This window comes from Mesoplodon bidens, assembly GCF_964165515.1.
Source record: "Mesoplodon bidens genome assembly, chromosome: 12".
NCBI classification, from domain to species: Eukaryota; Metazoa; Chordata; class Mammalia; order Artiodactyla; family Ziphiidae; genus Mesoplodon; species Mesoplodon bidens.
Window position 1 is genome coordinate 92,079,560 of NC_138168.1, and position 72,089 is coordinate 92,151,648.

The window sequence follows — 72,089 nt, forward strand, 5'->3', positions numbered from 1 at the left end:
ACCACCAACACACCACTCAAGTTGTCCAGGGCACTGGGAAAGTCTTAATGTTTCCGTTGCTTTTCTCTTTCTGAGACACCAGCTAGCTGCTCAGAGACACGGTCAGGACTTTTTCCCCAGGTCTTCTCTGCTGAATCCATGATCAGGAATGACCGAGAAGCAGTCTTGGGCCCGGAATCCTCTAAACATGGGCCTCCATACAATTCCAGGAGTGAAGGAATTTGGAGGAGCTTGGAAGAACTCCCCACGGGTGACGATGGCTCGGGTACTCCAGGGTGAATGAACTGGGACAAGAACAGCCTGAGGTTGGCTGGCCTCAGCTTCACACGGATGGCTCGGTGCAGCCTACACCTCCCTCTCAATTGGGTTCAGAAAGCATATTCCCTCAATATGTCCTATCCTTGCAGATTCTAGGCTGTGGAATCCAAATTGAGATTTTATTTCATCGCCTGCTACCTGAGTCCATGCAGTAATTCTGTGGAATGTCCGTGCTTGACTGATCCTGTCCCCAGAGCGCTCGGCCCATGTGATCAGTGGCTGCGTCTTTCATGTCTGAGACCCACGGCAAAGCGCGGGATCCTGTCTGAACCTTCCTAGTTATCAGAATTGCTTCAGCAGTATGAGCGATGCCTTCGTGGTGAACTCACACGTAAAGTGGCCTTACAGTGTGTCACTAAAGACGCTCTCCCAGTGACAGGATGGTGACGCTAGTGAAGCTCCATCTTCGTGTGACCACAAAGGCACACCTCGTCAGAGGGAGGCCGACAGCCACACAGGTCCCAGGGGGCAATGACCATGCCAGCATCGGGCATAGCAGGGCCTGGGAGGGTCCCCACCAGCTCTCACAGCAAGAAAAAGGAGCCGGGATGGCCTGGAGGGTGAGGCCAGTGGGCTGCCCACGAACTCAGGATTCTCATCAGTAGTGGGTTCTTCCCAGGGCAGTTATCTGCACATACTCACTTTCTCGATGGTTCCTTTCAGATTCCGAGTCCCCACCTCAGCCCTGGTGGTCTCCGCAGACGCATGCAGCCAGCAGCTCTGGGGCCAGTGAGCGCAAAGGCTGGACCATCCCATCATGCCATCTGCGGGTGGATGCAATCCGTGTTCCAGATGACAAAGTTTCTCCTTTTCCCTTTACTAGTCTCTGTTTTTAGGACTGAACTCACTATTAACTTGCCTTGCATTCTCATGGGGGTAAGGGGAAGAAAGTAACTTTTTGGCCTTTTTCTGGAGCCAGCCCATAGCTGGAGGGCGTCCTATGTAAGTGGACTTTGTAAACCATGGGAGGGGGAGGCCCCGTAGCCTCTCTGCAGAGTACTTCCAAGGAGTTTGGTCGACCCACTCGTGCCTTTGAAGCTACAGCCGCATCGTCTTCTCAGTGTGACCTGGCTCTGCTCGCCTGCCCAGGGGGACCTGAAACACTGCCGCTGGGACCTGATGGATGCAGTGGAGGAGGCAAACTCACAATGTGCATTTGTCACAAAGGCCAGAGTATTTGTCGGTTTCCTCTGCTTGCCCTGTCTGAAGTTCTGCTAATGTAAATGTAATGTGTGCCACGACTGACCCTGGCAACTGTGGAGTAAGAATTGAAGCATTCTGAGGGCAGGCAGATGGGAAATAGGAGTTAGAGAGAGAACAGAAATTCTACTCCTTTGTGGACTGCAATCCTTCTTGGGGAGCCTGGGACAGGAAAGGTCCCTTCCAGCTACATACTCAGTTTTTACAAGCAGATTCCATTCTAGAAAGTGGGACAGGAAAAGAAAATGAGACATTACGATGATTAGAGGATCACTGTAGAAAATGACGGGGATGGATGCTCTTAATCTTTCTTGAAAGAAGGCAACAGAATATTTTAAAGTTTCATAATCTTCAATCATAACAAGTAAAACTACATGGAAAATGTTCATTTTAGAGGTGTTCATAATAAAGAAAAAACTGGAAACTGCCTAAATACCAGAAAAGGGAGGTGGTTGTATAATTTAGAGTTCTTAGTCCATGTTCAGCTGTTATAAACTGCCTTACGCTGGCGGTGCTTCAGGCTGGAAACCGTTTTGATATAAGAAGTGCTAAGATGTTGTGTATGTGACCAATTATGATGTGAGGCTGTGTGGCCAGACGGCGTGGATGGGTTTTGGGAGGCCACACCTGGTCGGTACCCAGTGGGTTGTGAGCAGCGTGTGCCCAGTAGGGAGGGCGAAGGTGGGTTTTCCTTGAAGGAACAACTTTTTCCATCTGTCAGTCATTGTAGGAATTGGCCAACTCTGATTCTTACTGTTGAGAAGAGGAAAAGGCCAGAAATGGGTATTCTTGATCAAAGAGAAGAATTATTTCACATGGGCAGGAAGGGGTGGTGACGATTTTGACCAATAACGTTAGTTTCCAGCCCAGCTGAAAGAGTGCAAGGCTCTCAGCACGCCTGAGCACAGTCCCGGGAGCCTCTTTCGGGCCGTGAAGATTCACATTACTCATGGGATGGCTCAGATCGGACAATGTGGGGACTCACACGTGTCCCCTCACGCGATGGATAGCAGGAGGTGACCAGTCACAGGGCACATCTTGCAGGGGCTCGCTCAGATGTTACAAGCTGCTCCCGTCTGCTGAGATACATTATTGGCCCTCCCAGCCTTTAAATGATTCTCTGTTTTCCTATAGAGTGATGAGGTTTCTCACATCATAACTGCCTATTACCAGACTAAACACACACTTGCTCTGAAGGGCATCTTTCAGACGACCTGGAAGAAGGTGACGGTTCCAGGTGACCCCTCTCAGACATCCCACCCCACACCAGCTCCTCTGCCAAGTCTCACAACGTACCTGCAGTGAGCTGAGTGTCTGTGTCCCCCAGGGCCGTATGCTGAAACCCTACCCATTGCCTCCCCCAAACCTGATGGTGTGAGGAGGTGGGCCTTTGGGAGGTGATGAGGTCACGAGGGTGGAGCCTCCATGAAGGGGATCAGTGCCCTAATAAGAGACCCCAGAGAGCCTCCCACTGCTCCAGCCATGTGAGGACACAGTGAGAAGACCCCATCCATGAACCAGGAAGCAGACCCACAGACAGTGAAAGTGCCGGGGCCTTCACCCTGGACCTCAGCCTCCAGAACTGTGATAAATAAATGTCTATTGTTTGTAAGCCGCCCAGTCTCTGTATTTTTGCTTTAGCAGCCCAAATAGACTGAAACAGTTACTTATTTGGAGAATGAAAAGCTCTTTCCAAAATGCTTACTTAGTTTTGAAAGATGTGTCTGCCCCTTACTTTTGCCTATATCAAGTACGTAACTAATTTAGCGTATTAGCAACTATTTTATCTTACAAATGAATGATTTTTACATTATCGTTATCATTAATTACATCATTTAAATAACATCTCATTCTGTTGATCTCACACTAAATTTGTTCTGAGCTTCTTAAAATTAACTGATTGTAAATGTGGAGGCACATTTACATATTATTTTACTATTTAAACTTATACTTAAAATAATTAGCCAGATTATTTCATGTCATATAGACTCACCTAATTCTTCAGCTTTTGTTTTATCTTCATAAAGAACGAACAAGTTACTTGCACTATTTTAACATGTACAAACTGTTATCATTTTCTTTAAGCTTTATTTCCTGACATATTTTAAAATAGGAAATATTTCCTTATGATGATTGCTGTTTATACAGAATCTATAACTTGGTTTCAGCTCTGAATTGTTTAATTTTGAGCCTTCATTAAAAGGCCCCATTTGAAATGAACAAAGAAGTTTACTGCTATATAGAGCATCTATTGCATTAACATTCAACTATCAGCCAGCTAGCAGCTTGGTCAAATGAACAAATAAGTAATGAAAGACACAAACACTTACTGCAAAAAAAAAAAAAAAAAAAAAAAGAAGCTGTAAAATGTTTGTTTTTGAGGCATTTGTTCTTGTCTTCCTTGATGGTCATTAGCACTTAGGCTCTAAAATATTTCCTGTGGGATGGAGAATTTTGCTCTGTTCTCCTGCACGTCTTTATTTCCAGCTGTTTTCAAGGAGGCTCCATGGGCTTCTGGAAAGAAGCTGAATTAAGACACACCGTTCCTTCCACACTCTTCTGGTTCCTCTCTTCTCGATTGCTTTTCCTAAATAAAAGCCAGAGTTATCTGATTTTAAAGAACATCATATTCTTTCTCTTTTTAAAAGCCTCTAACAGCTTCTTTCCCAGGGCATTTTGGAATGAAACACATCCCAGAAACAAATGAGGGAGCTCTTGGGACAGGGGCTGCCCCCCTCTTTCTGGAGAGTGGCAGTCGGGGGATCCTTGGGAGCGGACCATGGCCATTTGAGGCAGGCCTGGGGACACCACAGGTGTTGGACTCCACTTTCCTGTGCACCAGCAGCCCTGCCGAGCATAGGAGCACAGGAGGACCTGTGAGTGCAATCTTGATGCAGAGCACGGAGAGGGATGAACTGGTGCTTCAGCAGGTGAGATGTTCATCCTCTCCCGTGATGAGAAAAAAGCAAATGGACAACCCATGAGAACTGGGACTGGCAGAAATGCAGGTGTTCGAGGGAGTCATACCAGTGGATTAAGATGCTGTCCCAGTGACCGGCAGCCCCTCCTGGTAAAGACCCCAGGTGAGAGCGGGCGTCCTCCCAGCCAGATGTCCAGCTGTGCTCTTCAGCAAAAGGGCTCTGTGGACCTGGTGGGGACAGCCAGGGGCAGCAACAGCCAGGGTTGGTGAGGTTGCCAGATCCCAAAAGCAGGGGGCGGAGGGCTGCCCCAGTGCAGTAGAGCCAGGGATGGGGGCAGGGACCACCTCCCCTCCACTCGGTCCTGTGGGCCACTAGGTGGAGCCCCTCCTCCCTGGGTGATGGGCACCTCAGCCCCTGCAGGGCACGGAGTCCCACTGGTGTCCCAATCTGCTAGCACCAGAGCTGGCCCAAGGCTTCAGGTACTCAGACAGAAGACAGTCTCCGGGGCACTGAGGCCAAGGGCCAAGCTGGGGCAGGACCCTGGGTGCTCCCTCCCCACCCCGCCCAGGTGTCCCAGCTGTGTTCTCCAGGCAGCATCCCAAACAAGCTGTGTTGTTACCATCGGCAATGATGTGACTGGAATGCGACCCATGGACAGCACTCTTAGAAAGCTGCCTGTGGCCCCTCCACAGAGTTCAGACCCCAGGGGTCCCTCCTCACAGCAGCCTCGCGGTGGCCTCCTGTTTCCAGGCTGCACACCCTTATCACAGCCCTGAGACGAGAGCTCGGCTTCGAGGGGCCCGGGGAGCAGTGGAGCCAGTGCAGGTGCCCTGTTTTCTAGACCCTGGAAGGAGCTGACTAGGAAGAGTCCCTGGCGTTTGGTGTCCTCACCCGGAGCCCCTGCAGCCGTCCCCTCCCTGGGGAGCCCGCCTGCCCCCAAGCCCACCCAGGAGCTGGCCCCAGCCCCTCTGTCCCCTGGAAGGCACTCTTCCCAGGGGCCTGGGTCCCTCCAGCCCAGGCAGATGTGAATCCCCGTGAATTCTCTGGGTTCCAGTGGAGACTATCCTTCACCTCCCCAGTATTTACTTAGGGATGGACATTTTCTCAAAGCAAATGCATTAGACTCTTAACGGTACTTGCAGAAGGAGGACATCATTGGCTTTTTCCATTCACATCTTTATTTTCCGAATGTGCTTTTTACTGTTGTGTTAACTTTACAATGAAAAAAAAAAAGGTGAGAAGAGGCTTTCCTCGTGCTAATTAAGGGATCCACGTGACCACCTGACCCCGCTCTTAAGACCTTGCACCGTGGGAGCAGAACAGAGTGGGCCGTGGCCCCGAGGTCCCTGTGAGTAGCCCACTGCCCAGGTGGCTGCACCCACGCCGGACATTTTTAGTCAAAGGGGAGCATCCAGAAACATCTTCAAACCTGCTTTGACCTACATCTTAATAAAACTCACCAAGTGTGAGCAGATTTATTTTTTATGAGAAGGTTTTGAACGTCCTCCTCCGAGACCTTAAGATTTTAATCTAAATAAGTTCTTCAAACAATTTCTTACAGGAAAACACATTTTCTCACTGAACTCTATGTTTGTGCCCATTTCCATAATTCCTACCAAACGAAGGTTACAAGAATTCAATGTAATACTCACAAAACACTTAGAATCACGCCTGACACTGCTGTAAACAGTGCTGTTTTTATTATTTTTCCTTCCCTTACTACCCTTACTTTCACTGCCTTCCCTGCCTTCGGCCCCAGCTATTCTGTTTTATACCCTTAGATATGTGTGAGCCCTTCAAAGTGTAATATATTGTATCTTGTGGTCATGTTTTTTAATTTACATAAATTGTATTGTACTTTAAGTATCAATTGGCGTCTTACTCTTTCCCACTCATGCTGTGTTTTAAAATCTCTCGAGGGATGGATTGGGAGCTTGGGATTAGCAGATGCAAACTATTGTATCTAGAATGGATAAACAACAAGGTCCTACTGTAGAGCACAGAAAACTATATTCAGTATTCTGTGATAAACCACAATGGAAAAGAATATGAAAAAGAATGCATATATATGTATGATTGAATCACTGTGCTGTACACCAGAAATTAACACAACATTGTAAACCAACTATACTTCAATAAAATAAGTTTAAAAAAAGACTTCTCTGTGTTGCTGTCTGTAAATGTATCTCATCCCAGGCACCCCTGTAACATGCCCATCATTTGCACACACCGTGATTTCCCCTATGCCCCCTGAGGATGGACACCTAATTGCCCAGCTTCCTGCTAATGGGAACATCCTTGCAGAGCTAGACGAGGATCCCCTGGGGTCTACACCAGGAGGGGCTGCTGGTCACCAGCTTAACATCTTAATCCACTGGTGTGACTCCATCAAACTCCTGTATTTCTGCCAGTCCCGGTTCTCATGGGTTGTCCATTTGCTTTTTTCTGATCATGGGAGAGGTTGAACATCTCACCTGCTGGTAGCTGCTGAGGTTGCCTCCAATTTGTTTAAATTTTGTAGAATTTGCCTATTTTTCTCTTGAGTTGATGACCTTATTTTTGATTAGCAAGTGTTCCCAGTCTGTTGAGAATATTAGTTCCCCACTGTTTTAGGCACTGCAAGCATCTGCTATTTATTTGCTAATTTTGTCCCTGCATCCTTTGTAACTATGATGTCATCACACCATCAATTTACCACCTGTGGTTTGGAACTTGGGAATCTTATGTAAAATCTCTTTCCCCCCAAGTTTCTAGTTGCATTTGCCCATAGTTCCTTCTGGGGGATTTAGAGTGTTTCCTTTAACGTTCGTGTCTTGGGTCCATTTTAAGTTTACTTCTGTGTATGGGCTCAGGAAGGGATGGACCTAGCTTTTTTCTCTACCCATGTGCCTTTTTTCCTAACACCATCTACTAAGTGACCATTCTTTCCCCGCTGATGTGTGATAATTCTGTGTCGATCACCACAAAGTTCCCACGTGTGCTCGTGTCTGGACTTCACGTGTCTCTTAGGGTCACTGCTCACCCTTCTTGCTCCGGTAGCCGTGGAGCAGGGCACTGCCCTGTGAGGCCAGCTCCTCTTCCTTTTTCTCTTAAAACTTCCTTAACTCTTCATGGAACTTCCTTCTTTTAGTATAGGGAATATGCACTCATAATAGAAAAGAAATGTATGCTCTTTGAAAAATTGAAAAAAAAAGTTTGTCTTCTGTATATTTCTTCATCCAACAACCCTTTCACTACCCAGTGTTAACTCCCAGTAACCTCCCTCTGTGTCTCTCTATCTCTGTCTCTGTCTGTCTTCACCTCTCTCTCTCTTTCTCCATTCAAGGTATCCATTCAATTATCTGTTTGTTTGTCTGGGGTTTTACACAGTATTTTCTGCATGCTGCTCTGTAACTTGCTTTGGTTTTAACTTTGCAGCCCATCGTGGGATCCTGCAATTAGAATCCACAAGGAACCGTTCCTCCGCCCGAGCGGCTGCACCTACTTCATCGACTGGAGCAGCAACAATTCCTTGGCCATCGCCCTGTGATGGGCGTTTGGACGGTTTCCCACGCTTTGTTATTGCAGCTAACCCTGGCCATGCCTCCTTGGCCTCTCAGAGAGACTCTCAGGCTGACGACAGCGTTAGCACTTAGCGAGTCCTCCGTCCCCATAGCACCGAGGGAGGGAAAGAGGCTGGTGAGCCCGTGCGTGAGAACCCGACTGGGCTGGAGAGAGGGACCCCGCGCCCCTCCACGGCTACACACGTGACAAACGACCCGAGGCCGCAGTCAAGGCCCCCACGAGGCTCTCCTCTCCCTTTCCCAAACAGCCACTTTCTCACAGCAAAACTCCAACAGGCAAAATGGGGGCCTCTTTTCCCTGAGTGATAATCAACCTCAGAAAGGTCTGTCTCAAGGTACAAAAAGATCTCGAGAAAACCCAGAGATGGGCATTCCGACGTGACAAATTCCATCTAGAAATGTGGTACGTAGAACGACTTTCTTTTTTCAGTTAAATCGTACGTAACCACACATTCACGCACACAATGTGTTTTACCTTGTACGTGAGAGAATTGCTTTATAAATGTGGAATGTGGAAGGATTCTATAACTATTCATCAAAACTTAAAAGTCATAAAAGGTGAGATTGATAAGTTTGACCACACAGAAAATGTTAAAACCTTCATGGTAAAAGAAAAATGGCCTGTATCAAGTAAGAGACCAAATAACAACAGAAAAAATATCTGTGTTTTACATCACAGTCAAAGGACTAACATCCCTAATATATAAGACCAAAACTGATACAGGGAAGGAAGGAAGGAAGGAAAGAAGGGACCCCAACAATTTAATAGAAAAAATGGTACCAGATATGAGAAACGATTCACAGAAAAGGAAATACAAGTGGCTCTTACATTTATGAAGAGATGTTCAAAGTGCAGACTACATTTCGCTGAGTGATTTGATGTAACAGATTGGACCAAATTGATGACCCCCTACTGGGGAGACTGTGAGGATGGCTCTTTCCCACTTCCCTGGCGGACGTGTAAATTTGTGCAGACCTTTGAGGAGCAATTTGCCATAGCTCTCAAAATTATGCACATGCCCTTTGACCCAGAAATTCTACTTAAGGGATTTTTTAAGATACAATTGCTCACATGCAAAATTATACACATACAATAATCTCTCTTTGCAACGGAACTTATAACAGTAAAAGATTGGGAACAACCTACATGTCCATCCATTGAGGACTAATTAATAAAGCACTGCCACTCTTCAGAGGCAACTATTTTCAACTCTCATTACTGCTTCTTCTGGTGGTTTTCTCCATTTTTCTAAGTAGCAAGCCTTGTCTGGTTTCTCATATTTCTCAATCGGTGTGTTTACTCTAGGTGTTTGGTAAACAGCTTTTATCAAAATAAAAAACAGCTCCCTTCCATTTTTTTGGTTTTAATTACAAACTGCTATGGGATATTATCAAATGCTCTTTCTTGTATTTCTTTAGATAATCACATGATTTTTCTTCTTTAGTTCATTAATGTGATTTATTAAATTGATAAATTTTCTAATGTAGAACCATCTTCTAACTCTCTGATACACCCCACTTAATCATGCTGCATTAATTTTAATTGGTTTGAAATGATGGAATCATTTGCTAATAGATGTTTGTTCATAAGTTAAACACACTTTATGTTTTCTACATATCTTTTCAATGATTCTGTTATGTATCTAGTTAAAATCAGGGCTATATTAAGCCTTATACAAGAGATGGTTAGCATGCTTTTTTCCCCCCATTTTCTGGAACAAAATTGTATAAAATATGGAATCAGTAAGTAAGATCTCCAAGAAATACATTTTAAATAAAAGTAGTAAGGTACAGAATAGTGAAATATGCTACTTTTTTATTAAAATATAAAATATTTTATATTAAAATATACATAACAAAATTTATCATCTTAACTATTTTTTTAAAGGTTAAGTGGCATTAAGTGCATTCACATTGTTGTGTAACGATCACCACCGCCCATCTCCAGAGCTCTTTCATCTTCCCAAACTGAAACCCGAATTCCCTGTGTCTTCTATCAGCCTCTGACACCCACTGATCTACTTTCAGCCTCTAGAAACTTGGTTACTCTAAGGACCTCACGTAAGTGGACCCCACAGCATTTGTCCTTTCATGACCGGCTTATTTCACTGAGCGTAATGTCCTCAAGCTTCACCCATGCTGCAGTGTGTGACAGAATTTCCTTCCTTTTTCAGGCTAACATTCCATTGTATGGATGGACAGTGATGTGTTTATTTCTTGATCCAGTGATGGACTCCTGGGTTGCTTCCACCTTTTGGCCACTGTGAATAATGGTGCTATGAACATGGGTGTAGAAATGTCTCTTTGAGACCCTGCTTTCAATTACTTTGGATATATACTATATGCTGCCTTTTATGTACAGTTTTCTGACTAACATAGCATGTACCCTTCTCAGATCTCTCATCTTTTTTCCTTTTGAGCTTGTACATCCTTGGAATGATCAGCCACTTTGTCTGCAGTTGTGTGCCTGGTGGAGAACAGGAGCCTCCAGGGACTCTCTTTCTCCTTTACCTGTTGTCTCCACCAAGAGCAGCCAACCACCGTGCCACTGCATTGTCACTGCATTGCCACTGCACTGTTGCTGCATAGTCACTGCAATGCCACTTCATTGCCACTGCACTGCCCCTGCATTGTTGCTGCAGTCACTGCATTGCCACTGCATTGTTGCTGCACTGCCGCTGCATTGTTGCTGCATAGTCACTGCACTGCCGCTGCATTGTTGCTGCAGTCACTGCACTGTCACTGCAATGCCACTGCATTGTCACTGCATTGCCACTGCATTGTTGCTGCACTGCCGCTGCACTGTCACTGCATAGTCACTGCACTGCCGCTGCATTGTTGCTGCAATGCCACTGCATAGTCACTGCACTGTCACTGCAATGCGCTGCCGCTGCGTTGTTGCTGCAGTCACTGCACTGTCACTGCAATGCCACTGCATTGTCACTGCGTTGCCACTGCATTGTTGCTGCACTGCCACTCATTGCCCCCAGTCGAGCTGGTGCCATTCTTTCCACGTCCAGGAGCAACAGGTCAGGAGACAAGCAGGGCACACACAGGAGGAGCCTATTTTCACTATTCTGTACCTTCTTACTCTTGTCATCCCGGGCTGGTGACACACGTGCCCTGATGTAGACTGCCATTCCCCAAGGGGGTCCATCACCTCCTGCTCTCTGAGGTGTCTCATCTTTAGACACATCCATCTGTTAATGTGTGGTTGGCTCTGGAACCCATCAATTTTCCTCTGGCTTCTGTGGTATCTCAGGTCTGGGATGGAAGCCAGGAGAAGCTGAGCCTGTTGCCATCTTGTTCTTGTGCGTTATTCCACCTAATCCTCATGGCACTGCTGTCAGATAAGCAGTACTAATCCCATTTTTCAGATGAGAAAGTTAAGAGTCAACATTAATTTGTTCAAGCCCATGTTTCCTGTTATATGAGGAGGTTTCTGTCAGATAAGCAGTACTAATCCCATTTTTCAGATGAGAAAGTTAAGAGTCAACATTAATTTGTTCAAGCCCACGTTTCCTGGTATATGAGGAGGTTGTCACCAAATCCACGTTCACCCCCTTCTCCTTCAAAAGAATTGGTGACAATAAACGATACTCGTGACTTTGCCACATCAAAAGGTTAAAATTATTTAAATGAAGCTGCAGCCTTCGTGGAAGAAACCTGAGGCTAAAAGAAGAAAATGATGAGGCTACGATGAGATTACAAATTAGTGCAGATTACACATTATCCTGAGTAACCTTGGATAGCCCAAGAAGATGACTGTTTCTGGTCACATTTAGTTCTGATTTTAGACTTCTGTTAACACCATCTGTGACCGGCGTGAATCAGAGCCCCCTGGAGAGGCATGGGCTTCAGCAAACGTCTGGTGCAGCTTCCCGAGTTCTTTAGGTCTACACGACACTTTGGGTACACCCAGGTGACACGCTCTGGGGGGCTTGGTGTCAGGTGGGGGTGCAGATGAGGACCCCAGGACTGAGTGTCTGTGTAGCATGAGCCTGCGGAGCGGCGCTTGGGGTGAGGCCACTGAGCCTGGCAGGGAGGATTTCCGTGGAGGTGATGCTCAGGCAGGCCTGGTGAAGCTGGGCTCACAGGATGGATGGGGACAGCTGGCAGGTCACAGGTTGAGGAAGGGAGAGGCCTGGAAGAGGCAGCTGAAGACCCCACTACCTGGAAGAGCCCATGCTCTGGTGGGTGGCCCTGTCATTCACTGGACAGGTCAGTGGGGGTCGGGTGGGGAGCTTGAGGAGAATGACGGGGGGTGGAGGGGCTGCAAGGGGGAGGGCTTGGGAAGCTGCCCAAGGGCAGGTGCAGCTCCTGACCGGCAGGGTCAAGGCAGCCCTGGCCCTCAGGCCTCAGCTTCCCTGCAGGGGCTGGGACCGTGGCTCCCATCAGCTCTGGGGGTGACCTCGCTCTGGGCTGCAGCAAGACACTCGGGCCTATCCAGGCTGCTCCAAGAGGCCGCTTCAAGGGAGTGAAAGGATTTCTAGGTCAGGGGACGTGCGGAGAAAGTCGAGAGAGACTAAAGCATCAGGAGAGACCCCTGAGAGCTCGGGGGAGACGTCAGACAGGAGGCTGTGATCAGGGCGGACGTTTGTCCACGAGGAAGTGGAGCCCAGAGAGGACACGTGCTTGTCCGCAGTGACCAGTCGTCCAGCAAAGAGCCAGGATGAGGACCCGCTAGCCTGGGTGAAGAGCTTGGCCCAGGCTCCTCTGTGTGGAGGCAAAGCTTCCTTCCTGCCTCCAAATAAAGCAGGTAAAATCCACTGACTCACTGGGCTGAGCTGGGAGACCATCACATGTTTCAGTCTCATTCACAGTCCTGCATGGCCGTGTCTGCTCTTGTCCACCTCTGCATCGTCCCTCCGCCTGCCTCCCCCTTCCCACGCTGGTGTCCACCTTGGCCCCAGATACGCAGAGATCTTCCTGCCCTGGTCACCCCCTGTCTACCTGACCACAGAGGCCGGGAAGGCTTCTAGTCTGGAGATTTCTGGCAGGAGAAGTGATTGGAGTCACCCACCCTGGCTGTGTTTTGGGAAGGAGCCAGGTGGGGACAGCAGGTGGGGACAGCCCCCCGTCCCCAGTCCAGCCTCCCTGAGCTGGACCGGCCAATACTTCCTGCAGGCCCCCCTGGCCTCCTTTTCTTCCCGTCCTCCTGCTGATGGGGTCCCCACCCCTCCCGGCGTCACTGTGCAGGGCCCCAGAGAACTGTGTGCCTTTGCATCCTTAGTGTACATTTGCCAGGGGCCCTGATCACTCCTGTTCCATCTGAGGTTCTTACACTGGCTTCGTGTGTTCAGAGCCACAGAGACTGGGTCCTGAATGATCACACAGGGGCATGTGATCCACTCCGCGGCTTCGTGTCCCCCCGCCCGCCCCGAGTCACCTGGGCCATGCAGGGCTAGCACACACGGGCATTTTCCAAAGCTCCTGGTGACAAGGGCACCCAGTCTGCCCCAACTGCGGGGTGATGGCAGCACCTCAAACCCTCCACGTGAAAGGCTTCTGAAGCTGAGCCGAGGCTGGGGTTACGTCAGGGCCTTGGATTTGCCTCGGGTCCCGCCCGTCCAGGAGGGATTCACGGTCCTGAAGGATATGTGCTTCCAAAAGTCTCCAGGGCCAGAGATGTGGGAGCTGGAGTTCCCGTCACTCCCGACCACGCCGTTCCTTCCAGAGCCCCTTGTGCTGGACGGCACGTGACCTTCCCAGGCCGCTGAGAAGGAGCCCACGGGGAGCAGGGACCCTTCGCACCTTGAACTTCTTCCGTCTGGTCCTGGAGCAGGAGGGCTGGGTGGGGGAGGGCCGTACCCACACGGGGAGGTCAGGAGGGCACATGGGGTGGAATCATGGCCCATCCTGCGCAGTGGTGCAGGTACAGCGAGCCGGGGACGGGGCTCGGGAGGTGTGGAGACGGGGGATATTTGCAACGGACCGAGCGGCTCGAGCGGCTCCCTGCCTTAACCTGGAGCGACCTCGGCCAGCTCCAGCAGTCCCGCCAGTGTCCCCGCAGTTGGGGGCAGTAGTGTGGCCCACTGGAGCTCCTTCACGGAGGCAAAGCTGAGCATCGTTGGGACACATTTCAACTTTCCTAAGACTGACAAGAGTCAGGGTGGCCGGTCAGGCCTATGAAGTCGCCCTGCGGGGCTAGCAGATAGAGGGGCTTTGCTGGGGTGCTGGGGTGCTGGGGTCCTGGAGGCAGAACACGGGGGCTCATCCTCACAGGAAGGAGGGCGACCCCTCTGCACTGTGGAAAGTCCTCGGTGGAAACTAGAGGAATTTAAAAAAAGTATTTAGCCTCCCTTTTTTGAACACAAACAATCCCTCTCTGCACCGTAACTTCCTCTTTTCCGTAAAGTAAATGAAAGATAAAAATAAACACATCCTTGTAAAAAAGACTAAGAATTATAAGATAAAATATAACAAAAGTTCAAGTAAACTACAATAAAAGGCCAAGTAGGTAAGCATAATAAAATTATTTTGTTTGTTAAAAATAAAACAAAATAAAAACTTGGGGAGTAACATTTGTCTAAACCTAAATGGCTTAAAACAGTTGGTAAATGTTCTAAAGCAGCAATGTCCAGTATAATAGAATATCCAGTGAAACTTAATGCAAGCCACATACATAACTGTATACTTTCTAGGAGTCACATTAAAAACAGTAAAAAGAAACTGCTGAAATTAATTTTAATGGCATATTTTATACAACTCAATATATCCAAAGTCATCATTTGAATACATAACCACTATGAACCTTATGATGAGGGCTTCCCTGGTGGTGCAGTGGTTAAGGATCCGCCTGCCAATGCAGGGTACACGGGTTCAAGCCCTGGTCCAGGAAGATCCCACATGCCGCGGAGCAACTAAGCCCATACACCGCAACTACTGAGCCTGCACTCTAGATCTCGTGAGCCACAACTACTGAAGCCCATGCTCCTCAACAAGAGAAGCCACTGCAATGAGAAGCCTGTGCACCACAATGAAGAGTAGCCCCAGCTCGCCTCAACTAGAGAAAAGCCCACGCGCAGCAACAAAGACCCAACGCAGCCAAAAATACATAAATAAATTAAATAAATAAATAATAATTAATAAATAAATAAAAGAAACTTGTGATGAGATGGTTTCCTTTTTTTATTGTACCTTTCTAACCCAGTGTGTATTTTACGCTTAAGACTTGTCACAGTTTGGATGAGCCACTTTCAAGCGCCCTGAACCCTGTGTGGCTGATGAGTGCCCCCCCAGCTGGACAGCTCAGTCTCAGCACAAAAGGCGGAGGCTCGGTCCACACGGCGTATTGGAAGCTCTTCAGCACCGGCCAGAGGTTTGGACCACAGGGGCATCCGGCAGGGGGAGCCTTCAGGAAGGGGGTCCGTCCTTCCTAACTCAGCCTCGGCCTGTGGGCCTCACACCCCCAGTAGCAGCAAAAGAGGCAGCTGGATCCCCAGCTCTAGATCCAGTGGGCAGTCTGATTTTGCGGGTCGCCATTTGCATTTCTTGGATTACCAGCAAAGTGAAATGATTCTCCCTGGTTTATAGGTTATTTTTGTTCCTGCTTTTACACTTAGAACCAGATTATTGAATTAGAAGACTGTCATATACAACTCACTTAGCATTGAGACGGGCGGACGGAGAGAGCGAGCGGGGAAGAGAGAGGAATTTTACAACATCCAGACAGCTGTACTCCACATCTGCAGTTACCGTTCCAGCGCTTCCCCGTCCGTGCCCGCACCCACCCCCTCAGCCAGGGGACTCTGGATGTCCCCCACCAAAGGAAGAGCATATTTCCCTGTCCCATTGGGGTTGATTTTGCCCAGGAGACTTGCTTTGCTCTGAGCATCTTCTGTTGCCAGGAGGAGGACCCGGTGCAATAACTGGTCACAGATGGAGAGGCACGTGAGCAGAGTCTCCCTCTGACCACAGCCCTGCAGCTGGAGGCCACACTGACCCGCGAGCAGTGTGGGTAACGCGTGATCATGGCTGAAGCCGTAGAGTATGGGGTGGCTTGTTCCAAAGCATTAGCATGGCACTGACTGACTACACAACTTGCGCCAGGCCTGGGAGGCCATAACCAAGTGTAGGACACAGGAAAATTCCCGAGCCGCACCAAAGGGGCAGGAAGACTATACATACAGATACAATCTGGTCAGTGCTCCTATTTCCCTGTAGAAGAAAATGCTACCATTCCCATGTGGAGGAAGGGGATTGATGGAGGAGAGAGAATCAGGCTGACACCGAGGCCCTTACTGTGACACTAAACTTAAAAAGCAGTTAGTATGTATAGGGATTTTGAGAGAAAGAATATTACAGTTTTACACTCAGCCAAACTGTTGTTTAACTTTGAGAACAAAAGGCAGATATCTTACCACCCACGCACTCTTTCTGGAAACAAAGAAATTACTCAATGAAATACACCACCCACACCAAAAAGGAAAGAAAACTCCCCAAAGATCTAGAGTCTAAGCCCCAAAACCCTTACTTTTCCACTGCACAGACTTTTCAAAAGTATGTTCTGAGAAACATTAGTCTCACAAGACGTTCATAAAAATAGGATTTATTGGCTTAATAAGTTTGGGAGACGTACGCTTTCATCGCAGTAACAGCTAACACTGTGTGTGCACACTTTCAGGTGGGCCGTGGTATCAAGTCACTTAGTCCTCAGACTGCGCCCTGGTGCGGGCACTGTCCTTCCGGCCGTGCCACAGGTGAGGATGGGAGTTATCAAGATGCTGAGTGAGTTGGCCGGTGAGGAGGGCAGGAGCTCCTGTGCATCCTACATGACCTTCTGACAAACGACCACAATCCTGCAGGCATCCTCACAGCCCTGTGCATCCACATCGCTGTGCTTTTGTCTGCAAGAGGGAAGCGTAAGTAGCCACAAACCAAAATGAAATGTCCACCTGTTGTCCCCATCTGCCCAGCGCCCACCTGGGGGTGGTTGGGGGGTGTCCTTCCCAGCTGCACGTATGATGCCTGAGTGTTGTCAGCCCAGGTCCCTGTTTGTGGGTCCAGGGATGAGGATGTGATGTTCTCTTGGCCTCAGCACCAGGCCTGGAGTGGGCAGTGACACAAGCGTGGTGATGAGTGAACTTTCCTGAGTGTCGCTGTAAAGGCTCTTTCTTTTCTCCCTAAGACCATGAACAAGGTGAGAACGTGTGTTCCCACCTCTTCTATTCAACACTGCACAAGCCAGTGAAATAAGCCAAGAATGGAAATAGAAGACACACATATTGGTCAGGCAGAATAAAATGTCTTTATTTGCAAATGACATGACTAAGTATGTAGAAAATTCTAAGGAATCACCAAAAAAGCTTCCAGAACGATCAAGTAATTTAACAAAATTGTAGGATACTAACAACATCAACAACAAAATCCATTATATTTCCATATACTAGCAATGCAAAAAATGGAAAATGAAAAAAATTTTAAAACCTTGTATAAAAGTATAAAAAGCATGCTTAAGGAGAAATTTAACAAAATAAGTATAAGATGTAAAAAAAAAAAAAAAAACCACACTGGAAATAGGATATATTGCTGAGAGAAATGGTAGATGACCTGAATAAATGAAGAAATAAGGATTAAATAAGTTAATGTTGCTAAAATGTTAATTCTTCTCAATTGATCTGTAGAGTCGATGCAATCCACACCACACACACCACGTAAACAAGGATGCGTGTGTGTGTCTGAGCTACAGAACCCCCTGGGCACCTATCTGAGGACATGGCTCCACCAGGCAATTGGGAACCACAGGTGACTGAGGGACATGGAGAGTTTTAAGTAAAACTAAGACAATCAGATATGGGGACATCGTGTTCCTTGTACTGAATTCTTTTGTTTGTTTTTAATAAATTTTATTTATTTATTTATTTTTGGCTGAGTTGGGTCTTCGTTGCTGTGTGCAGGCTTTCTCTAGTCGCGGCGAGCGGGGGCTACTCTTCGTTGCAGTGCTCGGGCTTCTCTTGTTTATGGAGCATGGGCTCTAGCCACATGGGCTTCAGTAGTTGTGGCACATGGGCTCAGTAGTGGCGGCACATGGGCTTAGTTGCTCCGCAGCCTGTGGGATCTTCCTGGACCAGGGCTCGAACCCGTGTCCCCTGCATTAGCAAGTGGATTCTTAACCACTGTGCCACCAGGGACGTCCCCTGAATTCTTTTTTTTTTTTTTTTTTTGCGGTACGTGGGCCTCTCACTGTTGCGGCCTCTCCCATTGCGGAGCACAGGCTCCGGACGTGCAGGCTCAGCGGCCATGGCTCATGGGCCCAGCCAGTCCGTGGCATGTGGGATCTTCCTGGACCGGGGCACGAACCCGTGTCCCCTGCATTGGCAGGCGGACTCTCAACCACTGTGCCACCAGGGAAGCCCCTCCCCTGAATTCTTAAAATGAGAAACATAAACAGCCTTGTCTTTACGTGACCTTAGAATTACCATAGGATTTCAAAGCAGAGGTTTCTTGTTTTGATTTCCTCTCTCCTGCTTCCCTTCACACTCTCCTGCCCAGTTCTTTGAACTGCAGAGGTTGGAGACGGTAACAGAAAAGCGACAACAGAACCAGCCAGAGCTCTGCCTTCGTCCAGTCGGTGCCTCCAGGGAGAGCTGAAGAAGGATTGAAAAGAACACGCCAGACTCAGCCCCTCAGCGGCGGGCTCTACAGGACTGGGAATCACAGCTCCATCAGCCAGGCCTGCTGGCAAGGAAACAGGGACAAAGCTGTCCTGTGAATCCCATGAGATAGCGTGACCCGAACGGGACCCGGGGGAAAAGTGCTGATGACTTCAGCACCTACGGAAGAGGCAGGCTTATCCCACGTGGGCAAAGAAGCCTGCGTTCCGGTCCACACACACCAAAGGCTGCTGCAAGAGGTGAAGCGCCGTGAATTAAAAGTGCTACACTTCCACTTATCTTGCTGTTCTGAGAGGTTAAATTCTTACTTTCTCCCTTTCTTGACTATCTGAGGAATTTTAGCTCTGCCTTATGTAAATATTATGCACAACTGGGTATTCCTAACTAGACCAACCTCTGTCTCTCCACCCCTCCTCTCCAGGGCCACCTTTTCTTTAAGGGAAGCACAAAGCTCTGAATCGGCTGCTCTGAATTATGCATGCATGCGCCGGGAGGTCCAGCCAGGCCTGGGCTCTCGGACAAAGGGGTACAGCCTAGCTAGCATCTCACTTTTGTTTGTGCCTTCCATCTTTTGTGAAGTGGCATGGGAAAAACCCTAACAAGGCTGTTTGACTGCTGCAGAAATTCTTGTCAGACACAGAGGCAGACCCCCTTCCACCTAGCGAGCTCCAGAGAGCACGCAGCCCCCAGCCCTCGAGCAGCCCCTGCTACATCCTTATTTCATTTCCTAGGCAACGGAAAGCCAGAGGGAAACAAGGTACCATGGGAGATGAATCTGATGTAAGAAAAGACAGATTGGAAGAGCTGAATCGGAAGGCTGTCTGCCAGCCCATCCTGTCTGGGAGGAGATTGAGGGAAGGGCCTCCCTCCTGCCAAGTCAGGAAGATGGGACCGCAGCCAATGGACCACCCTTCAAGGTCATGGATGCTGCACCCCACCCTTTTTTCTAAATGCTCCTTGAATGATGAGCTCAATTTTAACCCCTGAGTCATTGCAGTTTCTCCAGCTATGGTTGACTAAAGCAATAAAATTATTGAAACTGACAGCGAGGCAGAATCCTTCAAAAACATGAACTCTGTCTGTGAGATAAATGCAGGAAAACATAACATGCAGTCATAGGGACCCACCACTAAATAATAATATGCACTGTACACACACAAATTGACATAAATGTTGAGCAAGTTACGAAGCTCAGCATTCACTGGGTGCTTCATGGAGGTTGTTAAGTGCTGAAATTCAGATAAAAATCACTGTGCTGCTGTGTCTATCAGCCCTGCCCCACCCCCTCCGTGGGGTAAAAGTTCCCTTTGTCTACTTCCTGTGTCGTCACGTCACATTCTGACTCAGGATTCTGCCCTGATCGTCCATGTTTCCTCCTGAGACAGCCTCTCTTTCAAAATGCACAGCGATTCCTGACAGGCAAGACATAGATATTGAAAAAGAAGTCGTGTTTTGGATTAGTGTGGCTTTGCGGTACCAGGCGAATGGGTTATTTCCTGCCTGGCCTGGAACCCTTGGTGTCTGGGGTGGGAGTGTTTTCAGGGCAGGGAAATGATAGCAGAGAAAGCCCCAGGGGAGGGGAGGACCATGATGTCTGCTCCATGAAAGGCGCCAGAAAGCAAGGTTAAGTGAGCCATGTTGCACGCGTGTCATTGAGAAAATACACACATATTATGTATTTTAAGGCACTTGGACATTTTTGTTACACAGGTGGATACTTGTTATAATCTGAAGGATGGCTTTCCATTGGGGAGGAAAAGGGTTTGAGTCCTTTCAACAACCCCTGGACCTCATGTCAATAGAAGGAACAAAGAAATAACAAACGTACACCAGCTCAAGCCTGTGGAAGGTTTTCACACCCTCCTTATAAACGTCTTATGCAAGCCCCATGAGGCCAAGGACTGTGTCTGTGTGTTGTCATTATGTAATAGGGAAGAACCTTTGTGTTCTATGACAAGTTAATCACTAAAGGGATAAGGGATGTTGCTTATAAGCTTAAATTATACATAATGGTCCATCTCTGGGAACCCTGCCTCCCAGGTAATGAGTGTTAGGTTAAAATACCTTTGTTCAGCTCACAGGAAACATCCTGACCAGCCCACCTGTGAATGGCTGCAGGAGGGAAGAAATTAATACATCCCCTCTGGAGGCTGCCTGGAACCAGGACTTTACTTCCTCCTCTTTTAGTATAAAGGAAGTCTGAATGCTAATCCAGGCGAGATGGTTCTTTGGGACATGAGTCCACCCTCTTCTCCATCTGCTGGCTTTCCAAATAAAGTTGCTATTTCTTGCCCTGACTGTTCATCTCTTGGTTGACTGGCCTGTCATGTGGTGAGCAAGATGAGCTTGGACTTGGTAACAGTTACATACCCAGCCTAGCATGGAGTAAACTCAGTATCGGTCATATAAAAAGTGATGGCATCTCTGGTATTAATTTTCCAGACTTCACTCTTTCCAGCTACACTTTCACCTCTGGCCATTCAAAGGACACCAGCTTCTGAAATGTGCTTTGCACTCCTGCCCTCCACAGCATAATGCTTGTCGAGTGATTGAATGTTCCTGTCCAGACGGATAAGCAGAGGGAGGTCCTGAGTCTCACCTGTGAGCAAGGAGAAGCAATGTCTGGTCCTACAGGGCTGGAGGCAGAATCAAGTCATCCTCTGAGGCCAGGAGTTCTGCTCTCAAAGTCCCCACAAGAAAGGACAAGCTTGGGTCCCGTGACATCAATCTAAGGAGCTGGGGCACCTACCAGACTGTTTCCAGCATCATCAATAGCTTCTTATAAATCTGGAGATTGGGATTGACATATATACAGTAATATGTATAAAATGGATAACTAGTAAGAACTTGCTGTATAAAAAAATAAATAAAATAAAATTTTAAAAAAATCTATTGATAATGAGTTCTTAGTCTTTCCTGAACCTGTTTAAGGATTCAGCTCTTCAATTTCATGGGGTATCTCTTGAGAGCAAAAAGACAGTGTGGATGTCATAGTTTCTACATCTTACAGGAATTATCTTACGTTTTTAAAAGAGGGGAGCCTCTCTACCTCAATCATACTTTGTTAGTGTACTTCTCCTTTTGTGAAAGTAAAATCTTACATTCATTCTATCTGTATATAGAATTTTTGGTTTCTCTTCAGTTTTTGGTTACTATCTGCTCACTCCAGAGTTCAGTAATCCTGCTATTACCCCCTCCCCTCCCACTATCCCCTCCATCTGGAACTACTCTCTTCTCCAGATCTCAGGGGGACATCACTTCTTCCACAGTGTGGATTCCTTTCCACGTGCGTTTTTCGAGAATCTCCTCCATGGGATCTAGGATTCGACGCAGTTGCAGAGACCACACTGGCTCTGAGGATGGACTTAATGTCAGCACCTAGCACAGAGCCCAAAACATGAGAAATGCTTGTACATATTTGAAGAAAAAAATGCTGCAAATTTCCTTCTGCACAGCTGGAGGGTAGATTTTTTTTTTTGCGGTATGTGGGCCTCTCACTGCTGTGGCCTCTCCCGCTGTGGAGCACAGGCTCTGGACGCGCAGGCTCAGTGGCCATGGCTCACGGGCCCAGCCGCTCCGTGGCATGTGGGATCTTCCCGGACCGGGGCACGAACCCACGTCCCCTGCATCGGCAGGCGGACTCCCAACCACTGCGCCACCAGGGAAGCCCTGTTTGGTTTTCTTGTTTGTAGCACATACCTCTAAAAAATTAGCTGGACCTTTGCTTGGTGTTTAGATGTATGGTATAGCTTCCACTTCCTTTTAACAAAGTGTTTTAGAAGGTCACAGGCTCCCTGGGAGCTTTTAGTTTTAAATATTTTACCGTGATTTTCCCCAACGATTAACTGAGATTCATTGCCCCTCACGTGCACCCTTACGAATTTTCCTTCGGCTTCCATTCAACTTCTTTTTGCAGATGACAGCTCAGAGCACCTTAATTATCAGCGATTCTATTTCTCCTCGTGCAGATTTCATCATTCTGTGGAAATATCAGTTGTAAGTCATGGGCAAATCCGAGATTTTCTTAGTGTCTCAGCAATCCAGAAGTGCTCTAGCTCTGCTGTGCTGATGACGGTCCTCGTGCTGCTGCAGGAGAGGCGGGAATGGTGATCTGGAGACACAAAAACACCAGTTTGGCCTTGAGAGAAGAATTCCCAACAGGTCAACACCCACTTTTGTCATCCAGGTCTCGGCAGAAGGGCCAAGTGGGCCCAGGCCTCTCCCATGGCCCAGCACACCGACCCTGAGACCCCGACGGGGAAGGCAGGCAGGGCGGCTGGTCTGCAGGTTTCCATCACGTCCTTGTACTTAGCTGCACTTTGCCGAGGAGGGTGGGCACAGGGCATGGGGCGATGAGGAAAGAGGTAGGAGGTCTACGGGGATCAGCTGGGAGCTCTGAGTCAGTGTGAAACCCAGCTGTGGACATAGCTGACTAAGCATTGTGCTTTGGAAAGCAGGGCTGTGCGGAACCAAAGCTTGCCCTGAGAGGGCTGTGGGGAAAGGAGTCTCTGACCAGTTATTGGGTTGCCGGAACATTATCATCTTTGGAAACATTGCGATGTTCTGGAGTGGTCTGTACCTCTAACATTTCATCAGTGGAATCACACCCGAAAGAATGAATGGTCCTATTTACATGTATATTGCATGTAAAATAGATTATATAATGAAAGTACTCATTATTGACAAGAAGTGATTTAAAGTTTCTACAAGAAAAAAGTGGTAAGTGGTACAGCTGAGTAAAGCAAATGTGTGTGTGTTCACATATATATACGTGTATATATGCATACACACACACACACACACATCTGTTAATATATATTCGCAGAAGAAAAGAGCATAACGTAACATGAGGCTCCAAGAACTGCTAACTTCACAGCACAGATGGGAAATCCAAAATCCCACGTTCTCACTGTGTTATATTAGAAGCACAGTCATGGCTCTGTGGCTGATAATATCAAATAATCTGCTTAGCTCACAAGCATTTCTGTGGGCGTCAGGAAAATGCCCTTCCAGACCAGCCTGCACGGAGTAGGAGCCCGTCTCTGCTGGGTAACTTTGTGGGATCACTGTACGTTGAGCCTTCCGTCTGAAGATGGACGGTAAGGAATGTAATCTACAAAGGTCTTGTGTTACAGGAATTCATTGGTTCTTCGGAAATAAATCCACCCAGCTTCTGGTCCCAACACTATTATTTCTGTGGACATTTAAGCAAGTCTTTGATATCTATTTACTAAAGTAAAGATACTACCAGCTCTACCTAACTCATTGTTGTTGAGAATTAGCTGGGAAACTATAAGGTAAAGCCCCTTGGGAAAAATATAGACACAACCCCACAAATCTGTTATGGGTGATGGTGGCAGTGGGTACGGTCAGAGAGTGCTGACACCTGCAAAAAAGGAAGCCACGCTCCTCAGAGACCCGAAGCATAGTGAAGCTTGGCCAGACCCTGTGACTCTCCCATCACTGAGCAAGCTGGTCCACTGGTCCACTAGGAACTGGTGTCTCATTATCTGAACTGGAGAAGTGGGGAATCTGAGCAGAAGTGCTCTCGAGCTCAGCACTTTGCCCCAGTGCCATCCGGCGTTGCAAGCGCCTGCGTGAATTGGCTGAGTGCCTTATACTCTGTGGTGTGGTTGCTCATCCTCGGCACCCCTCACCATCCCTGGCTGGTGGCAGAGACTCTGCCTGTGTTGAATCGAGTCGTGTCCTGCTCAGGAAGACAAGAGGCCTCCACGGAGGAGAAGACACGGATGAACACAAGGCCAAGGGCTGTGTCCCAGACCCTCCTCTCGAGAGCAGCCCTCCAAACTCCACGCAGTGCCAGCAGAAGGAAGAGTTCCAAGGCGGGGCCTGTGTCGATGCCTCTGGAGCCTATGTCCCTGTACGACCCAGGTGTCCTCGGGGTGAGTTCCAGTTGTTGGTAAAGTTTAGAATACAAGGCACTTTTTCCCATGAAAGCCAGGGTGACCTCAGGCAGGAACCCCGAATGGAGTCCTTGCCCCATGCAAGGAGCCGGTGCTGGGAGGAAGCGGGTGGAAAAGAGGGCACAGTCAAGAAGCACGAGGGGACACCTCTGCGGGAGACATACCTAGAGTCCACACCTCCCAGCCACAGGCTCCCGGGACTCTGGCTGTGGGCCTGCGGCCATGGGAGCAGCCATGTCCCCAGTGTCACTTGTCCTCCCCCACCTGCCACAGGTAGGCCACTCCCCCATTCAGAGTCTCACCCCGAGACCCTGGGTGCCCACTGTGGGCCCACTAACAGTGCCGGGGACTCAGGGTTCATTGTCAGAGCCCTGAGGACACTGCATTGGGATGCACGAACTCGGACAACCTTCCTCCTTCTCTGAGTCATTGGGGATCTCTCACCTGCTCCTCTTCCTCAGCCCCAGGCATTTGTAGCAGGTTGGCTTATGTTCCCCCAAAAGATGTGCCCAAGCCCGAACCCCTAGTACATGTGACTTTGACCTCATCTGGAAATCGTGCCTTCGCAGAGATTGTTAAGTTACAGATGTCAAGTTGAAGTCCTCCCGGATTTGGGGTGGGCTCTTAATCCAGCAGCCAGGGTCCTTATAAGAAAAAGGACAGGAAGATTCGAGGCAGAGACACAGGGAAGAAGGCCCTGCAGAGGTGCAGACAGACATTGGAGCAATGCTGTCCCAGGCCAGGGACGGCGGCCACTGCCAGGAACTGGATGAGGCGGAGGGCTCCTCCCCTGGAGCCTCTGGAAGGAGCTTGGCCCTGCTGACCCCCTGACTTCAGACTCCTGGCCTCCAGAACCATGATGGGTACGATTCTGTGGCAAGCCACAAAGTTTGTGGTCATTTTGACGGCCGCCCTGGACAGGAGCTGAGAAGGCCTGCAGTCACACGGCGGGTGTCCTGTCCACACCCTCCTCTTCTGCCCCCTATGCTTTCCTCACTGACGTGGATGAGCTTGCACTCGCATGTGTACACATACAACACGCGAGTACACACAGACATTTAACATCCAGGAGTCGGTACCTCGAAACCTCAGGTGGTCCTAGGAAGGACACTGTCTAGCAGAACCACGACTTTACCCCTCACTCGAAGTGGCTGTTCTGGCTGTCCTTTTCCTGTAAGTTTCTGGATGGGATCAGGCACAAGCCCTCTGTGACCCGTGAATGTCAAGGAGCACACGGTGCTCCCTAAGGCTGTCCTTGACCTGAAGCGAAGGGGGTGCACCCTCCCCCTGACTCTGGGCCGGTTCACTTGTCTTCTCGGTAGCCTGTCATCTCACTTTGGGGTGCAGCATCTGTTCAATCTTGGCGACGTACAAAATTCCTATTTTAACATTTTATTGCTCATTAAATAGGGGAAGGCTGGTTCCTCACAGCAAAATGTTTGCTCTTCCAAATAAGAGGGACTTGATACCCAGAAGACAAAGTCCAAAGATGTGACTTAGATGCCGAGATGAGGCTTTCCTCGCTCTATGTGTTTGCCACCAGAATGCCGATAAATACCCCCAAAGCTCTGACACTGCATTGCCCTGATTGGAAACCCCAGGCTCAATTAAGGGGTCAAAGCCACGGGAGGAAGTCTGAAATTCAAAGGCAAAGTGTGGGGAGAGGGAGAAAGCAGCTAATTGGGAAGAAAGGAAGGAGGGCTGGCTTGTCCCCTCCCTGAGGAGCCGGTTCTTCATGCGTGAGGGGTCCCGAAGTCGAAAGCCGGGTTCAGACTCTTCCTGCTGTGAAAACAGCGGTTCTTACAGGTATTAGGGAAAATCTGTGCAGAGCCATGATGTGTGTTTTAGAGCCCCCAGAGGAGGAAAGATGCAGTTTGAGGAGGACGGCCAGGGTTTGGGGAATGTAGTTAAGGGAAGAATTCCATGAGCAAACCTGGCTAAGTTACCAAGTCCACAGAAAGGTGATTGGAGCCAATTCAATAATATTCCAGAACAACAGACATGCAAGTCACTGAAAAACATAGATCTTCTATGTCTAAAGTTTAATTCAGAGCCTGGGCTATAATAAACAAAGCTAGAATGAATGAAAACCTTTTTTCAGATATATTTTCAACACAGGAGTGGATGACAATGAACAAATCACTGTCAGCCACACCGGGTCTTCGTAACGATGAAGGGAACAATGGATTTTAAGGCCAGTTCACAGGGAAGCGGTTAAGCTTCTGACTAATTGACGGCTTTTTCTGCATTCGACCTGCCCAATGCCCTCTGAAGCAGTGACTTAGCTGAAAAAGGAGGCCAACCAAAGAAGGCAGTTAAAAATAGAGTGTCAAGCTCAATTAGCTCAGCCTTGAGGAGATGGGAATTATAGTTTGGGAACTCGAGATTGAAGGAGAACTTAGGGAGGGCTAGAAACTTCCAATTCAGAAAAAAAGGAATGCTTCCTGTCATGGGATGAAGTTCCTATCGGCACAGGCTGTGCTCACTCACCCGAGGGCACCACTCAGAGATCCGGCCAGTCCTGACCTACCCATGGACGTCTGGTTCGGTCTGAACAGGGGCTGACAGGCTGAGCGTGGGGAAGAGAGGGGCAAAGACCACCAGCAGCTGACTCTACATTGGGATGAAGAGGGTCTGGGCTCTGCTTCTTAGAGCATGGCCAGAAGCAGGGGCAGGTGCCCAGAGATGGCCACCAGGGCCAGAGCAGAGCCTCAGCCGGGCTCTCGGTGCCCCTCCCCGCCCCGGCACCAGCACCTTCCTCCAGGCCTCAAGAAATAACCCGAGACTGTCGGAGTGAGACGAGCTGGGGCCTGGAGAGGCAGACCCGGCTCAGATCTGCACGAGACACTTGCTACCTATGTGGCCTCAGGCATAGTCTCTGAACTGCAGGGATGTCACCCATGAAAGGAGATTAACTTCAGCCTGTGTCACTGGGCATTGGCTGGGAATTCACACCACAAGCCCTAAAGCTCCACACAGATTCTAACCACAGGAATTTCACTGTGGCATGAACGTGTATCAGTCAGCTCAGGCTGTCGCTGCCGTAACAAAATACCACGGACGGAGCGGGGAGTGCAGTGGGGCTGAAACAACAGAAACTTATGTCCTCACAGTCTGGAGGCTGGACGTCCAAGAGCCAGGTGTCGGCAAGACCCTCTTCTCCCGGTGTCTTCACATCATCCCCCCTGTGTGTTCAAATGTCCCCTTTTTAAAGGGCCATCAGCCTTACTGGATCAGGGCTGCCTGATCACCTCGCTTAGCCTGACTACTGTGTAAAGACCCTCCCTCTAAATAAGGTCACCTTCTGAGGCTCTGGAGGTTAGGATTTCAACACAGGGATTTTGGAGGGTACAAATCAACCCGTAGCAAGAATAAATGTGCCCCAAATTCATGATAGTATTTTTTATTGAAGAGCCCGAAACATTGTCCAGCTTTACAGTAACAGGTCTCAGTCTTGGCTACTGTTAGAATAATTGGGGGAGAGTTTATCATCTTGAGGCCCAGGCTACACCCCAGATCAGGTAAGTCAGAGCCCTTAGGGGTGGGATGTGGGCACTGGTGTATTTTAACACTTGCTGGTACCAAGGTGGAGAACTACTGCCTTAAACAGACTGGAGGGATGGGGCTGATTCCATTTCGACGGGGCAACCTTGCTCCCCTGAGGATTTCTGTTCTCCATTGGACGTTCAGGAGCACCCGATTCTTGAGTGGGCTTTAGGTGAGTCGAACATTTGGAGTAGAAGCTAGGAAATCGTCTCTGTGGTTAAAAGAAGAAAACAAATGCTCCGTAGAGCACAGCCCTCAGAGGAGATGCGCACTCCAGGGCCCACGAGCATGGAAGGGGCCTTCCATGCCGAGAAGATGCAGGACGGGGTCCGGATGCCTATGGAACAAACTCGCATGTCCTATCTCCTCAGCAAAGGCTCAAGATCTTTGGGAGGCTCTCTCTGTGGTAACACACATTGAGATGCTGCTGCTTATGGACCAAGGAGGTGAGAGGCCTTAGCAGGATGCCTGTGGGCTGTGCCAGCCTCTGGGGCCAGAGCAAGGCCACACCAGTAGTGTTCCTGGAAAAGGCAGGCTGTTCATCACGGCAGAACCCGGAGTTTTGAAAACCCAGATGCTGAGATATTTTCCAGTTTCTGGGCTCCTTAGCCCTACCTTGATTTTTAGTCATTCTTTTTGAAAGTTTCAGTGATGTCAAGGGAGCAAAGAGGCCCTTCTGCTCACCCTTGGACCTGGCAGGTACCCTTGGTGAGGTCTCAGGGTGGATACAGTAGCATCAACGGGAACCCCTCATTGGAGGTGAAACCCAGAGGACCAAGGTGGGCTGCTCGCCCAGTCACCCCTCCCCTTCGTCTTCCTTCCTTCCTTCACCCATTCATTGTCCCCACAGTCGCGGACAACCCTCAGTGTGCCCAGCCCTGCCCTGCACCTGGATGAGGCGCGAGGGAGATGGACCAGATCCTCGCCTGGCTGGAGCGTATAACTTATGGGAGCAAATTAATGATCAATATGCATCAGCTTCAGGGGGTGAGAAATGCTATAAGAAAAATACAACTAGGTAGGGGGTTAGAAGAAGCACAGGTGGGCGCTGGAAGGTACTCTTCCATCCAGGGAACCAGGGAGAACGGAGTAAAAAAGTGATGGAGCTGAAGGCTGCACTTCCTTCTTCCTGAGACTCATGCTGGTGTTTCCTTAGCTTCGCAGTTTGCAGAGAACCTCCCAGTCCAGCCAGTCCACTGTCTGAGATCACGCCCACAGCGGCCCCTGAGTGGAGAGCGCAGGCGTTGCTGTTTCTGTTCTTCAGGTGACAAGTCTGCCATGGGATGGAGCAGCCAGACTGACGCCTGGCTGCCCCCATGGCCCCTCACGCTTTGTCCAACCCTGATGTCCGTGTCTCCAGTGACAACCAAATGGAGAGGAAAGGAGGAAGCAGCCCACGTCGGGGACCTTGCCTGTGGACAGCAGGCAGGCTGTGCCAAACCATTTCCACCTTTGCTTCTCCCAGCATCTCCTGGGCACGGTTCCCAGATGCCTCAAGCTTGGAAGTGGCTTCCCGTGGCCTTCCTGAGAGCCGGCAGGCTTCTCTGCTTGCCACTCAGTTCTGGCGTCAATGTGATTTGTTTTCTTGTGTGTTGTTAAGTGGAATCCGAGTTCGTATAATGGAATTAACCATTGTCCTCGGTTCATGACATGTTCTCATTTTTGGTTCATACCTGACTCGCCGGCCACCTTGTATTTTATTTACTTCATTTAATCATGTGTTTGTTTTTAGTTACATGATGACAACCAAGACGTCCACCTCTGGGTCAGGGCACTTCCACACTGACAGCTCACGTCTCTGTGCCCCTCCCACCCCTCTGCTCTCCTTCCTCCCAACCCCCCAGCAGGTCACCCCCAACAGGTAACGCTGTCCTGAATCTTGTGTCTGTGGTTCTCCTGATATGTTTATCCTGCAGTGTTAGCAGGGTGTGTTTGTGTGTGTGTGTGTGCGTGCACGTGTGTGCATGCGTGCGTGCGTGTGTGCGTGTGCGTGCGCACGTGCTGTGCGCGCGCACGTGTGTGTGTGTGCGTGTGGGTGTGTGTGCCTGTGTGTATGTGTGCCTGTGTGTGTGTGTGTGTGTGTGTGTGTGTGACCCTAAGGAGGAATCGTTGGCTCAGATTTGGCTGCTTTTGTTCTTTGTTTTAAAAGCTATTCTTTAAGCCACTACTTATCAAAGTTTAGTCTCTGAACTGCGGCATCTGGGAACTTGGAGCTATTTAGAAACTCCTGCAATGCATGCAAATTCTTGACTCGCCTATTCCCCACCCCTCCTCCAACCTACTGAAGCAGAAACTGATTTGAGTTTCTCTGATTACTGATGAGGGCGGCAACCTCTCAATGTCCTTACTGGATGTTTGTGTTCTCTTTTCTCTGAAATGTCTGGTGGATTTTTGCCCTTTTTTTCTACTGGGTTGTTTATCATTTTCTTACTGATTTTAGTTCTTTATATATTTTTGACACTGATTCTTTCGGTTTAAGTGCATAGAGAATATTTTCTCCCATTTATAGTCTGTGTTTTCTTTCTCTATGTTGCTTCACAATGAACAGAATTTCTAATTTTCATATAATTAAATGTATATTTTTGTTGTTGTGGTTAACTTTTTGAGTCTTATATAAGAATTCTTACCTCACTCCAGGATAGGAAGAAAGAATACACCTGTATTTTCCACTAAACTTTTAAAGGGTTTTCTTTTGACATATGAGTACTAAGACTGTCTGGAATTGCTTTGTATGTGGGACAAAGTAGAGATCCGAGGCCATTAATTTTTCCATGTGAATAATCACTGTTTCAGGCTCCTCTTCTTCTGAGACACGAGGACCCTAAGCTCCTACAGGTGTGGGTCTGTTCATCCCATTTGATGTCTGTATTCTTATATCATCAGCAACTGTGTTCTTTTCAATAGCTTCATAATAAACACTGATGTCTGGTAGTCAGGTCCCCTCTCCCTACATATGTTGGCTATTCCTGGACCTTTGATATTTCATAATGTTTTTTAGAATCAACTTATAAAGACCCGTGAAAAACCCTGCTGGAGTTTGATTGGGCTTTTGCATTAAATGGATAGATCAATTTTAGGAGAATTGTCATTTCCAGAATTATGCCCCAAACTTCCTAAAGAAACCCTACTTTTCAGGTCAGTGGATCATCCTCATTTTCAAGCTTTTGCTCACGTCACTTCTCCAATTTCTCAAAGTCTCGCCTCAGCTGAGAGCACAGCCCTCCTCCTCTCCCCATCTTCACCCTCGCAGCCCAGCTCGGTCTCCTTCCTGTACTTTCTCTCAGGGCTCCGGCCCATGGGACTTCTCCGTCCTGATAAGATGGAGCAGTGTTGGCAGAGGAAACTCTGTTAAATGTCAGCTATTATGATTAGTACGTAGAGAGTTTCCTGATTCACTCTGAGATTTTTTTTAGAAAGGCAACTTATTTCCTTTTACCTTAAACATTTCCCCCAAATTACTATAATTATTAAAATAGTCTCTTATTTTCTGTAACCATAGCAAAGAAGAGGCATAGCAGTGACTTCTGAGAAGTTTCCCTCAATGTTCCCCTCCCAGGGGTCCTCTTGTCACTTGCTAAAGCTTTATTCCAACTCCGGCCTGTGGAACGTCTCAGATCATCACCGTCAGAGGTTCTGAATATGTTTGAGATGAGAATCTGGTTCATAAACAACCAGTCTCTTTCTAGTGTGTCCTCTCTATGTGACATAGAAAGTAATTGGAGCAAACAATTCCATGGTTCAGTTTAGCTGCAATAAAGACACCCTAAAGGTGACCCATAATTTTTCTTTCTGCTTGTGACAGTCATAATGAATAAATATTCTGCTCTGGAGTCCCTGGTTTTGTTTCCAAAACAAACACACCTACTTTCTGAATATCATTATAACTGATCTATGTAGCATCATCTGAAGTCATAAACATTAAAGCCAATAGCCAAATTTTAAGGCATCAGAAGCCTTAGCAAGCATCTGTGTTTTTGAGATGCAGTTAGTGGGCCACAATTGAAATGCCAATGTCATTCAGTTTTCTTCAATTTAGAAATAAATTATTTTGGGGAAAAGAGAGTTGTGGATTAAAGACAATTACTGAGATTCTTAAGACTTGAATGTTCATGGTGGTTCACGTAGTTAAAAAAGAAATCTCAGGTTTGGATCCTTATTAAATTTCACGTCAACAAGAATGGTGTTTCGTAAAAAGTCACCCTAAATGCTACACAGATCACTAATTGTCAAGCAGTCAGGATTCGTTAAATACTCTAATACTAAACTAAAACTTGTTAACCTTATAGAGCTTTATGATTTGGAAACAATATCACAATCTCAAAAATGTAACTCAATTTGGTAAAGATTCACTGAGGGGCATGTCAGGCCGGCTCTGGGTTGTGAAGACACACAGATGAACCTGGCCAGTCCTCCCTTCAAGCTTCACAGCAAAATGCCTCTGAGGCCTCCTTGCTGACCTCAGCAGTCATTGTACAGCAGTTAAAAATACCCCTGCTGTTTCTTTCTGATGGTTTAGATTCTGCATCAACAGGAGTTTTGATCAGCAATGAGTCTTTTTTTTTTTTTTTTTTATACAGCAGGCTCTTATCAGTTATCTGTTTTATACATATTAGTGTATATATGTCAATCCCAATCTCCCAGTTCATCCCACCACCACAGCAATGAGTCTTGCTTTATGGAGCACATTGATTATCTATCCTGCCTTGGTTATTTATCTTAAAGATAAGGAGAATCAGTCCTACCTTGGAGAGAGAATCAGGTAAGAATGCCGGGCACTCTTCTCACCTTAAAAAACTATTCGGACCCCGTGTTTGTGTCGGGATGGACCATCAGTCCTCTGTCAGCTGCAGTCTCAGGGACCAGTCAGTAAACGTGCCCCTCCCTTTCCCAGAGGTGATGGCTGGAGCAGGACAAGGAATCCAGATGCAAAACAAGGCAGGAAAGATGCTGCTGAGCAAGAGAATAAAAAAGACGGATGGCAGAAGTGTCTCTATCCAAAAGCCATGTCCGTCTGCTCTTGGGCAAGAAGAACCTTATATTCTGCTCCAGAAACCACAGAATATGGGCATAACTTCGGTGGGGCAGTCAGGCTGACTCAGTCTCAGGTGTGAAATTCCCATTTCATTGAGACAGCAACCACTTTACAACGGTCTTGATGTTTTACCAAAGGGAACAACAGATATTGCTGTATCTGTGGAGATATACATCCCAGCTCTTCTGGATTTAAATATTTGGTTTGTTTTCAGACCAATCTTTGAACACAAGTCTTGAGTTTTGGGTTTGGGCAGTATATTCTTGGAACATCACATGTTAAAGACACAGTTGCCCTGTGGTAGCATTTGATGATGAAAGCGCAGGAGAAAAAGTCCAACACAGGGATGCCTCCTTTTCAAGAGCACAAGGAATGTACATTGAAGAGCAGGGCCCAAGTGCTTTAGGAGGTGACAATTAAATCCACGTTAAAAACAGAGTATTTGCCCTTCAAGAGAATCCTATACAGGTTTCTACTGTAAGGTACCACTTTGCATCCAAAATATCGTTTGATTTACAAAAAGAAGAGGGACATTTGGGGAGCTTGTAAGTACAGAACCAGACCCTTCTGCAGTGAGGTCGATTGTGCATGCAGGAAAGGGCCTCTCCTTTTTGTTGATTTCCTGGAATTCTGGGTTAATTTTTCAGAATGACAAAAACGTAGCAGCAACTCTTAGAACATATGAAATAGAGTTTGCTGTTAACAATGAAAAATGTTTAAACAAGACCTTTGTCTCTATGAAAGGTCGTGAAGAAATTCAAGTACAACCAAGGGACATACAGTCCTAAAAAAGAATTTGGTGGTGGGGCATGCAAATGAGACTATTTAAATCCATTTATAAAAAAGGACAAATAATTTTACAAAGTGTTCTAGGAGTGATGATCATTACTTTTTAGTTGACTTACTAAATACCAATCCCAGGAGAAACTGCTTTAATAACGTAGCCTTTATCAGTGATTATCTCCAAGGCTTTTTACAACTCTGCCGTTCAAAGTCCGCATATGAACTGATCTCCTGTTTGAGAAGTTTGATCACCTATTTCATTACTGTCATATAAATGTCCTCAAGAAATAGCTGATAGGGGAAATGGTGATTTAACTACTGTTTTGCATAAAAACCCATAAAAGTTCCAGTTGCTTTTAAAAAAATCTTAACCACAATTCCTTCTTTAAAAAGTGGGCCACGTGATCCTTAATGTACTGGATTGTTATTTGTTTAAGATTTCACTGTGGAGTTTGGCTAGTGATCATAAAAAGCCATCACTTGTTTTGATAAGACTGATCTACACCCAAAGGAAATGAAATACATTTCCTGAGCTTTGAGAACCAGAAACCGCCATTGCTTGCCACCTTTGATTAAATTAAGGCACTGAGAATAGACAGAACTGAGAAGAAGGAAGCTAAAACAATGAACTTCAAACAACCAAGCCCTACAGATTCCTTTCCTTGAGGGAATCAGTCATAACAAGGAACCCAAATACTTGTCCATCAAAATATTCATTTTTATTTAGTTCTCGCCCTAAGTCCAAAAATAAAAACACAGACGTAAGACAGTTTGTTGGATACAATGGCCAGAGAAGTACAGAACATTTCTGAATGCATGTGGATGGGCAACGTAAGAGTGACATTAAATCTGTTGATGTAGCATCTTTCCCCAGCTTGTTCAAGAATTTCCTTAAATGTATTAATGTATTAAATACACAGTGGTGTGGAGAAAGAGAAAGCTGGAGTCAAAGTCAGTTCTGGCCCCAGAGGGGAAGCAAAACAGAAACAGAGCCTGAACTCTGGTCCCAGGGTGGAAGTTTAGGGCATAATTGCCCTCGCTGGGGGCCCTGGAGAACAGCGCCGGGAGAGAGGGCTGGTCAAGGCTGCAGCACGCAGTTGTAGGTGCTGGCAAACACTTCAGGGATGCGGGCTTCTGCAGGAATTACTCTAATCAATACCTTTGATTATGGGATGCAATTTCCCCGAGACCTCAGAGAACTACCACCAGTTTTGTTTCTATTCATCCTCACGATGGGTTTAGGAGCTTCTTAGAGGCAGGTATTTTTGTTCCTCCATTTTTCATTTATTGAAAAATCAAAGCTCACAGGAGTTCAATACAACCCTACGCAATACAGTGAATCATCTGAAATAAAAATCTATCCCCCGACCGATTTCTATTTTTCTGGTGCCTAAATTTCCCACTCGTAGAATAAATGTGAAATGAGAGGTAGGGTCTCCAGCTTTAGCAAATGAAAAATACAGGATGCTCAGTTAAACATGAATTTCAGGTAAACAACAAATATTGATACGTTTAGTATAAATATGTCCTTTGCAATATTTGGTACATACTTACGTATTGTCCATCTGACATCCACATTTAGTTGGGTGTCTTATATTTTATCTGGAAACCCTAACCAGAGGAAGGGAAAACTAGGATGTTATGTGTCCTTATCACAAAGGACTGACTCCTTCAAGCCCACTGCCCTCCATCACACTCCTTCTGCCAAGCCCCTGCCTCAAAGCTCCTTGCACTCTCCTGGGACTGTGGCTTTCTTCCTTGGATGTCACCTGGATGGATGGTACTGCCTCTCTGCGACCCCCATCGCACGGGATGTCTGTGTGCCACTGGCAGCTGCCACTTCCCAGCCCTCCCCAGGGGCTGAAGAAAAACGTGTATGACTAAGTGAACTACCAAACTAACAAGTAAGCAAAAATCCAAAATGGCAAAATTCTTGGGTATATGTGTGCTGGACACACTCCACTGCATATGGGACACCATCAGTTAAAATAATCACCACTACTTTTTGTTCCACAAGAAAGGAAAAAATGCCGCCAACTAAACTATTACACAATGAATTCTTATCCCTCAGAATTGTACATGTGTTGAGTTATTTTAGTCATAGATATTTACCATCATATATTTCTTTTATGTGTGAAAATGAAAAGAAACATATAAGCATCATAAATGGTTAAGATGTTTTTAAAACGTCTTCAAATGCAGCATCTAACGTTCCTGAGTCATGTTTTGGCTCAATTCCCCCGTGTCCGGGCTTTTTCACGAGGGATTAACCTCTGTGCCATTAAGGGCAAGGGTGGGAGAGCCCTTCTCAAAGTGGGCTCCGTGGCTGGCCTTAGAATTTTTGCAAGATGCTAACACCCATTCTCTAAATTTTGATGGTGGTCCTTTTTAATCTTAAAAAAAAAAAAAGAGCACAAAAGGATCCAGAAAACAACTAAATCACTTCCTGCCTCAAACAATCTGAGTTATCGGATGGTGGAAGGTCCAGGGATTGTGGGACCATTCCAACCCTGGCAGCAGGAATGTCAAGGTGATGCTGTCTATAGGGTGTATTTTCAGTTACACAAGTTCTCACACATGCTGCAAAACTGCATCGCAGTGTCAGGCCGACAGGACTGCAATTCATCAGAAGACTCGTCCTCATACAAGAGAAGTTAAAATGTGAAGAAAAATAAAACACCACACACGGCTGATGAATGACCTAGAATTACCAGTGGGGACTCTCCGCGGCATCTTCTGTGAATGTGTTGGCAAACGCACAACCTCTGTTAGGAAATGCAGGTGTCATCCGGCCCTCGTGACAAGGCAGTAACGCCTAAAGTGACCTGTGGTGGAAATAAGAAACGGTGAAGAACCATTTAAATGGTAGAAGCATAAACACATCTGCCGAGTGAATGTTCAGTAGTGTTTCTGACGTCACCAACCAGTGAGTTGGAGGCATGGGATGGTGGAAAGAGTCAGGGTGAGACCTGGGCTCTGACCTATGTCTGGGCAGCCTTAGGCAGGTTCCTTGACCTTTCTGGTTCCAGTTTTCACATGGGCAGCACAAGACTCTCAAGTTTATCCCACATTCTACGCTCTATCCTTTGTTTTCGGACAAACCCCTGTGGCTACTTGTGGTTGGACTCGCTCAATCCATTGCTTGTTGCTCTTTGTTAAAAGAATACAATAAACCCTCTCTATACAGGATTTGTTACAAACCAACAATGACATCCCAAGGCCTCTGACGTGTGAGCCGCTTTGAAAGTTGGGGGTGCACTCTGAGATGCTTTTATGACATTTGAAAGAACCTTAGATTTCGTCTAGTTCAACCTTTAGAAAGCTAGGACTTTTCTCCAATGCTTCAGCCTTTGTACACCTACTCCATTGAGTGAGCCCCTAGGGTGCCCGTGTCTTAGCAAGGCAGCCAGGTCAATCAACGACTCCAGCAGCTAGAAAATTCTTCCTTGCCCAGTTGTCCCAAACAATTGGAATAGAATAAGAAGTCCAGAAATAGATCCAATAAGGGAGGAAAGTGCAGCATATATCCAGACAAAAGGCTGATGTCCTTAACGTATAAAGAACGCTAACAAAGCAATAAGACAACAAACAATTTAGCAGTAAAATGAGCAAACAACATGAACAGATAATTTACCCAAAAAGAAAATACCTTTGGTTCTCAACTGTATAAAGTTACTCTCAAGCTGACGCAAAATTAAACTACAGCGAGGTAGCATTTTCAGCTCTCAGGTAGACAAAGACCAAACAGCTCAGTAAGGGCTGCTGGTCAGGCTGAGAGGAAACAGGCTCCTTCTCCATCATGGGGAGCAACTTACACAAGGGGAAATTTGGCAGTACCTGTCAAAATAGAGAAGCACATATGTTTTACCTACCAATTTCACTTCTAGAATAATAAATTACAGCAGCAATTCTCAACCTTTTTGTTTTCAGGACCACCTTACACTCTAAAAATTACTGAGGATCCCCAAAGCTACTGATATTTACCATATTAAAAATTTAGTAAGAAAAAAAAGAAAAAAAATTTTAAACCAAGACATCTAAAAGATATCTATTGTACTATAAAATAACAATATAAGGCCACAGTAGGATAACATAAGTAGCACATTTTTATTAAAAATATTTTTTTTAATTAGTGAAGAGAATTTTTTAAATTAGTGAAAAACATTTTAAAAAATTATCAAAAACTATTTTTAAAAATTAGTGAAATGAAAATTCTACACTTGTGCAGGTTTCTTCAATATCTGGCCTGAGAGAAGGTGTCCAGATCCCACATATGCTTGTGCAATGCAGAGGAATCTGGCCTCACTCAGGATGGGAGCTGGAAAAGGAGGCCCCATGCAAGCCTCTGGGCAGGGGCGGTCTCAGACGTGCAGGGGCCGCACCTTGAGAAGCCGGGTGTCCCAGACAACCCCACATGTGTGAAAGGACTCACATGCTAGCTTATTCACTGAGGTGTGGTTTGTACCTGCAAAGGACTGAACAGCCACAGTGTCCTTGAGGACGGACGGGGGGATTCTGTGCAACCACTGAAACGAATGGGGTGTTGTTTGTGCTTCTATGGACCAGCTCTAGCTCCGAAGCCTTCAGTGTCATCGTGTGGAAATGAAAGGTGTGCTGTGAAGTAAAAAATCAGCTGCAGAGGAACTTGCATATTTTCTTGTGTACATACAGTATACACGAAATATATCTGGAAGGAAGTGCAATAAAACATTACTTCTGCTGCTTTCCCAGAAAGTACTAGGATGGGCAAACAGGGTATCAGCAGGCGTGCTTTTCGTCATGTCTGTGTCCTTTGTATCTTTGGAATTTTGTATATGTGCATGTATTATCTGGCAAAAAAATTAATTAATTTATGTAAACACAAACTTTTAAGCTATTTTGCAAGGTTTTTCTGAGAATGAAATGAACCAATGCATGCAAAAAAGTGTAACCCATTGTAGATATTCAGTAAGTGACAGCTGCTAAAAATAACATTATATAATATAATAACTGGAGGTTTTGTTATGTCCACTTCTGGGTCCCCCTTATGAGCACTGAAACCCCCAACAGTCTCTCCAGAGAGCACTGATTGTCCTAGGTCCGATCAGAAGGCGGTAAGCTTTTATTTTCAAGTGTTTAACATTTCATGTAAACGTTGTTTGGTAATCAAATCATTCTTGGAACCATAACTTTTCTTTTCCCCTCGGCCCTGATTAATCCCCATTAGAGAGAAACTTCCAAAAAACCTAGGTTGTTATATCCGCCCTGCTTGGGACCAGGAAGTGAGGGAATCATGGATTCTCCGCATTTGGGGTATGTTCCTTTTTCTCTACAGATTCATTTCCATCCCAGTTTTGTTTTTAATACCTCTCACATGTGCTCATCCTAGATTTGCATTTAGAAGCCAGCCCACTGATAAATATTCCTTGCTTGATGCATAGGAATTCATTATTCTGTTTCACTCGGTCCTGGACTTGTAAGATTTTAGGCAGAACCAATATTTCTTCCTCCATGATACCCAACAATCACAATCTAAATGTAAGATTCAGTTTAGGAAAAATGTCCCACCCACCAGAAATTCAAAATTACTTTGTCCTGAATTTTTAAACAGCTAGTGTAAAAAGAAGCTTTTGACCACCACTACCGTTAGCTGTGACGTGTTGGACAACCCTGGTCCAAACTCACGTCATCCCTCATCGAGCTGTCAGACCACTCCCTGTCTTTTCCCAGTTGCTGTGACAATTACTACATCTTCCCTAGAGTAGGGTTGACTATCTCTGGTCTTGGAGTCAAAGCCAGTCTGTTATTGGCTTGTTAAAGCCACGCCCTCACGCCCTGAGCCCCACAGGGTGTTTGCTGAGATTTCTGCTCTGGTCCCCTCTGGGGTGCGTTCATTCATTCATTTATGTCTAAAGCGATTGCACATCTACTGCGTAAGTATTAAGAGTAGAACAATGATGAGTAGACATTTGGGTCAAAGACATGACCCAAAGGCAAACTCAGAAACCATTTCTTTCTTTCTTTTTTTTCAAAGAGTAGGTTTAATTAAATTAATTTATTTATATTTCTTACTGGCCATGCCTCGAGGTTTGTGGGATCTTAGTTCCCCGATTAGGGATTGAGCCCGCACCCTTGGCAGTGAAATAGAGGAGTCCTAACCACTGGACCAAAAGGGAATTCCCCAGAAACCATGTCAAATTACATTCCGCTCTGAATGCCCACCTCCTGGTTGGGGGGCAAGAAAGCAGAACAAGGTGTTAAAGTCCTTTCTTATGCCTCTCTTGTGATAATCACACGAATTACAAACTTTCCTTTAATGCTACTTTTGATTTAAAAATAAATTAAATACTGTTATTTAAAAGTGAAAGCGGGGGAGGGATAAATTAGGAGTTTAGGACTAACATATACACAGCGATACATATAAAATAGATAATCAACAAGGACCTACTGTATAGCACAGGGAACCCTACTTAATATTCTGTAATAACCTATATGGGAAAAGAATGTGGAAAAGAATGGATATATGTACATGTATAACTGAATCACTTTACTGTATGCCTGAAACTAACACAACATTGTAAATCAAGTATACTCTAATATAAATAAAAATTAAATTAAAAAAATAATAAAGTGAAAGTGAAGATATTTCTAGAATTTGATTTTGAGACTTGTATATGATTCACTTCCAACACGAATCAATGGGAGGACTGATTTTTCTCCCTTGCACAGATTTTCCCCTGCTCCACTGAGTAGCAAGTGGAGGGTGACAAGCAGTTAGAATGCCCGTTAATGATTAATTACTGAGCGTGGGAGAAAGGATTTGGAGCGCAAAGGAAAGAACGTGAGCAGCACTGGAAATATTCCACTTGTAAATGTCAATTGATAACTTTACAGAACTCTGCAGATGCCATTTCGAAGTTGTCAGCCCTGAAAACTGGATGAGGGAATCTGACACTTTATGAAAGAATTCACTCTTTTAACTGCTCAAAACTAGATTTGTTTTTAACTTTGGGGAATGTATGTTACATAAAACAGGGTATCCTGTAGCCAGGTTTGAGGGGACCACCGAAAGAAATGCTTTGGGATGTGCATAGATTGCCTGCAGAAATTTCAGCACAAAGAGGGCTTCTCTCCTCGGCTGAAGATTTGGTTGTTCCGGGTCCCTGATCCTTGGAAGGTAGGCACGCTAGCCTGGAGGTGGCAGCTCTCTTCTAAGGCTAGAAGGTGTTTTGATGTATACCCTCTCCCTGACCCCCCACCACCTCGGTAAGTCCTCAGACGCGTCACCGAGAGCCTCCCGCTGTTGACACAGAAAATAAGGAGATTGCTTTTCCCCAGGACCTCAGAGCAAAGATGTGATGGAGGGGTTGGTCACCCGAGGGGTGACCGGGTGCTTTCTCCATTGTTGGCACCTCCTGGAAGGCAAACACCTTCGGTTAACAGCTGACAGAAATAACCTATCAGCATTTCCAGACTCAGGGAGGCAGCTTACGTATTTACCCCTGATTCCTCAGGGAGAGTGGTCCATCCCAACTAACGTGCTTGGCTGCAGAAACCAAGTGGCACTCAGGCACCAAACCAGTCTGACGGTCCGTGCAGGCTGGTGCCATCCAGGTGCAATATCCCGACACCCCACGATACTGAAATTTGGAAAACGGGGGCCAGGACATTAGCGTCTTCAGAATCAGACTTCCTTCACCCTTCAGACTGTCAACTACTTCACAGCGACCTTTCTAGACTCCCGCCTGAGGGTCTCCGACTCAGTAGGAGGTTCAGGCGTTGCCCTGTGCTACTGTGTACTCTGACAGTCCTCCCTACCTGTGTGCTGGCATTTATCGCTTTGTTCTGCAGCTACGGGTTTTACATCCAATCCGCGCTCCTACCCCCTTTTCCATGAAGCTGTTATCCCCTTGCAGGCAGAGACTGTGGCAGTGTTTTCATTTGAATCCAAGCACCTAATAGAATGCCTGGTACATTGGAAAATGCTCTGAAAATATTGGTGCTGTATTCAAAAAGTTTGAGAAGGTTCCCAGAAGACATTTTTCAGAGACCTTAGACAGCCTCTGGAATAAAAGGGAAGTAAAAGATAGGATTTCCCTTATGTGTTAAATTAATGTTTCATTGCTGCTTAAATCACTGTAACTGAGATAAGGTATACACGTTCTGTGATATCTTGTTTCCAAAAATAAAACAAAACTCTCTCTCCCTTTCTGGGGGACGGTTATTCCTTTGAATCTTTGAAGCCCTTGATCATTGGCTTTGGAGCACACTGGAAAAGTTATTTTCATGGAGATGGAGTTTTCTAGACTGTCAGATAGTTAGCGACTTCCAAAGCTAAGATATAAGACATGTTTACTTGTTAAGTCTGTGAATTTTTTTAACCTCTGACATTTTTACCTTAAGTGGGTGGAACTATGCTTGGCTACAAAATACCAGGTGTCACTTAGGCACTAAATGCTACTATTCCCCCAAAATATCAACAACCAAAGGACACAGCACATGCCTCTGGTGGCAGAGAACCCTGCTGGTGAGGTGTGGTCAGGCTCCTGTTCCAGAGGCCTTCTCTAGAGACATCAGGCGCCTCTGGATTTGACCTTGGAGGCTTACATCAAAGCAGCAGTCGACAAGGCCATCTCCTCTCTGCCCCTCCACTGCTGAGGGGGCCGCCCCAGCCAAAGGCAAGGGAGCCCCTTCGCTGGTTGAGCCGACCAGGACTGCTGGTTGCTGAGATCCAGCTTAACTGACTTTAGCAAAAAGAGTGGAATGCCTTAGCTTCGTAGTTGAGAGTCTGGATATATTTGGGTCCATGAGCTCAAATGATGCCTTCAGGACCCAGTTTTTCTCCTTTACTTCTCTTGAGTCTGTTTCTCCCTCTTTTTAAGCAAGTTACCTCCTCTGGATATCCTCCCAGACTCCAGGCTCTCCTCCTTCACCTCCTTCCTGACTGCTGCAGACAAAGTCCCAGGGCAAAAACTGATTGGACCACTTGGTCACATGACCACTTCTGACCCAAGAATGTGGCCGGGGGTAGAAGGCATGCACTAGGAGGTCTTGGCTGTGTGTCCACTCCCAGAGTTGGGAGGACACAGCCCTCCCCTTCACAAACCGATGATACCCCAGAGGGGATCATGGCAGTTAGAGAATCTGGGACTTGCTTCCAGGCAGGCAAAAAGGCCATCACCCAGCACGCTAGCTGGGTGTCTTGTGAGCTAACAACGCAGAGGGTGTCACATATGATAGCAGGTTTTATAGGTCAGTGTTAGTGCTTATTCCTCCTAACTTACTATAGTTATGAGCTGTATTATCTTAGGAAGCATTAGCTTAGATTTATTTCACATATGTGAAGAACTATCTTTTGGACAATCTGATATTTCCTCATCGATTTTACTGCTGTGCAACATAATAAAATTTCTAATAAAACAACTAGAGTAAATTCACTCATCTTTCATTATTTCTTCTTCCACTTTTCTTTTGTCCCCCCATTTTGTCCCCTAATTCATCCTCTTTCTCTGCCTCCAAGTATCTAAAGAATTCTAGTAATAGTGGTAGCCTGTCTTAAGTTTTTATTGGAATAAGGAAGAGGATGGATAACTGGATAGATGGATAAATAGATGGAGGGATGGATGATGGAAGACTAGAGGGAGGGAGGGAAGAAATGATGGAAGGAAGGAAGAAGGGATGGATGGAGAGAGGGGTGGGGGGATGGATGGAGGGATGATGAAAGAATGGAGGGAGAGAAAGAGGGAGGGAAGGAGGAAGGGATGGACAGGGAAATGGATGGAGAGCTGGGTGGGTGGAGGGATGGATGAAGGGATGGATAGTCAAACAACCACTGAGAATAACTAATTGTTTAATATTTCAGTCAGTGATGCACTGCTTGGTCAATGAGTTAACAAGCCTAACAAGTCTGGCTGAAAGGCCTGGCTTGTCTCTACTGGAGGAGAGGGTCAGAGCAGAGTCTGCTCATTGTTAGTGACGCGTCTCAGATAAGGAAGGTTCCCCCCTGAGGCCACCGTTGCACTCTTGAAGTCTGTTTTCTCTAGTACTTTCTGTGGCAAGAGAGACAGTTTCTTTTAAAAGGAAAACATGACTTCAGAATTATCTGTGTATGTATGCTCTTTGTCTCTGTGCAAATGTAGTATTTGGCAGCCAAGGCCAGCTTTAGAGCAAAGAATCTTCTATGATTCCTTTCTTTTTTTTTTTTTTTGCTGTACGCGGGCCTCTCACTGTTGTGGCCTCTCCCGTTGTGGAGCACAGGTTCCGGACGCGCAGGCTCATGGGCCCAGACGCTCTGCAGCATGTGGAATCTTCCCGGACTGGGGGACGAACCCGTGTCCCCTGCATCAGCAGGCGGACTCTCAACCACTGAGCCACCAGGGAAGCCCCATGATTGTTTTCTTAATGAAGGAATGTAAGTTGCACAGTAAACTGAAACATACTAACTTTAGACACTGACCCCTCTTCCAAGGCTTCACTCTGGCAGCCTTGACCCACAAAAGGAAACAGCAAAATACTGAAGCAGGAATTTCGAAATCCAGATCTGAGACCACCATCTACGTGAAAAATCCCTGAGAGTCTGCAGTCAGTGTCCCAGCGTCGGGACAGCATGGACCAGCCCACGGTGCACCCTTCGTCCTCCTGGTCTGAGGGCACAGGCCCCTTAGGAGGGGTGGTCAGAGGCCTGCTCTGCCGCGGCATCTGTGTTGTGAGTAAGCAAGCTGGTTCCGGGAGGGAGGCGCTGGGAAGCGGGACGCTGTCCAGGCAGCCGCAATGATGGATTTCTTTTCTGATGCTTTTTGTTCAGTAACAAAACAAAGCCTATTTTCTGCCAGAGCCTCCCACTCCCCTGGATGCGGAAGGAGTGGATCTTACAGACTCCCGCAGGGCTGCTGGGTGATCCTACTCATCACACTCCCCTTCGGAGCAGCGAGCTCCTTTCCTAGGGGGAGACAGTGACATGTGAGGGGAGGCTGCCGGGCATGCAGACTGGGGGCGATTCTTCTCGCCCAGTAATTAATCCCGCACGGGGCACCTGAGCCACACGGCTGCTGCTCTGGCCTTCAGAGGTCTATTTCCGCTTGCGTTTCACGTTCTTTCTTTCTTTCTACCACTCTGGACCTTGCCTGATGGGAAAAGAAAGGGTGAGGCTCTTTAAATATTTTCTGCGTGTTCCACTACCCCCCACCCACCTGATGACAGAGAAAACACCAGTGATTTGAAGGGAGGGGGCCTCTGGCCTAATTTCCACCAGGCAAGCTTCAGGATTCCCAAACCTGTTAATGAAATCCGCCTCGTTATAAAGCAAAGCGCACACAGACGAGTGTGTTTTCCCATCTGGATCAGAGTATAATTGGGGTCGGCTCTCCTGTCTATGCTTTTACCATCAAAACATGTAGCCAGGACTAATAATAGGACAAATGGCATAGATGTAAAAGCTGTAAAATCTTTACAACCATTTAAAAATAATAGGGCATGCTCTAAGCCCTGTAAAAATAGTCATTTATGAACTGTACACATTGTTTACAAACCAGGCACCCAAAATGTAAATCTACCAAACAGACATTAACCTAAACTACTGAGCTGGCAAGAATAAATTTCAATTACACATCGACTCTACTGCCGTTTTTCATTTTTTGCTGACATTTAGGTGGATAATTTTGGAAGTGGATGGTTGCAGGAAGTTAAAGCTAATCTTTTCTCCCAATATATTCTCTCACGGAGCAGCTCCACTTGAAGTAATTTCATTGTTTTTGAGTTCCAAGTCAGAAAAGTTTCTCAAAACATATCATTGCAGAGTGGAGATATTTGCAACCTTCAATAAGGACCCAGTTCTGGTTTATCTTTTCTTGGCTCCACTAAGGAAGCCTCTGAGATTCACAGGCTCTATGTGGAATTTCATAACTCCTTCATCTGCTACCTTGAGCTGAGTTTGGCTGTGCTTGTCGACGACTCAAAGATCATCAAAGCCTCAAAAGCCAGTCTTAGATCGAGGACTCAACTTCCTCTAAATTCCACTGGAGTTTCATCCTCTCAATAATCCTACGAAACATGACATAGAATTATGTCCATCTTCCAAATGAGGAAACAGAAGCTCAGAGAAGTTCAACGCTTTGGTCGTGGTCACACAGCTCAAAGCAATGGAGTCATAACCTAAGCCCAGGTGGACCTGAGTCCAGGACCCCACACTAACGTGGGGAGGGAGCCGTCCACAGCTGGGCAAGGACTCAGGAGGCATCCACTCGGTGGCAGCTGCCTGCCCAGCCCGACCAGAAAGGCACCAAGAGGTGGGGCTGAGAAGAAGGAGAAAGCTTGGGCGGGGGGAACAAGGGAGACAAAGATTGAAGACCCTGATCTCCTCCCAGCCCCTTGCATACTCTTCCTAGCTGGCTCCCTGTTACTTTTGCAAGGAGGTATTTCCGTTTGGAGTTTGCCTTCAGGGCACTCATCTGTAGAGTTCTAGGAAGTTTGTTAATTAAAGAAAGGAAACGTCTGAATTTTATTGGGCTCTAGGCAGGGAGCGGAGGATGAAATGCCTGACTTCTTCTATGGTGTATTAACTCTGAAAATGACATCTCTCTAGTATTTTTAGATTCCTTGGAAGTTGATTCCTAAGAGCAGGGAGGCTTCTCCCCCGGTGGAGAGTCTCTAAGGAATTTGGAGGCTCGGGAGTTGAGCTGAGAAGGGGCCATGTGTCACCTTCAGGTGCTTCCCCTACCCGGGACTTCCAGCGGGAGAGGCAGGAAGCCACTGGTCTTGCCCTGGTTGGTTCTGATGGCAGTTCGGAGTGCTTAGCTCTCATCGTGGAAGCTCCTCCCGCTTCAGTTTCTCACTGGCACCTGCAGCAGGCCGGCGAGTGGGGCTGGTTCTTCTCTGGGGTCGCAGAGCTGCCCCCTCAGCATCGAGATGCTTGTTGGAAACAGCATCTCCAGACCAGCTGAATTTCCACACCATCTCCAGGTGATCTGTTGCAGGTGAGCGTTTGAAAGGCGCCGTCCTAGCTTCCTAGGTGTTCTTGAGCCAGGGGACACTAACTTCGATGTTTCCAGAAGCAAGAGGACCAGAGCATCCTTTCCTAAGAACCACAGTGTTGCCTGCATGGCAACTCCCCGTGAGCTGTCCTTGGGCTGGTCTGTAAGCTCTTTCCAAAGCTACTTCTCACCGACCCTTCCCATCCAGCATGACCTCCACTGCTTCCCTTCCTACGCCCCAAAGACAGGCTCCCTCTGCCTGCACGCAGCTCACAGCATCCTCCTCCTTAGTTCATCTTTCTCTCTCCAAACTGTGCCCACCTGGGCTGCCCTTGAAGGCTGGCTTAGTCCCCACCCCACCCCGCTCTGCTTCTCCTCTAGTCAATCAAACCCTGAAGGCAGGGACACGTTTTCTCCTTTAACACATCTGGACCTTTGCACAAAGCTGGGCATGCAGATTATACTCCACGGAGACCTGTAGACGAGGAATAGGATGTCATTGCAAACCCTGGAACAAGAGGGGCATTAAGCGCTGATACATGGATGTGACTGGATTATTCAGTAGATTCCTCTGTTAACTATTTCCAAATAAAAAAGTGAAAACAGATCTGGAAGATGTTGCAACCGCATAAAATGACTGAGATGGAAATATTGTGGGAATTTAGATACCAACGTTTATTTCCTTTCCTGAATTCAGCTCTGGGGCAGCGTTTGCGACACTTGCCGTTCCTGTTGAGAATGGAGCTTCCTGTGTGGAGTCCCATTTGTTAGCACCAGGCCGGTTCTCTTTTTTTAAACTATTAATATAAACAACCTCTTTAGTGAAATTTTTCATGTAACTCAAAACCCTAACAACAGAGTTTCCTTATTTCTTTAATAAGGACTGGAATCATTTCCAAGAAGATGGACATGTGGTCAGAAACAGGCAGAACCTGCCAAGATGCTTCCTTAGCCTGGGTCCATTTCCAGTTTCTTCCCTAAAGTATGAGGTTTATGTCAAGGTTCATTTTTTTCCCCTAGTGATGTCCAATTGCTCCAGAACTGTTTGTTCAAAAGGCTATCATTCCCCCACCAAATTGTTTTCGCAGTTTTGCCAAAAATCCACTGGTCGTATTTGTGTGGGTCTATTTCTGAGTTCTCTATTCTGTTTCATTGATCTATTTCTTCTCCAACACCACCCTGTTCTGATTAGTATAGCTATATAATAAGACTCAACATCAGGTAGATTCCTCCCATTTCAGTCCTCTTTTTCAAAACTGTTTTAGCTATTCTAGGCCTTTTTCTTTTTCATATATATTTTATTTTATTTTATTTTATTATTATTTTTTTTTTGCGGTAGGCGGGCCTCTCACTGTTGTGGCCTCTCCCCTTGCGGAGCACAGGCTCCGGACGCACAGGCTCAGCAGCCATGGCTCACGGGCCTAGCCGCTCTGCGGCATGTGGGATCTTCCCAGACCGGGGCACGAACCCGTGTCCCCTGCATTGGCAGGCGGACTCTCAACCACTGCGCCACCAGGGAAGCCCCATATATATTTTAGATTAAGCCTGATAATGTCTATAAAAAAACTTGCTAAATGTATAGATAGATCACTTTGAGAACTGGCATCTTTACTATGTTGACTGTTCCAATCCATGAACATGGTCAATCTCTCCATCTCTTCACATCTTCTCTCATTTTTCTTTCATCAACATTTTGTAATTTTCAACATATAGACACTGTACATGTTTTGTTCGATTTATACCTCAATATACATTTCCTTTGGACCAGTTGTAGATGGCACTGTTTTCAATTTCAGTTTCTGTGTGATTACTATTCACATGTATCAGTTTAATTGACTTGTGTGTGTTGGTCTTATAGCCTGGGTCCTTGCGGCACTTACTCGTAAGTTCAGGAGTTTTATTGTAGATTCCTTGGGATTTTCTACTTAGACAATCATATCATCTGTAAATAGAGCCTGTTTTATTTCTTCCTTTTCTATCTGTATGCTTTTTTTTTCTTGCCTTTTTGCTCCAGCTACAACTTCCAGTACTGTCTTGAATAACAAGGTAAGTGTGGCCATCACTGCCTCCTTCCTGAACTTGGTGGGAACCATCCATTCCTTTACTGTTAAGCATGGTGTTAGCTGTAGGTTCCATGTAATATTTTGCACACTGTACAAGTTTCCTCTTGCTTCTGTAACACATACCACAAATTTAGTGGCTTAAAACAATGCAAATGTATACTCTTACAGTCCTGGAAGTCAGAAATCTAAAATCAAGACGTCCCCGGGCTGCATTCCCTCTGGAAGCTCCAGCAGACAGTGCGTCTCCTTGCTTTTCCCAGATTCTGAAAGTCACCTGTATTCCTTGGTTCACAGACCCTTACGTCCTTCCAACGTCTTGATTCCATCATCACACCTTTTTCTCTCACTGTAACCCTTCCCCCCTTATAAGGACCCTTGTGATTACATTGGGCCCATCTAGATAATCCAGGACAATGTCTCTATCTCACGGTCCTTAACCTAATTACATGTGCAGAGCCCCTTTTGCCGGGTGAGATCACATAACTACAGGTTCAGGTATTAGAGTGTTGATCTCCTTGGGGGCAATTATTCTGCCCACAACTCACTGTAATAATTGCCTGTTTACCTACCTTGTGTTATTCTGCATTATGTCCCCTGGCAGAGTCACTGGTGTGCAGTAGGGCTCAATAAATAATTGTTGGCCCACGGAATGGATGCTGAGTAAATCTTTCTCCTTTATCACCCTTGGGAAAGTGTAAAAGTGCACTGCTCTTCAGTGTAGCTACAGGTATTAATTTTTTCTGAACAAATAAAATCACAATATCTGCTCTGATATACATCAGTAGATTTGTGGGGCTCTCAACACAGATTATTTGAAATTAGGCTTCAGAAAAATCCAAGCTGTAGGCTTTCCACAGATATTCCCATGGAGCAAACACTCACGGCTCTCCAGCACACCGCCCCCGATTCCTGACCGGACAGGGAAGGACAGAGAACACTCCTCAGGTACTTCCTTCCCTTTGTGAGGCCACCCTTCACACGGCGCCTGCTTTATGTTGTCAAAAGTCAGCAGTCTATCGTCTTCTTTTTTTTTTTTTTTTTTTGGAGTATAGTTGATTTACAATGTTGTGTTACTTCCAGGTGTACAACAAAGTGATTCAGTTATACAGACATACATATGTGTCTATTTTTTTTCAGATTCTTTTCCCATATAGGTTATTACAGAGTACTGAGTAGAGTTCCCTGTGCTATACAGTAGGTCCTTGTTGATTATACATTTTATATATAGTAGTGTGTCTCTGTTAATCCCAAACTCCTAATTTATCCCTCCTTCCTTCCCCCCAGTAACCATAAATTTGTTCTCTAAGTCGGTGAGTCTGTTTCTGTTTTGTAAAGAAGTTCATTTGTATCATTTTTTTAGATTCCACATACAAGTGATATCATATGGTATTTGTTTCTCTGCCTAACTTACTTCAGTCATTATGATCATCTCTAGGTCCATTCATGCTGCTGCCGATGGCATACTTTCACTCTTTTTATGGTGAGGAATTCCATCATCTTTACAAAAGAACATTTGTCTCCACCTCTTTTCTCTTGTGCTTCCCCTTTTTGCCCCTCTGAGCACCTGCTGAGCAGGTAACTCAGGATCCGTCCACCTTCTCACTGAAGGGGACTTGGTTTGTGGGCCTCCAATTTCCCTTGCCTGTTCTCGACTCAGGCTACAGCCTCGGGAGGTGGGCAGGGATGGAAATAGAGTCTTGTTGGCTTTTCTAAGAATGGTTCACACCTAATTGTGTAACTGAGGCCGACACTGTTAGATCTGGCTGATGTTTCATGTCACGGGTGGATATGACCGGACTGTGGAGCTGTCACTTGAGACTTTCAACAGGAAGGGTGGAGAAAAGGGAAGCAAAACCCCCAGACCCACCAGCGAGGGGGGGTGGCCTTGCCCAATATGAGAACTTCTTTGTAATGAGAAAAAAAAACACAACAGGTTTTTTTTTTGTTTTTTGATCTGCCTCCCTCTTTTTAATGAAAAACCAGTGTTTTTCGTTAGGCGCTCCATGGGCGTCTTGGCAGGACTGCCACTCACTCAACAGAACACCCTGTCTGGCAGGATGTTCAGGGTCCCTGGGGCCTGCATCACCCCCAGTTATTGTAAAAACGAAAACACCCCCAGATGTCTCCAGATGTCCTTACTGGGAACAGACTGCCCTCACTTGAAAACCTAACCATGGGTTATTTGAAAGGCCTGTTCTGGGTTGTCAGTAAAAACCTAATATCTTCTAAAATCACTTTTTTCCCTAATAAGGGAATAGGAGGGAAGATGTTAATTCGGATGCTGATTAACTGCCGCATGAACTGTATCCTTTCTATCCCCCAAGTGGTGGCAATTTGCAGAAGGCAATTCTGGATATTTCCTGCCCTTTGAGGCTAAGTTGACAGACACTTGCCTCGGACCTGGGAGCCTATGATAGGCATTCAGTGACCAGAAATGAAGTGGCTGCTTCAAAGCGCACATCTCTAGAGATTGCTTTTTTGAAAAAAATCACTCATTTTACGTGTTCTTAATAAAGAATAAAACTCACACACACACACTTTTAGAAACATACCCAGCTCCTTAGGAAATTCTCCTTTGAAACGGCAACAGGAAGGTCGGGATGAGTTAGGCAGCCTAAACCAACACTACTGTGTGACCAAAGCTGGACAACTGACGAACCTCACTCCCTTGTCCCCAGATTTTTTACTTCGCCACCTGCTCTACTGTCAGGCAGAGGGAGGGTGTATATGTTCACACGTTTCTTTTCATTTCAGAAAGGGGTGGCTATTCCACGTGGGTCCCCTTGAGCCCCGTGTCTGCGAATCAGCTCAGAGGTACAAGGTCCACATCGACGACCCCGGCCCGCCGGCCACTCCCGCTGCAGCCCATTGTCGACGTCACCCTCCCAACCAGAATCTGTTTCCCTTCTTTGGGTTGGTGGGACTTGCAGCTCTTTGTTTCTGTAGCTGAGGGAGGGGAGGGCGGGAAGGGCAGGGTCCATGGGTCTCTCCCTCCCTCTCTCCATCCCACCAGGCCAGGTACTTACTTCATGCTCGCTGGAGACTCGGGCGGCCTGTGGTTGCAGGCCCAGCGGGGCTCGGAATTGTCCAGAAGGCTCTGCTCTGTCCGGGCCCCACCCGGCTGGCCGAGGGCCGGGTGGAGAACGTCAGAAGAAGCACCTTGGTCCCTTCGCTTCAGGGCTCCCCCCAGGTGGCAGTGAGGCTGAGAGTCTTCCTGGGGCAAGGGGACGTTGGGGTGGGCTTGGAGCACTGTGATCTGGACCCAAAGTCATGGCCGCCAGCAGGACTAGCACGTGCCAGGGTGAGCCTGAGGCTGCCTGGGGAGCGGGAAGGAGAGTCCAGCTCTCCCCTACTAATCACCAGTGTTAGAAGCAGTCTGACACTTCTACCGAGTCACAGTAACCAGGCACAGCGGCATTAAATGTGGAGGCTACCAGCCATTTCCTGCACTTTCTCCTAGTCTCCAGACTTGGAGCCTTATCAGTTTTTTCCTCTGAGTTTTATAAGTTCATCATGTCCAGGTACTGCTATACCAAACAATGTAGCAACCAATAGTGGGTCCACTTTCTGTTTGCGTGTAAGCCCTGCTCCCTGGTCTGACTTCTCCAGTGTGCAGGACTTGTTCTCCTTGGGAGCCGGTGAGCTCACCATCGGCACGGCTGCTGTGCCCCTGGGACCCTTGTGCCACGGGGCTTTCCCTCCCAAGGCGGGGGTGGAGGGGTGCCTCCAAGCCAAGGATCCACTAGCTCACCCCATCCCCTGGTAAGATGTCCCCCGAGCCCGGGGCACCTGTGTCCTCCTCGTCCACGTCCTCTGGGGGATCGCACCCGGGGTCTGAGACCAGAACTGTCAGTGGGCAGCTGGGCAGCAGCTCCCAAGCCCCGTGCCCCTCGGGAGAGGAGGGAACACACAGCTGCTTCTTGAAGCCCCCCCACCAGCTGTCTCCCCAGAGTCTGAGCTTCCAAATGGAGCCAGGGAGGTGGGGGAGGACCCACGTCCCAGGGCCGGGGAGGCAGGGCCAGAGGAGGAGCAGCTGACCGAGGCCGCCTCCTCTCCAGCCCTCTGCACGACCTGTGGGCAGCCCTGGGCCCCACGGCCCTGTCAGTGACAACCAGCAGCCGTCTGGGAGGCGTCTGTGTCCAAGGAGGCCAGGCTGCTCAGCCCCACACAGCCTCCGCAGCCTGAGTGCGGCAGGCCCTTCCCAGCCCGGGGACCTCAGGGCTGCCCAGCACCGTCCCCACTGCCACGGGATTCTCTTCCCAGACAGCGCTGTGCCATTTGGGAAAGAACTAGATCCAGCAAAATTCCCCTTCTTAACTCGAGAGAAAATAAATACCAGATTTGATCTAACACGAGCCCAAAATGTGTCTCCCCTTATTCTCATGGGGGCTGCAGGGAGGGAGTGGACGGCGGGGTCAGGGCATCTGGCCAAGCTTCGCATCCCCTCAGGCAGGTGGACTCTACATTCAGGTGCGTAGCTCCTCACCATGTCATACCTTCCGTGGAACAGTGACCTACACGCTGGAAACAAGCAGCGTCCTCTCCCCAAACCTCAGGAGTCACCCTGAGACAGAAGCCCTTCCTGCTGGCGGTGGCCAGACTCCCCGACTGCTTCCTGCTGAACACTCTCTCCCACCCGTGGCTCCGACGCTGTGGAGCTGGTGGCACTCTCTTCTGCACGGTGCTTGGCCACCACGTCTGACTCAGGTGTCTGTCGGTTTCCAGTAGGCCTCACCTCTCGGGCCTTCATCCAATGGGTTGTCTCTGCAGGGAGCACTGTGTCAGGGGTAAATCTGGGGTGTCTGCCATGCACAGAAAAGTGGAGAGCAGGGATCCACGTCCTGCTCCGTGTCTGAAGTGACACTGTGATATCATACTTAAGAGTATTCATTGTGTGCAACAAATCTTCCCAGCCTTGAACCAAAAACAGCTATTTCCGCTTGCTAGTGCTTCTAGCACTTTACACATCTTTACGCATTAGGGTGATGGGATCAGCAGACCAGAAGTCATGCACCCAAGTTCTCATGTGCCCGACGGTACACCTGCCAACCAGGTGAGGATGGGCTGAAGGTGGGAGGGGAGGGAGCAGGAGAGAACGGTGCCCTGAGTCTCACACAACTGGGCCCCAGCACATACACCCCCACACGTGCACACTCGGAGGGGGGTTGGGCGAGGCCTGGTAGCATCTGTTGATACTGTGTGTTTCCTGGATGTTGTTCTTCTGTGGTCCAGGTAAGCATGGTAATTTTGGGGGGATTTCACCTTTCTTTTTCTTTAACCTTTGCATCCTTTCACCTCTCTGCAAGTGTCCCACAAGTAAGGGGGGGCACCTGGGCAGAGCTCCCAGTAGTTATAGCCTGTCCCCCCCGTCCCCCCCACCCCGGCCCTACCCAGCACCCATGGTCCTGCCCGTAACCCCAACCTCCACAAACCCAAGAAAACGTTTCAAGCAGCCAGTCAGTATGTGTGCACGGATGCTCCAGGTGAGCCTGGGAGCCCCGCCTGGTGTCCCAGCCCTCATCACTCAGTGCCCTGTTTCCTCAGGAGTGCTGCTTATGGAGATAATCCGATTTCTATGCCATTTGGGAAGCCTCAGGTGCCACTGGCCCTGAAAAGTGGATTTACACTACATGGTTGTCCAGGGCAGGACTCAGCCTCCAGCCCGACTCTTAATGCGATTCAGCCCATGCTGTTAAAGCTGCCGCTTGCAGATCTGAGGTGAGCAGTCTCGTAATCCAAGATGCAGGTATTCTCAAATCAGCAGAAACAGCACAGGGCTTAGAGCCAGAGGTGACGGGTCTAAGTCTTGGACATCCACTCATTCCATCTGTCTCTTTTCTCACCTACAAAATGAGGTGGTGATGGTCTTATTGGGAAGACTTAGATAGTACTTAAATCCTGGTCCCTAAACATCTCTACAAATGAGGGCCATCAGCCTGCTCCCAACCTGTGTGTCCGTTTAATTCAATGTCAGCTCAATTGATTGGCAACATCAACATAAGTGACAGTTTGGCCAGCTGTCCTTACATACTGGTAGGGATCCCCCCTTTCTTTTTATAACCTGCAGATTTTCTAAAATGGGTTGTTTCCAAAAGACAACATCCTAGTAACAACATCTGTCACAGAGAAAAGATTATATTATCACTGGAAACTGTATCCCAAGGATTGGTGCCCACAATGTCCAAGCAGTTTGCGAATTGACCCCTAAGAAGTTTCTGGAAGGCTCTGGATTTGGAATGCAGTAAAGAAAAAGGAGAATTTGTCCTGATACTTTAGAGATCAAGAATTTAAACTTAGGCCAAATGGTTTAGTTGTAAAGCGGGTCTAACACCAGCCAGGTGGAAGGCAGGATCAAACAACCAGCTCTGTCCATCTCTTTGGACCAGAAACTTGGCCGTCAGCACTAAAGCCACACCAGCCCAAGTCAGCTGCGGCCACCACGCTGCCCAAACTCCACCCTCTGTCCTCCCACCTCTGCGTCCTGCTGGCCCTCTCCCCGCATGTAGCTCGTGATGTTTTCAGTTGACCCCTTCAGCCCTCACCACTCCACCCAGCACCCTCCAATCTCTAGGCCTTTTCCTCTGGCCCCAAACACAAAACCCGTGATCTGCTACTTCCAAATTACACACGTGCACATTCCTTGTGCTTCCTTCCCCACCACCGCATGTCTTGGATTCCCCAGGGTTGAGTCCACTCTCCCGACACGTGCATTCAGACATGACTTTACGACGCTACTGTGACACTTATGCTCACTTTCTTGGAAAACTCTTCATCCAGCAGATACTTGGGGGACACGTGCTGAGCCAGGTGCTTGGTTTGGTGGTAGATAGAAAGATCTAGAAGACAACTCCTGCCTTCAGAGGGCTCACGGGATGGTGGGGTCAGATCTTGGGATACAGTGTCCACTTTCAGCCAGCATCGGATTCCAGAACCTTCCAGACAAGGGGAAAGCAGCAATGACATGCACAGCCTCTTGCGGATGAAAATAAAGCAGGAAACACTGTGCTCTGTTTGGGATTTTGGAGGCAAACTGTCGGCACCTGGAAATAAACTAGTGGATGCGGTCCAGGTGTGGTAGGCGACCCAGGGAGTGGCTCACCCTCACAGCACAAGGACGTGGGGAATGGGAGCCAGGAGGCGGAAGGGCGGTGATGTTAGCTGACGGAGTGGCCGTGGTGACTGGTGTTAGGTGACCAGTGAGCAAAGACCCAAATGAACTGGGGAAGTGAGCTGGGGGAGGAGGAAGAGAGCTAAGGCCTCGAGACGGGGCACTAAGTCGGGGCTCTGCTCAGATGGCCGCGTCACGTGCACTTACCTCTCACTGATTAGCACTGGGCTCCCAGCTGAGCTCAAAGTCGGCAAAGCTGGGGCCCTACCTCTCCTGTGGGACACACAGGCCAAGCCACGAGATGACAGGTGGGGAATTATGCACCTCTCATGGGAGGAAGCAGCGGCTGGGGAGGATGGTCCAGTCTCCCATGGCGGGTTGGGTTTGGGATGCCTTCTGGAGAGAGGACCTGGGGCACATGAGGGCTAGGCCACCTGTGCTAGCAGGGCCGCCAGGGAGGGCACCACGGGGCCTCCATGCATCTGGGCAAGAGCCCCTGAGCTCGGGGGCCTGGGCTCACGGGAGGCACCATGGCCGCTGCTGCTGGCTGGGCCAGTGACTGGGGCCGGCTCACCTGGAGCCCAGCACCTGCTTCCTCCACGACTGCAAAATGGGTGCAGCCACGTCTAAAAAGATGATGCCAATCTGCGTTTCATGTGCTTTTCCGGCGTGCCTCACATCCATCCCACGAGACGTGAGAAGCCGGACATGCCTGACACCTGGACGCACCTGTGTGGGTGTGCAGGGCCCTCGCTCGGCTGTCACACATGGATGAGTTCCTGGGTCTTCCGTCCTGGGAAACTCCCCGCTGACGGTGTGACCTCACACCCCCTGCACCAGCTGCCTCGTGCTCAGCAGGGGAGGGTCCTCACCCCCGGCTCCGGGGCTTGGGTATGTGGGGTCAGCTCGCAGGTCAGGTCAGCGCCCCAAGCCAAGCCCAGCGCCCCTGTTCCACACCCACACCCTGCTCTTAGCAAGTGGCCAGGTGCCCGGCAGCATCTCTGTCTGCGTCATGAGGCCACACTGGCGGCCCCCTGTCCTCCCAGCCCAGCGCCCGGCAGAGGCGGGCTGGCTCGATGTGGCTGAAGGAGACCAGGAAATCAGGGTAGACACGCCTCGGGGGGACACAGCAAGCATCACGATGCCCCTCGAACGGCCCTTCCCGAGGACACTCCCCCAGGCCCCCTGTCAGTCCAGGCCTCCCCCGCCCCCCAGGCTGCCGCCTGGTCCTTCAGTCAGGACCACCAGCAAGAAATGAGAACCCAGGGGCTGGGGTGAGGGGTGTCTGCATCTCAGCAGGAGCCACTGCCCCCCAGCGGCCCCTGCCAGTCAGCGGCTCCCTGGGGCTTGGGTTTCCAGAGCAGGGATTGGGGGTCGGGTCCTACAAGGAAGCCCAGAGCCCATGGCTGCCTGCCTCAGAGCACTGGGTGCAGGGCCCTCCCCTCCCTCCACCTGCCCCGGTCCTGGCATTGTTCTTCCTGAGAAAGCCTGCTTTTCCGGGTTGCGGGCTTCCTCTGGGCCCCATCGTCACCAGGGCACAGAGTGCTGGAGCAGGGCAGGTCACTGGGGACGTGAGAGGCTGGGCAAGCACAGCGCTGCCTTCAGTGAGCCCAGAGCCAGTGAAGGACCTTCAGAAAGCTCTAGAACAGCCAGGCCACAGCTGCTGGAGCCAGGCCTGGTGAAGACCCAGAGTAGTCAGCTCTGATGCTGAAGGGTGACACAGGTCTCCGGGCACGCGGGGCAATGAAGGCATTATGTCATCCACCCCACAATGGCAAGGTGGGTGGACGTCTGGCACATGGTCCCGTATGGCCGTGGGTTTCCTTGGCCTCATGAGTTTTCTTAAGACTCTGTCGAGCAGCCTGAGTCGCTCCCACGGCGACGGAGAGACCTCTGCACGATGCCTGCGTTAGCTGGACGTCACTCAGCAGGGCCCCCCCGGCCAGTACTGGCAGGAGGAGCAGCCGTGCCCGTTCTTGGCCGGCGCTAGGCTTTGGGTCTCGGCCAGTCCGGGCTCCTGCCCTGGAGAGGAGTGCTGGGGAGAGGGCCTGGGCCCATCAGGCATCCTCGCGCCCACAAGGCTGCTGGGAGCCTGGCGTTTTAGGTTGGTTTGTGTGTCACAGTCCCGCTGAGATCCCCTCCCCCATCTCCAGTGGCGAATTCCCCACCAACAGAGAGAGGAAGCCTTTGCCCGAGAGATAAGGGCTCCCTGATCTCAGCCCGGAACTGAGCAGAGATTTCATCAGCCTGGGAGAAAAATGTTCCCTGATTCTCACCGCGGCCTCTTGCTCGGGGCACGTGCCGGCCGTCGGGGGCCCGCATCCTGGCACTCAGGCCTCCCTGTCCTGGCTGCGATGTGGGGTGTGAAGTCGCCGCTGGCCGGCGCTGGAGGCCTCTCGGGTGGCCCGGTGTCCGCGGTTGGGTGGGGCCTGGCAGGAGGCGGGGCCAGAAGGAGTCACCCTTCGGCCCGCAGTGACCACCTGCAGAGACGGCCCCTCCCCCATAACAAAGCGAGCCTTCCTGAAGAGCCTGGCGCACAGGGCAGGAGAGGACAGAGCCGGGAGGCACTGCTCGCTGGGAGGAGCCCGGCACAGGTCAGGGCCTCCACACCCCAGCCCGGCAAAGAAACCCAGTGCTTTTTTGGTCTGATGATTAACAAAGGAAAACAACCGCCCGGAGCCTTGTGATCTGATTTTTACCGAATGTGGTAGGACAGTCCCGAGTCACTGGTCTCCAGCCTTCCTCACTCCCCCAGGAAACTGGAAATGCTGCTGTTCTAACCCATCCCAAAGGGTCCAGTTATTTCTTTAACACCACCCTAACTACAGGGAAACCGTTCTTACCTCCTTTTTTAGGTCTTTGTAAAGTGATAGAGCCACTGGGTCATAACCCACAGGGGAGGGAACTGCAGGCCCAGTGGGGTCTCTGCCCACCAGCGGGAGGCACTTTGATTTCCAGGAGACCGCTCCCACAGGAAGCCTCACTTCCCACCTCAGAGGCCCCCAGGCTCCAAAGTTCAGCAAAGGAGGTTGCTGGGAAGGTGGGGTCCCCGTGCGCCTGCACTGTTTTTCCCAGGGTGCAAAATAGGGCCAAGGAGCAGCCAACACCCACCTCCTCTCTGACAGCCTGAGAGCCCCTGACCAGCAGCCAAAGGCACCCGTAGTCCCCGATATTACTGAGTGCTTACCTGGCATGGAAGGCTTCTTCTTCTTTTTTTTCTTTCCTATTTTTATTTATTTTTTGTTTGTTTGTTTGTTTTGCATTACGCGGGCCTCTCACTGTTGTAGCCTCTCTCGTTGCGGAGCACAGGCTCCAGACGTGCAGGCTCAGCGGCCATGGCTCACGGGCCCAGCCGCTCTGCGGCATGTGGGATCTTCCCGGACCGGGGCACGAACCCGTGTCCCCTGCATCGGCAGGCGGACTCTCAACCACTGCGCCACCAGGGAAGCCCTCCTATTTTTATTTTTAAGGGTGAATGATATGTCACATGATATATTCACAAATAAGGAGGAAATTGTTTATCAGATCCTAGGTTGCACTTTTTGGTGGGAAAAATAATAACTGTGACCACATGCATCCTTTAGTCGTTTTTTAAAAATAGATTTAAAAAATAATTTTATTAAGGCATGTTTTACGTATCATATAATTCACTTATTTCAAGTACATAATTCAATTATTTTTGAGTCACTTTACTAAGTTATGAAACTGTTGCCATAAATTAGTTTTGGAACATTTTTATCACCCAATGAGATCCCTCATGCCTGTTTGTAGCTAACCCCCATCCATATCTTCTGCCTTTTCCTGACAATTCATCTAAGTGGAACCTGCACTATGCAGTATCTTGTGTGTGGCTTCTTTCACTTGGCCGAATGTTTGAGGGCTTTGCATGTCATAACATGTATCCGTAATTCATCCCTTGTTATTGCTGAGTAATATTTCATTTTGTGAATCTACCACATTTTGTGTATCCATCACTCTTGACGGATAATGTTGATGTTTTCATTTCTCTTGCGTTGATACGTACTCAGTCATGTAGTAAATTTATGTTTAAGTTTTCAAGAAACTGCCAAACTGTTTTCCAAAGTGCCTGCATCATTTACATTCCCACCTTCAGTGCGTGAGAATTGCTGTTTCTCCACATCTTCAGCAACATTTGTTCTTGTCTTTTTTTTTTTTTTTTTTTTTAAGCCATTCTGGTGGTTTGTGAAAGACTATCTCACTGAAGTTTTGACCTGCATTTCTCTTCGGACTAACGATGGTGTCTATCTTTTCGTGTGCAGATTGGCCATTCCTGTATTTCTTTGGTAAATGTCTATTCAAGTCTTATGCCCATTTAATTGGGTTGTTCTTAATGAAGTGTAAGAGTTATTTGTATATTCTGGATCAAGTCCTTTATCAGATATGTGTTTTGCAAATATTCTTTCCCAGCCTGTTGTATGTCTTTTCAGTTTCTTAATGGTGTCTTTTGCAGTACAAAGAGGTTGAATTTTGATGAAGTTCAATGTACCAATATTTTTCCTTTTATGTATAACATCATGCTTTTGGTGTATCTAAGAAGCCATTGCCTAAACCAGTATCTGGAAGACTTTATCCTGTGTTATCTTCTAAAATCTTTATTGTTTTAGCTCTTACATTTAAGACCCATTTTGTGTTAAATTTTGTGTTATGAGGTATGGGATCTACATCCATCTTTTTCCATGTAGATATTTATTTGTCTCAGCATCATTTGTTAAAAAGATTCTCCTTTCCTCAGTGAATTGCCTTGGCACCTTTGCCAAAAATAATTTGACCATAAGTATAAGGATTTATTTATTTCTCAGTTCTCAGTTGTGTCCCATCAATCCAAATCTCTGTCCTTTTGACAGTACCACACTATCTTGATAACTTTAGCTCTATGGTAAGTTTCAATATTGGGAAATAAAAGTCCTTCAGCTTTGTTATTTTTTTCAACATAATTTTGGTTATTCTAGGTCTTTTGCAGTGCCGTATAAGTTTAGGATCATCTTGTAAATTTTTTTTAAAAGTCTGCTGAAATTTTTATGGAGATTGCATTATATCTATAGATCAATTTTGGGAGAATTTACATCTTAATAATATTGAGTACTCCAACCCATGAACATGGAAAGAATTTCTGTTTGCTTAGATCTTCTTTAATTTCCCTGAGCAATGTTTTTTAACTTTTAGTGTACAAGTATTGCACTTCTTTTGTTAAATTTATTCTTAAGTATTTTGTTCTTTTTGAAACTATTGTAAAAGTAATTGTATCCTTTTATTCTCACATTGTTCACCGCTTATATAGAGAAGTATATTTTTTTGTGTATTGATCTTATATCCTGTGTCTTTGCTGTAATTTTTCACTACTTCTATTAGTTTTTGTGTGTATTCCTTAGGATTTTTGACATACAGGATTATGTCATTTTAAATAAAGGCAGTTTGATTTCTTCCTTTCCAATCTGGATGCCTTTTATTTCTTTTTCTTGTCCTATTGCACTGGCTAGAACATCCAATATAAAGTTTTAAAAAAGTTGCAAGAACAGGTATCCTTGTCTTTTTCCTAGTTTTAGGGGGAAAGCATTCAGTCTTTCACCATTAGATATAATATTTGCTGTATGTTTTATGTGGATGTCCTTTAACAGGTTGAGAAAGTTCTCTTCTGTTCCAAGTTTATCTAAATTTGTCTTTTTTTAAAAAAAAATCATGAGTGAGTGTTGGATTTTGTCAAAAGTTTTTTCTATACTTAAGATAATCATGTGATTTTTGTCTTTAATTTCATTAATATTGTATATTATAGTAATTGGTTCTTTGACCTAAACCAGTTTTGCATCCCTGGCATAAATCACACTTCTTCACTGTGTATGATCCTTTTTATATGTTGTTAGATCTGATTTCCTAATATTTTATTGAGAATGTTTGCTTCTAAATTTATGAGACATATTGGTCTGTATTTTTCTTTGCTTTTGATGTCTTTATCTGGCTTTAGGGTCATCATAGTATTGGCCTTACAGAATGAGTTGAAATGTGTTTCTTCCCCTATTTCTGGAAGAGTTTGTGGATTATTGGTAATTTTTTCCCTGTAAATGTTTGCTAGATTTCACCAGTGAAGTCATCTGGGCCTGGCATTTCTTTGTGAGAAGATTTTTAATTACTAATTTAATTTCTTTACTTGTTATGAATCTTTTTAGGTTTTCTATTTCTTCTTGAGTGAATTTTTATAATTTGTCTTTTCTAGGAATTTTCCCATTTCATCCAACTTGTTGAATATGTTGGCATAACGTTCTTCATAGTATTCCCTTATAATCATTTTAATTTTTAAACAGTCAGTGGCAATTTCCCCTCTTTCATTCCTAATTTTGGTCATCTGTGTCTTCTCTTTTGTTCTTGTTTAATCTAGCTAAAGGTTTGTCAATTTTGTTGTTCTTTAACAGAAGACTTTTGATTTTGTTGATTTTGTCTATTGTTTTCCTGTTTTCTATTTCATTGACTTTCACTCCAGTATTTATTATTTCAGTCCTTCTGCTTGCCTTGGATTTAGTTTGCTTTTATTTTTCAAGATTCTTCACATGAAAACGTATGTATTGGTTTAAGTTCCTTCTCCTTTTCTAATATAGGCATTTAAATCTATAATATTCTTCTAAGCATTGCTTTAGCTGTAGCCCATAAGTTTTGATATGTTGTGTGTTCATTTTCAAATGAAAGTCTACTTTGGGGGAAAGGGGGTCAGTAGACTTTTCTTTTGGGCTTTCATTCCCCTCAGATAACATCATAAATATGGACCAAGATTGGGAGATCCTAGAGCTGCTGATACTACTGAAGAACTCTGCCTTGGTCTTATTTTTAGTTGGTTCTTTCTTCATAGTTCTGCTGTGCACCTACCAATACCTTCGCTCCCACCCCATCCCCAAATATCGGTTTAAGAAAAGAGTATCAGGTGCATCCAAAGAGTCCTCTTCTCTTCTGAACCGCCCCATCCTCTTAAGGCCCAGAACTTATCGGGTCACCCACCACTCTATTGGAGAGAACAGAAGTACAAATAAGTTAGTCCTTTACCCAGAGTCACATAGCCAGCAGGTGGCAGAACCAGGGTCTTAACCAAGTCTGTCAGACTCCAGATTCATGCTCAACACCATGACTGAAACCTGCCTCTATACATAGTAAAATAGCATGGGAATAGGAAGAAATCCCATATATGTTTCACTAGGTGCTCAAAGGCCTCACAGCAAGGTCAGGAAGAAGACCCAGACACAGCCCTGCTAAAAGTCTATACATTTCAGCTCTAGGGAGAGGCCTGTGGACTCGGGTCATCCCATTGAATTGAGGCGACTCTATCAATTGCTGTTTTCCTTTTCTGTTGCATCTTGATGAGAAATATACCTTTTCACAGTACAATGTCTTAATGTACAGCACGACCTCTTGGGCCAAACCCGACCGCTTCTGGGCTTATATAACAGAGCAGGGAGGTCCCGGCAGTGACACAGAGGGATGCTGTGGGCTGGTCTCCTTGGGGGGTTTGCAGTTACATGCCTTCAGGAGCCTTGTGTGTGCCATTTACAGTGCCTCCCGTTGGCTGTAGGCACCTTGACTCAGCTCATGTCGGTTCCTGTAAGGATCATAAGTAAGCAGGCCTTTGCCTTTGAGGATAAACTGTTGCCATTGGTCTGACGACATGGTGAGTCCCGGCTCCTGCCACTTTTAGGACAGCAGCCTGCCTCAGGGGTTCCAGCGTGAGCAAGGGGCAAAGCTAGGAAATCAGAAGAGGGTCAATTTAGAGACCCAACTCTGCAGAGCAGCAAGTACAAGTGAGGAGAGCTCTCTGCACAGGACTGCATCCTCACGGCAGGAAGGGAACTGGACACGGCTTGCGGGGCCCTGGCCCGGGAGACACCTGCATGAGGCAGGAACAACCCAGCAGGTGAATCCAAGGAGGGCCTGTGCTTGGCAGTCGGAGCCCAAGGTTGGAGCAGAAAAGCGCTGGAGGACCTGGTTGGGGGCTGGGGGCTGGTCTGCCTGGGTCAGCCTGAGCCTGCAGGACACCGGGCAGGCCCAGTGGAGAGGAGGAGGGCCCGCAGCTCCTTGGTCACTTCCTGGCTAACATAACAGCAAAGGCTCACAGGAAGAATGGGTCAGAAAGGCTCCGGCTCCTCCTTCCAAGCCTGTGCTTGCCTCCCATCCCCCACTGTGCCCCTCGGTCCCTGGCTCTGTTTGCACAAACCTCTCCAGCTTGCCTGCGTGGCACGGATGTGGCATTCCTCCTCTGTCCCCTCGCCATGGCCCTGGCTAAGAAGCTTCCTGCCCTTGGCCTGCCCTGGGACCAAGGGACTTGAGTTTCAGCAGGTGCTCTCCGTAAAGTCTCGCTAGCATCTAAAGATCACAGTTGCACAGTCTGCAAACAGCTGCTGCCCTGAGCCTTAGGGAGTGGGGCCTCCCTGCCTCACCACTGTCACCACTCCAGCCCTCCCAGCCCCCTGACCTCCCACCAACTAAGGGGAATGCCGGGCACAGCCGGGGGGCCCCCTGCTCCAGCCATTCAGCCAGAGTGAATCTGGTTGGTCAGTTACCGGGAAAGAGCATCTTTTCGAATCTCACCCCTCCAGCCATCCAGGCCCCCAGCACGTGGGGAGGTGAGGGTGAGAGGAGAGGATGGCAGAGAGCTGGCATTTATGGGTGTAGATAGTAGGAGGGGGCAGGGCTGGGGGTGAGGATGAGGCCGGAGGGCTCCAAGGGCTTTGGGAGACGATGTAGGAAATGGGAAACATTTTGAAATACTACCTTGAAGTACTGGAACAAGTAGCTTCGTCCTTTTTCTTTGTTTTTTCTTTCTTTCTTCTTCCTCTCTCTTTTTTTTGTGAACGGCTCTCCATCATTACTATTTGTTTGTCTGAGGCTTTGTCCCAGGGAAGAAAAAGTCATTTTCTTGACTTTTGAGCTCTTAAAGAGACGGTTAGATGTTTTGTACTTGTATTGCTGGGGCAACGGTCTGAAAGCTAAAGCACTTTTGATTGACAAGATCCAGCCTCTGTTGAGAGAGAAAGGTTTTCTTGGACTTCTGAGGGCTGTACTTTGAATATAAATGGCAAAGTCTGAGCAAGGAGGATGCTACACAAACCAGAGGTTTGGGAATATAGGAAAAGACCATTTCAACTGCATTCCGTCCTTGAAAGAGAGAGAGGATGAAGCTGCGGTGGGGAGCACTCTGAGGAGGTGCCTGGGAGACCCCCCGCTGCTTCCCCCTTCAGGACTGAAGCCCTGGGGCGGGAAGGGGGGCTCCAGGGGACAGGACAGTCACCTGGCTTGCCTTCGGGGGTCCCGGAGATTGCAAGTCTCAGAGAGAAGTGTGGCTCCCACAGGGCCCCCGAGCTGGAGATTAACAAGGACCCAGGTGGGGGTCAGGTGAGCATCCCCAGGGCACTGGGGTGGGGGGAAGAGCTTCAGGTCTCCCAGGACCCCTCCTGGGGGTGGGAACGGCTGAGTGCAGACCGTGGTTCCAGGTTCAGATGGTGATTTGGCTGTGGGCAGGAGCCACGCGCCACCCCCTGTGGGACGTGTGATGAGGGTCCAGCCAGGCATCGTGTTGAACACCCACCAAACTTGGACTCCTAAATCCCTACCGTGTCACCAACTGTGCTCCGCCCAGCACCCGAGAGCCAGCACGGCCCCCCCTGACCACACGGAGAGGGTGGAGGGTCCTGGGGCAGCCCCTGGATGGGCAGACTGCCCGCCTCAGACCCCCTCATTCCATCCACCCAACGGAGGATCAAAGGCCCTCCGTCCTTGCCGCCTGTCAGAATTGGCTCAGACTCCCACGCCCTGCTTTGCACTAAGAAACCCACAGTCATTCAAACAACACGAAGGGTCTCGTGTCATGAGCCAGACCCCTTCCCTGGGCCCCCGACTTCTCTGCTTACTTTTCTTTCCTATGTTTTTCAGTAACTGAAGCCAAATTTCAATGAGGACAAACGATGACACACACACCGTCTAACAATTTGCCGTCTTTGAAAAATGATTCCGTTCCTCTTACTTGTCTTGAGCACAGATCTGCACGCCGGCTGCTCTTCTGGTGTCCTTGCCTTGAACTCTCCTTCCCCTTTGTGCCTTAAAAAGAGGACAGTTTCCCATACTCTTTTACTGGATGAGGAAGACATAGGGGCATTTCTATTACAAAGTAGAGCTCTTCAACTTCCCAGTTCTTCAGAAATGACGGGCCAAGCGTGTTCCATGGTGTGATTCCCGCTTGCATGTTTTCTGCTGGTTCAGGTGACACAAAGCTGAGACTGGAGACAGTTTATCACGGGTGTATTAGTTATCTATTGCCGTGTAACAAAGCACCCCAGAACTTAGTGGCTTAAAGCGATATTAACCATGCATCGTCTCTCACAATTTCTGTGTCAGAAATCCAGCAGAAGCTTGGTTGGGTGACGCTGGCCTGGGGGCTCTCATGGCTTGTGGGACCATAGTTGTCTGAGAGGTTTCCTGGGGCTGGGAGCCCCACTCCCAGGGTGGCTCACTGAAAGGGTGCTGAGACCAATTCTCACGTGTGTGTGTGTGTGTGTGTGTGTGTGTGTATGGAAGGTTTTCCCCACACGATCACCAACAAGCAAGTCTCCAGCACCAGCTGGGTGTCCAACATTTAACTCAGTTCTGACACCACCTGGAAGGGCTCAGTCCTACCAGACAGCCCGCCCCCTGCTTCAGATGCCAGTCGCAGGTCCAGGTTGTCACCCGTGCTTCTGACTGGCTCGCTATAGACTGAAGGGTCCCACAGACCCGACCTTGGGTTTGATTAATTTGCTAGAATGGCTCACAGAACTCAGAGAAGCATTTACTTACGCCTACCGGTTAATTATAAAAAGATGTGATACAGCAGGGGAACCCAACCCCTGGGCGGCAGACTGGTACCGGTCCATGGCCTGTTAGGAATCGGGCCGCACAGCAGGAGGTGAGCGGCTGGAGAGCTAGCAGGGCTTCGCCTTTGCGCTCCCCATTGCTCGCATTACCGCCTGAACCATCGCCCCACCCCGTCCGTGGAAAACTTGTCTTCCACAAAACTGGTCCCTGGTGCCCAAACTTTGGGGGACTGATGTGAAAGAGGGTACAGAGAAACGTCTAGACGGAAGAGGCGCGTAGGGTAAGGTACGGGAGGGGCACAGAGCTCCCAGGCCCTCCCCAGGTACCACCTCCTGCACCTCTGTGTTCACCAGCCTGGGAGCTCTCTGAACCCCCTACTACTGGGATCTTATGGAGGCTTCATCACGTAAGCATGTCAATCTTTAACTCCACTTCCAGTCCTTTCAGTCCTAGGAAAGGGGGGTGGGGGAGCTTCTCATCCTGGCTGGGTCTTTCTGGTGACCAGCCCCCACCCACGAGCCCCCCAGAGTCACCTCATTAGAACAGAAGACACTCCTATCACCTAGGAAATTCCAAGGGGGTTAGGAGATCTGTGTAGGGAACTGGGGCCAAAGACCAAGTATTAGAACAAAAGATGCCCTTGGTGCTCTTATCATTTAGGAAGTGATGAGGGTTTCAGTAGCCCTGTGCCGGGAACTGAGGACAGAGACCAACACACATTTTCTACCATCTGACTCTCACTCTCGTAGCCAGTAAGCGGTGCTGGTTGTTGGCCTCAGCCCCTGTCCGTGTGGGCCTGTCCTCAGCGCTGCTTGCCTTCCTCATGCATGGCAGCTGTTTTCTCCAAGCACCTGATCCAGGAGGTCAAGGTGGGGGCTAAGTGTTCTTCATGATCTAACCTTCCAAAGGCACCCTCGATCACATCAGCAAGCCCCAATTCAGCGTGGGAGGGGGGCTTGGATTCCAGGAGACAGGGCCACTGGGGCCCACCTTGGGGGCTGCCTTCCACAAGGGCTTGTTATCCACAGATATGATGCATGGGTACAAGACGGGTTGTGAATGGCTATCATTACCTTTTATTCACACATGTAGTCAAGTCTGGCTTTCCTGCTTTCATTTCCCACCTGCGTAGTGTAACAGAAAATAGCCTCTCTTCCCCGTTAAACTAAACCATCATTTGGGATTTGAAGATCTTGAAGTAGGATCTGGGATCTGAAATGAGCACCAAACTGTGTCATAGATTTATATTAATTCATAGACTCCAATGAGATCAGGAAAATGCACAATGAACCCCCGAGGTGCCGATGGGTTGTTGCCGGGGTGGGAGAGAGTTGACCAGATGACCAGAGAGGAATTTGAGGATTTCAGGGAAGCTGAGATGGACTCAGCACAAGTGTCGGTCCAGGTTTGAGAAGCGGCCAGAATCACAATTTCAAGCTGTGCAATAGTAATTAACACGAAGACTTCACTGGGCCAGGACCATTTCAAGGACTGTGGGTATACTTACTCATTGAATCCTTACAGCAACCTTGAGGAACATGTCATGATAACTCCCATTTTACAGATCCAGAGACCAGGCACAGAGAGGTCCAACGTCTCATCAGAAGCATGTGCGAGCAGATGACAAATTTAGGGTTTGGATCCTGGCTGCCTGAGTCTAGGCACTTACCCACCGCGTGACCCTCAGTCTTCTGGTTTGTCCCAGCTGGAAACTGCAAGCACGAAACACAAAGGGCATCCACGACATCCACTGCAGCTATGTCACGAGTGGGTGAGGCTCCCTCAGTCCTCACAGTTCGTGCACCCAGAAATCTGAACCTTCCACCTGCAAGTCGGACAGGCCGGCTTAGAGGGGTGAGGAGAATGCAGAGGGCAGCTTCCTGTCGCCACCACGGAGCTTCTTTCTCCCCTTAAAGAGAGCCCGGGAACGCCATGGTGACCCAACATCTGATATGGATTTCATGAAGTCTTCTGTGCACAAGCACATAATCCAGCTACAGACGCTTACAAAACATCTCACTACATCATAGTTGCAACTGCATATTTTCTTGCTACACCGCTGAGCCTGGGCAGCATTTCAATGTGATGGGTGAGGCCATGGATACCACAGAGTTCTGGGAAAAACCCACGGTGAAGTGGCTTTGATCAAAACCACTATAAGTGGTCTGGGATCTCATAGCTTGGGTTCAAATCTCAGCCCTGACATGTCCCAGCTTGGTGATCCAGGGAAGGCATGAAGTTCCTTATCCCCTCCCAGCCTCGGACTGTTACCTGCAGAGCAGGGACAGTAACAGAATCTAGGATGTAAGCTTGCTGGGAGGATTCCAGCAGTTAGAACACACAGAACCATGCCCAATGTGTAATAAACACTCAACAAGTGTGAGTAATGATTTCTCTGGATCTCAAGCAGCCATCATCTCTATGACTCACCATTATTTGGGGTGCCATTAAGAAAGAAAAGAGAAAAAATTAAAGTGGCAATTAAATAATGCCACTCCATCAACTATAAGACACATCCAATTCTGGAGACAGTAGAATGGGGAAAAATGTTTGTCCTCAAATGGGTGAGACATGGTATTACCATGGTGCCCAGTCAGTCTGCCAGGAAAACCAGGGCAGCAGATGCTGGCCCACGGCTATGGTGCTGGACAAGAATGATGCAGTTCGGAGCAACATCTCTGAACATAACAGGAAGGTGACATGGACATGGGGTGATGGGTTAGAACCTGGGAAACGGAGCTTGGATCTGAATTACGTCCCACCTTCACATAGTCGCACATGTTCACCCAGTTTGGCAAGTCCAGTAAGAAGAGCAGAAGCAAGACTCACCGTCAAGGGTTGAGATGCTGATTTTTATTCCATTTACTCTTTTTTTTTTTTTAATTTATTTTTAATTAATTATTTTTTTTCTTTGCGGTACGCGGGCCTCTCACTGTCGTGGCCTCTCCCGCTGCGGAGCACAGGCTCCGGACGCACAGGCCCAGCGGCCATGGCTCACGGGCCCAGCCGCTCTGCGGCATGTGGGATCTTCCCGGACCAGGGCATGAACCCGCGTCCCCTGCATCGGCAGGCGGACTCCCAACCACTGCGCCACCAGGGAAGCCCCTATTTTTATTCCATTTACTCTTATAAACACTCTTGATCATGGCCTATGTGCCGGGCATTTTGTCAGGCTCTTTGGAAGAGAGTGAGGCATGAATTCCACCCTCAAGAAATTTTCTATCCAGCAAAGAGACAACAGCGATGACTCACACGCCAGCCGAAAGCAACAAGACCTACAATCACCACAGGTCGTGGGTACCAGAGCGATGTCATCTGCTGTGGGAATGTCCCACAAAACCCACAGGTGAGGCAGGTTTATGATGATTGAAACGCTGATATGGGTCAGTGATCCACCTCCGGCCTTGTCTTGTTTCTCCGTCTTTTTGTATCCCTTTTCCCTCAATTATTTCTTTTTACCCTATTATAGCCTATTTGTGTAAGCCTCTTTAACTCTTCCCTGGGACAACGTGCAGAATTAATACATAAGCAAAACAAAATGACACATACCACGATGCATTCTCCTAAGGTTTTTAAGGCTAAAAAAATTCTTCTTGTGTCCCTAGCATTTCTATGTATAAATGGGGGCAAAGTGGGGGGGAAAAGAAAAAAACGGCAATGGTAAGAGCATTGGTAGAAACAGGAAGGCAGAAATGGGCAGGGGACAGCCAAGTACTGCAGTCATGCTTGCCACCTATGGTGAGGGACGGGGTGTGGGCTGGAACAGGTGTGAATAGAGAATGAAAACAGACTGTTTAATAGTGATTTTCTCCTCTCACAGTCCCTTTAATACTACTGATAAATCATTTTTTCTTTAAAAAGAAAAATGTTTTCCCCCAAGATGTGGTCAATGAAGCACCACGTCCCTGGAAGATGAGCTGCCTCTGAACATCAGAGCCCTGCTCAGGCTTCTGCAAAGGACACAGGACATGGTAGGTGGATGGCGGGGATGGGGGATGGGGACAAAGGCACGGAGGTATCAAGAAGGGGGAACCAGCTGCCGTTGGCTCAGGAAGGAGGTACTTCCAGGATGGACAGTGACACAGATGGCCTTCAGAGGGCTTCCATCAACTGACCGTGAGAAGGACCCACTCAGACAGGGCTTCATAGACACTGAAGGCATCTAAACTCTTTAACCATTTGGCAGGAGAGGGTTAGCTTCAGAAAACTGTGAAGCAAACACCGGCCATGCAGACTCCCTCAAAAGGAACTCTCCTCTTCCACCTCCTCCAATATGTATTAATACCCAAAAAGTGGCCCAAGCTCAGGGTTATCTTTAGAGATTTCAGCATGGGAGCATCTAGAAAAATGAGGAAAAACAAGGGCTGCAATGAAATAGGATCAAAGTGGGAGTCCTGAAATCTTTAACAAATAGCAAATACTATACGTAAGAAGTATGCTGTATACGGTGGGAAGCATAAAAATATACTGTAAAAGGTGATCTATCCTTAAATCACTAGTTGGAAAGATAAAAAATTATGCTGATAAAACAGTAGAAATAAAAATGGCAGCAGATGACCTAATTCAAAGTCTTGTACTGGTGCTAAATGTGTCATCACCATCACCATCATCACCATCACCATCACTACCATCATCATCACCATCATGACCACCACCATCACCATCACCACCACCACCATCACCACCACCACCATCACCAGCACCACCACCACCACCATCATCACTATCACCAGCACCACCACCACCACCATCATCATCACCATCACAATCATCACCATCATCATCGCCATCACCATCATCACCATCATCATCACCATCATCACCACCACCATCACCAGCATCACCACCATCATCACCACCGTCACCACCATCACCATCACCATCACCATTTTCACCGTCATCACCATCAACATCACCACCACTATCATCACCATCACCATCATTACCATCATCACCACTGCCATCACCATCACCACCACCACCATAATCACTATCACCAGCACCACCAGCAGCACCACCACCACCATCATCACCATCACCATCATCACAATCACCATCATCACCACCACCACCATCACCATCATCACCATCATCACCATCACCATCACCATCACCATCATCACCATCATCACCACCACCACCACCATCACCAGCATCACCACCATCACCACCATCACATCACCATTTTCACCATCATCACCATCACCACCACTGTCATCACCATCA